Here is a 54,821-nt window from a genome sequence, read left to right as displayed (position 1 = left end):
GGTGGCTCAGTGGTTGAGCATCTGCTTTTGGCTCAGGGCATGATCCAGGCATCCTGGGATCAAGTGCCGCATCGGGTTCCCTATGGGGGAACCTGTTTCTCTTTCTGCTTATGTCCTGCCTTTCACTCTGTGTCTCTCAGAAATAAATGAATAAAATCTTCAAAAAGAAAAAGGAACTTGCAAATTTTACTTTTTGTCTTGTATAATTTTTATTGGAGTTCTGTTTGCCAACAAATAGCCTAACACCCAGTGCTCATCCTGCCAAGTGCCGCCCTCAGTGCCTGTCACCTAGTCACCCCAACCCCCCTTTCCATGACACCTTGTTAATTTCCCAGAGTTAGGAGTCTCTCATGTGCTGTCACCCTCACTGATATTTCCCACTCATTCTCTCCTCTTTCCCCTTTATTCGTTTTCACTATTTTTTATATTCCCCAACTGAATGAGACCATATAATGTTTGTCCTTCTTTAATTGACTTATTTCTTTTTTTTTTTTTTTTTTTTTTTTTTTTTTTTTTTTTTTTTTTTTAAGATTTTTTTTTATTATTATGATAGTCACAGAGAGAGAGAGAGAGAGAGGCAGAGACACAGGCAGAGGGAGAAGCAGCTCCATGCACCGGGAGCCCGACGTGGGATTCGATCCCGGGTCTCCAGGATCGCGCCTGGGCCAAAGGCAGGCGCCAAACCGCTGCGCCACCCAGGGATCCCTAATTGACTTATTTCATTCAGCATAATAACCACAGTCACATCCATGTCAAAGCAAATGATGGGTATTTGTCGTTTCTAATGGCTGAGTAATATTCCTTTATATACATAAACCACATCTTCTTTATCCATTCATCTTTCGTTGGACACCGAGGCTCCTTCCACAGTTTGGCTATCGTGGCCATGCTGCTAGAAACATCGGGGTGCAGGTGTCCCGGCGTTTCATTGCATCTGTATCTTTGGGGTAAAATCCCCAACAGTGCAATTGCTGGGTCGTAGGGCAGGTCTATTTTACACTGTTTGAGGAACCTCCACACAGTTTTCCAAAGTGGCTGCACCAGTTCACATTCCCACCAACAGTGTAAGAGGGTTCCCTTTTCTTCGCATCCTCTCCAACATTTTGTTGTTTCCTGCCTTGTTAATTTTCCCCATTCTCACTGGTGTGAGGTGGTATCTCATTGTGGTTTTGATTTGTATTTCCCTGATGGCAAGTGATGCAGAGCATTTTCTCATATTCATGTTGGCCATGTCTATGTCTTCCTCTGTGAGATTTCTGTTCATGTCTTTTGCCCATTTCATGATTGGATTGTTTGTTTCTTTGGTGTTGAGTTTAATAAGTTCTTTATAGATCTTGGAAACTAGCCCTTTATCTGATATGTCATTTGCAAATATCTTCTCCCATTCTGTAGGTTGTCTTTGAGTTTTGTTGGACTGTATCCTTTGCTGTGCAAAAGCTTCTTATCTTGATGAAGTCCCAATAGTTCATTTTTGCTTTTGTTTCTTTTGCCTTCGTGGATGTATCTTGCAAGAAGTTACTATGGCCGAGTTCAAAAGGGTGTTGCCTGTGTTCTTCTCTAGGATTTTGATGGAATCTTGTCTCACATTTAGATCTTTCATCCATTTTGAGTTTATCTTTGTGTATGGTGAAAGAGAGTGGTCTAGTTTCATTCTTCTGCATGTGGATGTCCAATTTTCCCAGCACCATTTATTGAAGAGACTGTCTTTCTTCCAATGGATAGTCTTTCCTCCTTTATCGAATATTAGTTGCCCATAAAGTTCAGGGTCCACTTCTGGATTCTCTATTCTGTTCCACTGATCTATGTGTCTGTTTTTGTGCCAGTACCACACTGTCTTGATGACCACAGCTTTGTAGTACAACCTGAAATCTGGCATTGTGATGCCCCCAGATATGGTTTTCTTTTTTAAAATTCCCCTGGCTATTCGGGGTCTTTTCTGATTCCACACAAATCTTAAAATAATTTGTTCTAACTCTCTGAAGAAAGTCCATGGTATTTTGATAGGGATTGCATTAAACGTGTATATTGCCCTGGGTAACATTGACATTTTCACAATATTAATTCTGCCAATCCATGAGCATGGAATATTTTTCCATCTCTTTGTGTCTTCCTCAATTTCTTTCAGAAGTGTTCTATAGTTTTGATGGTATAGATCCTTTACATCTTTGGTGAGGTTTATTCCTAGGTATCTTATGCTTTTGGGTTGCAATTGTAAATGGGATTGACTCCTTAATTTCTCTTTCTTCAGTCTCATTGTTAGTGTATAGAAATGCCACTGACTTCTGGGCATTGATTTTGTATCCTGCCACGCTACCGAATTGCTGTATGAGTTCTAGCAATCTTGGGGTGGAGACTTTTGGGTTTTCTACGGTTTTCTATGTAGAGTATCATGTCATCGGCGAAGAGGGAGAGTTTGACTTCTTCTTTGCCAATTTGAATGCCTTTAATGTCTTTTTTGTTGTCTGATTGCTGAGGCTAGGACTTCCAGTACTATGTTGAACAGCAGTGGTGAGAGTGGACATCCCTGTCTTGTTCCTGATCTTAGGGGAAAGGCTCCCAGTGCTTCCCGATTGAGAATGATATTTGCTGTGGGCTTTTCATAGATGGCTTTTAAGATGTCGAGGAATGTTCCCTCTATCCGTACACTCTGAAGAGTTTTGATCAGGAATGGATGCTGTATTTTGTCAAATGCTTTCTCTGCATCCAATGAGAGGATCATATGGTTCTTGGTTTTTTCTCTTGCTGATATGATGAATCACATTGATTGTTTTACGGGTGTTTGAACCAGCCTTGTGTCCCAGGGATAAATCCTACTTGGTCATGGTGAATAATTTTCTTAATGTACTGTTGGATCCTATTGGCCAGTATCTTGTTGAGAATTTTTGCATCCATGTTCATCAGGGATATTGGTCTGTAATTCTCCTTTTTGGCGGGGTCTTTGTCTGGCTTTGGAATTAAGGTGATGCTGGCTTCATAGAACGAATTTGGAAGTACTCCATCTCTTTCTATCTTTACAAACAGCTTTAGGAGAATAGGTATGATTTCTTCTTTAAACGTTTGATAAAATTCTCCTGGGAAGCCATCTGGCCCTGGACTCTTGTGTCTTGGGAGGTTGTTGATGACTGCTTCAATTTCCTCCCTGGTTATTGGCCTGTTCAGGTTTTCTATTTCTTCCTGTTCCAGTTTTGGTAGTTTGTGGCTTTCCAGGAATGCGTCCATTTCTTCTAGATTGCCTAATTTATTGGCGTATAGCTGTTCATAATATGTTTTTAAAATCGTTTGTATTTCCTTGGTGTTGGTAGTGATCTCTCCTTTCTCATTCATGATTTTATTAATTTGAGTCTCCTCTCTCTTCTTTTTAATAAGGTTGGCTAATGGTTTATCTATCTTATTAATTCTTTCAAAGAACCAACTCCTGGTTCTGTTGATCTGTTCCACAGTTCTTCTGGTCTCGATTTGGTTGAGTTCTGCTCGAATCTTTATTAACTCCCTTCTTCTGCTGGGCGTGGGGTCAATCTACTGTTTTTTCTCTAGCTCCTTTAGGTGTAAGGTTAGCTTTTGTATTTGAGTTCTTTCCAGTTTTTGAATAGATGCTTGTATTGCGATGTATTTCCCCCTTAGGACTGCATTTGCTGCATCCCAAAGATTTTGAATGGTTGTATCTTCATTCTCATTAGTTTCCATGAATCTTTTTAATTCTTCCTTAAGTTCCTGATTGACCCTTTCATCTTTTAGCAGGATTGTCCTTAACCTCCACGTGTTTGACGTCCTTCCAAACTTCTTGTTGTGATTTAGTTCTAATTTCAAGGCATTATGGTCTGAGAATATGCAGGGAACGATCCCAATCTTTTGGTATTGGTTCATTCCCAATTTGTGACCCAGTATGTGGTCTATTCTGGAGAAATTTCCATGTGCACTTGAGAAGAATGTGTATTCAGTTGAGTTTGGATGTAACGTTCTGTAGATATCTGTGAAATCCATCTACTCCAGTGTATCATTTAAAGCTCTCGTTTCTTTGGAAATGTTGTGCTTAGAAGACCTATCGAGGGTAGAAAGAGCTGGATTGAAGTCACCAAGTATAAGTGTATTATTATCTAAGTATTTCTTCACTTTGGTTATTAATTGGTTTAAATATTTGGCAGCTCCCACATTCGGGGCATATATATTCAGGATTGTTAAGTCCTCTTGTTGGATGGATCCTTTAAGTATGAGATAGTGTCCCTCTTCATCTCTCACTACAGTCTTCGGGGTAAATTTTAGTTTATCTGATATAAGGATGGCTACCCCTGCTTTCTTTTGAGGACCATTCGAATGGTAACTGGTTCTCCAACCTTTTATTTTCTGGTTGTAGGTGTCCTTCTGTCTAAAATGAGTCTCAGGATCCCTGGGTGGCGCAGTTGTTTGGCGCCTGCCTTTGGCCCAGGGCGCGATCCTGGAGACCCGGGATCGAATCCCACGTCGGGGCCCGGTGCATGGAGCCTGCTTCTCCCTCTGCCTGAGTCTCTGCCTATCTCTCTCTCTCTCTCTCTCTGTGTGTTACTATCATAAATAAATAAAAATGAAAATAAAATAAAATGAGTCTCTTGTAGACAGCAAATAGATGGGTCCTGCTTTTTTATCCAGTCTGAAACCCTGTGCCTTTTGATGGGGTCATTAAGCCCGTTCACGTTCAGAGTTACTATTGACAGATATGAGTTTAGTGTCATCATGGTATCTATTCAGTCCTTGTTTTTGTGGATTGTTGCACTGAACTTCTTCTTAAAGGGGAATTTTAAGAGTCCCCCTTAAAAGTTCTTGCAGAGTTGGTTTGGAGGTCACATATTCTTTCAGTTCCTGCCTGTCTTGGAAGCTCTTTATCTCTCCTTCTATTTTGATTGAGAGCCTTGCCAGATAAATTATTCTTGGTTGCATGTTCTTCTCATTTAGGACCCTGAATATATCCTGCCAGCCTTTTCTGGCCTCCAGGTCTCTGTGGAGAGGTCTGCTGTTACCCTAATATTCCTCCCCATAAAAGTCAGGGCTTTCTTGTCTCTTGCTGCTTTAAGGATCTTCTCTTTGTCCTTGGAATTTGTAAGCTTCACTATGAAATGTCGAGGTGTTTAATGGTTTTTATTGATTTTAGGGGGGGATCTCTCTATTTCCTGGATCTGAATGCCTGTTTCCCTTCCCAGATTAGGAAAGTTTTCAGCTAGAATTTGTTCAAATACATATTTGGCCCTCTGTCCCTTTCGGCGCCCTCAGGAACCCCAATTAAACGTATGTTTTTCTTCCTCACACTGTCGTTTATTTCCCTTAATCTGTCTTCATGGTCTTAATTTTCTGTCTCTTTTTTCCTCAGTTTCTCTCTTTGCCGTCAACTTATGTTCTATGTCACTCACCCGTTCTTCCACCTCTTTAACCCTCATCGTTAGGACTTCTAGTTTGGATTGCATCTCATTCAATTGATTTTTAATTTCTGCCTGATTGGATCTAAATTCTGCATGAAGTCTCTTGAGTCCTTTATGCTTTTTTCTAGAGCCACCAGTAGCTGTATAATAGTGCTTCTGAACTGGCTTTCTGACATTGAATTGTAATCCAGATTTTGTAATTCTGTGGGAGAGAGGAGTGTTTCTGATTCTTTCTTTTGAGGTGAGTTTTTCCTTCTAGTCATTTAGCTCAGCGCAGAGTGGCCAAAAAACATGTTGTATTGGGAAAAGGAGAAAAAGAGAGAGAGAGACGGAAAGAAAAGAGAAAAAGAAAAAAGAAAAAAGGAAGAAAAAAATGAAAAAAGAGAAGAAAAAGAGAAAGAAAAAGAAAGGCGAGAAAAATGGTGGGGGAAGCAATCAGAAATCAAAAAGAAAGAAAAAAAAAGAAGAAGAAAAAAAACACGGGGGAGTATCTTCTGACTCTATACTTTAAGTCCCTTGACTTCCCCTGGAACTTGTCAGTCTAGCTGGTCTTCTGGGGGAGGGGGCTGCTGTGCTCATTTTCAGGTGTTAGCACTTGGGGGAGCTGCTCTGCCCCCTGCCTGGTGCAGGGCTCGGTGGGGGTTGTTTACCCCGTGAGGCCGCAGGAGGAACAACCCCAGTGGTTGCTGCAGCTCTGGAAACCTGGATTCAGCTCCCGCAGGAACTATTCTGTCTGTAGGGCCTGGAGGCTCCGGGGTGGGGCCGCTGATCTGCTCAGCCCGGGGCAGGCGTGTCCTTGCTGTCCTGGGCCCTCCTGGCCTCTGCCTGTCCTGGAGTGAGGCCGGATCCTGGGCTGTGTACTGGCGCCCTGTGCTCCGGAGTCTGTGCTGTTGGATTCGCGCTCCCTCCCCGCAGCCCCCCGGCGGAGCCGCCACCCGAGCCCGTCCGAGCTGCTCCGGATCCCGCCGCGCGCTGCAACTCTTTAGGGATCTCAGCGCACTCTCCCCGGGGCGCAGGTGTCTGTTACTGTCCCAGGGAGCCTGAGGGCATCCCCGCCCTCCTGGGGTGCTGTTCCAACTCCCTGCGGGCGCCTTTCTGCCCGGGAAGGTTTGTGCAGCTTCTGCTTCTCCGGGACGGGGCTCTCCTGTCCTGGGGACCCTCGCCCTGGCCTCAGCCCGGCTCCTCACGGGCTCCCTCCCCCTTGGATGCCTTTTGTTTCTTTATTTCTTTTTCCCCGTCTTCCTACCTTGATAGAAGTCCGAACTCTTCTCACTGTAGCCTTCCAGCTGGTCTCTTTAAATCTCAGGCCGAATTCGTAGATTTTCAGGATAATTTGAAGGTTATCTAGGTAATTTGGTGGAGACAGGTGATTTGGGGACCCTACTCTTCCGCCATCTTGCCCCTCCTTCTCATGCGTTTCTTGACCATGTGTATGTCTTCTTCAGTGAAATGGAAAAAGCATTTTCTCTTCATTAAATGGTACTGGGAAAATTGGACAGCCACATGCAGAAGAATGAAGCTGGATCATTCTCTTACACCACAGAAAAAGATAAACTCAAAATGAATGAAATATCTAAATATGAGATAAGAATCCATCAAAATCCTAAAGGAAAACACAGGCAACACTCTTTTTGAACTTGGCCACAGCAACTTCTTGCAAGATACACCCATGAAGGCAAGGGAAACATAAGCGAAAATTAACTATTGGGACTTAATCAAGATAAAAAAACTTCTTCACTGTAAATAAACAGTCAACAAAACTCCAAGACAACCTACAGAATGGGAGAAGATATTTGCAAATGACGTACCAGATAAAGGGCTAGTATCCAAGATCTATAAAGAACTTATTAAACTCAACATCAACGAAATAAATAATCCAATCATGAAATTAGCAAAATACATGAATAGAAATTTCAGTTCAGGTACTTTTAACTCTCTCTTCAATGTATTTTTTTTTTACCTTTTTCAAGTTTCTCTCTCCCTTCTGTACTCTTGAAAAGAAAAAGAAAAGCGAGAATTCACTTCTGTATTTTTATACTCTTAGGACAGATGCACATGAGTAGTTTTATGTATCTTCTGCTCTTCTTTTCATATTAGGATTCCACATCCCAGGTCCAAAAACAAGACCACTGCAGCCTCTTCTAAGACATAAGCAAGTTCAGCATGTACCTTAGTATGTAGAGGGGTTCTGACCACATCTATGAGTGTTTCCCTGTCCATTTTTTTTTGCGTTTTTGATTCGGTTCAAAACTGAAGTCCCTTTTCCTTTATAGTTTTACATGCTTTGGTTATTATTCTGGGAGGAAGACCTTCAGATATGTACATTCTGCTGTTGCAGCAGCTTCCTAATGATTGGAAATTAAGAGTCAGTTACTTAAACAAATGAGCCATCCAGATGCCCTGTCTGTGCATAATTATTTATGAAAAGTTGGAAAATCTTTTACAGGTAGGACAAATGACCAGAGGACAATTGGATATCCGTAGAGGGAAATGAATCTCACCTAAACCTCTCACCTTCTAGAAAACCATCATTAAAAGTATCCTAGCCCTAACTATAAAACATAAAGTTACAATCTTTTAAAGAAAATAGAAAAAATTTTTACAGGATTTCTGTAAACATGTTTAGACAAAACACCAAAATCACAACATATAATTGAAAAAAACTGATAAGTTGAACTTCTTTAAAGACAATTCATTCTTCTTCCTTCATGAATCAGACAAATGATCTGAAAGAGATTAAAATACAACACAATTTATGGAAAAGTTGTTGGAACCCACCGCTTTAATGAACAAATGAACATAGCTGTGGAACACTCAAAATGTATGTGAATATTATAAATTGCAAATAAAAGACGGATATAACATTTGCAGGATCTTCTCTGGTGTGCCAGCAACTTACATCATAGTTTAGGTGAATGTTTGCATCTCACAGAAATCGGGATTCCTTTGGAGAGTGAAAAACATTATAGTTATCATGCGCAGCACTAGAGAAGCACACTGTCAGTGAATTAGATCACTGATATGTAAATAATCAGGGACCTGGTAAATTGAAGAAACCAGCTAGGCTTTCAGAGATTGGGGCCTAGTGAGGCGTGTGTCCTTTTGCCCAGTAGGTGGTGCTGTGGGACTGCCCTATGGTCTCCATACAGTTGCTAAGTGAGGATCATTCACTTAAAGAAGTGTGGACATTGGGGCTGGGCTTGTGTTCCCTGATGGGGAGTCAACAGCTGTGTCCGATCACTTTTGACAGAGTCCCCTAAGCAGGGATCCATGCACTGTCACTGCAGGTGCTTCCTCCCAGGGCTCACCACAGGGGGGAAACCAACCCTTATAATAAATGATAATTAATTAATTAATTAATTAATTAAAATAATAGAAACAAACAAACAAACAAAGGAAAATCCAGCAAAGAAACAAACAATCCAATCATGAAATGGGCAAAAGACATGAACAGAAATCTCACAGAGGAAGACATAGACATGGCCAACAAGCACATGAGAAAATTCTCCGCATCTCCTGCCATCAGGGAAATACAAATCGAAACCACCAGGCGATACCACCTCACACCAGTGAGAAATTTCCAAATTAACAAGGCAGGAAACAACAAATATTAGAGAGGATTTGGAAAAAGGGGAACCCTCTTGCACTGTTGGTGGGAATGTGAAGTGGTGCAGCCACTCTGGAAAACTGTGTGGAGGTTCCTCAAAGAGTTAAAAATAGATCTGCCCTATGACCCAGTAACTGCATGCTGGGGATTTACCCCAAAGATACAGATGCAATGAAACGCTGGGACACCTGCACCCCGATGTTTTTAGCAGTAATGTCCACATTAGCCAAACTGTGGAAGGAGCCTCGGTGTCCATCGAAAGATAAATGGATAAAGAAGATGTGGTCTATGTATACAATGGAATATTGCTCAGCCATTAGAAATGACAAATACCCACCATTTGCTTCGACATGGCTGGAACTGGAGGGTATTATGCTGAGTGAAGTAAGTCAATCGGAGAAGGACAGACGTTATTTGATCTCATTTATTTGGGGAATATAAAAAATAGTGAAAGCGAATAAAGGGGAAAGGAGAAAAATGAGTGGGAAATATCAGATAGGGAGACAGAACATGAGAGACTCATAACTCTGGGAAATGAACAAGAAGTGATGGAAAGGGGAGTGGGCGGGGGGTTGGGGTGACTGGGTGATGAGCACTGAGGGGGGCACTTGATGGGGTGAGCACTGAGTTTTAATCTATATATTGGCAAATTCAACAGCAAAAAAGGAAATTTTAAAAAACATTATTAATTAATTAATTAATTTGAGAGGGAGAAGATGAGGCAGGGAGGGGCAGTAGGAGTAGCAGACTTTAGTAAGTGGAGAGACAAACACAGGGCTCTATCTCTGGTTACCAGGGACATGACCTGAGCTGAAGGTAGATATTAACTGACTGAGCTACCCAGACACCCCCCTCCTCCAATTAGAAATCCTTAATCCAGATTAAAAATGAGAAAGGTTTTGGATAGGTCACAGGACAAACTCTGTATCGCTGTTGCTGGAGGATGTCAGAAATAGGTGTAACCGCAGATTGACCCAAGAGCTGGGTTCAGGCCCTCTGAGGCTCTTCACCTCTGTTCTTGTCTGTGGTTGGTGTGTTCTGGTTGCCTTGCTCCTCCAGAGTCTGCCCCAAGGATGTATACTTGAGATAGTGATTTGGTGTACACATGCCTCAACCTAGTAAAGACCTCTTCATAAAGTTATGATTCAGTGGATGTGTGTGAGGATCTATTAATCTTGCTGCTGATCAAGACAAGACTTGTATGCATGTCCCCTTTACTTACTAGTCATCTACTGATCTAGGATGGCCTTCCTCTTTCTCCTGTCTCTCCCAGCTCTCTCAGAACTGGGGCATTTCAGCTCACATGTAGGAGCTCCCAAAAGTGTTGGAAACCAACACCAGGTGGGCAGAGCTGAGCACCTGTACTGAGGCGCCTGGAATGGAGCAGGGATGTGTGAAGCGCAAGGCCATGCTTGAGAGAGCATGGAGAAGGTTACTGTTGAAGTTCTGTAGGAGGTGAGGGAGTCTGCACAGGCAGTGGCTCCACATAGCCAGGGTGATCTCGTGTTGGATAGCATGAACAGCATCTCTGTGTCTGTCTTCACTGTGTGTCCCACACTTGAGATTTTTCCTTTTGTGTATGTGTTACTACTGAATACACAAAGCTGAAACCCCACCCGGACACCAAAGACAAATTCAACACCAGCTTGTTGAATACATTTGTAAATTCACCTCAATAGGAAATCCCTGAAGAGGAATAGATCTGTGGCAATAAAAAAATAACCTATGCCTGTGGACCTTTCTATATTTGGAGGTCTGATTTGATTGGATAGGAGTTGTGAACTAAGGAATTGATATTAGGACAGAGGACAAGAGGAATACATAGACTTCCGTCTTGGGGAGGGTGACAGACCCATGGACTGGATTCCATTTGTTCACATGGGGAAGAAGAAAGGACCCGACTAGCCTCCAGCTACTGGTTGAAGAAAATGAACAGCTGAATTGTGGAGAACATTCTGAGCACAGAAGACAAAGTTCTTGAGAAATGAACTGCAGCATGCAGGTCAGCTGTATGAAAATCTGCTAACATTTCACTTAACTGAGTACCTGTTGAATTGTCATTTGCCTACATAAGGATGCATTTTGTAAAACACATTATAGGATTGCAAAATTGTCGTATTTACCTCCCCATCCAAATTCCTTGAAAAGACCTCATAGTGGCAAATCTATTGAAGAATGATGGTACGTGAGTGCAATATTCACAGAGGAGAAGGCTCTTCAGATAGAGAAGGGGAGGATGGAAGCCAGTGAATAAATGCCTGAGAATTGATACCTCCATTGCATTTTACTTTTCGACAGTGTGGCATGCCGTAAACATAGCATCTGCAAAATGCCGTACATGATGCTCCTGTCACAATACCAATTAGAGGAACCTTTCTTTTATGACAACATGAAGCCGTGCAACACAATGTAATTTTTTGTGACAGTAGGTAAAAACTCTTATTTTGATGCATAGCAGATGGAAAACTACCAATGAAAGTGTAACCAAAATCACAGGCCAATGAAGTGATACAAAGTGTGCAGTGCCTTCTTTGGAGAAAAATATCTTAAGTTGTCACTGATGTACATTCCTGAACCTCCTAAAGACTGGGACACCTCCCAAGGGTGAGATACAACAGAATGAAGTACAATATATTAGTTTTACCATATCTAGAAATCAAATCAGCAATCTCTGAATAGACAGGGACCTGGCAAGTTGCAGAAACCTGCTGGACTCAGGTCTTTGGGCCAGGGTGAGTGTGTGCTCTGCAACCAGCAGGAGGTGCAGTGGGACTGCCTTGTGGTCCCTACTCCACTGCTTACTGAGGATCATTGACACTAAGGAGCCTGGTCCTGGGGGCTGGGCCCTGTGCTCCCAGCTGGGGACTCAGGCCTGGCAGAGATTTCTGAGGGATGTCCAGTGTATAATATCCTACAATGCACACGACCGCTTCTACCCACAACCTGGGAAGAGCGATCCCTGGTCCTCAGTGCTGAGGGAACTTCTGGGAGAAGAGAACTCCACAAACCAGAGAGAAATCAAGTAAGAGGAAAGAAATAAAAACCGGCCATGTGTCAATATGGACACATCACTGCTCTTGCTGTGATCCTCATCTGCGTGGTTCTACAAGATACATCACCTCAGTCCTGTCCCATGAACAGCCCAGGGATCTGTGTACAGACTCACTATGTGGAGCATGAATAGAGTAAAAATGTGCCCTGTGGGGATAGGAGGCCACATAAGGTGACACATGCCCTGGCCCTAAGGAGTTTGACAGTGGACAGTGTAGTGAGGAGGCATGAGTTATCTCTAATAGACTCATTGTGTCACCATGTCATACAATGCTTTGTCTAGGCCTGGACCCAGGGAGCATCCTTCACCTGTTTCTGAAGGATAAGAGTTGATAAGAACAAGAAATTTTCCACCTGCTGGTGCCTGTGTCAGGGCTCATAGCTCAGACCTCCCACCCCTGGCCCATTCAGCCACTCCCAGTCACACCCCATTAATATCCTCATGTAGTGGGACCTGGGGTCTTATTGGCAATGGATGGCCCCTCCCTCTCTCAGAGGATGAAGAGCGGAAGGGAGAGATTAGAGGTCTGCTCAGCTCTGCGACCACTGAAGGCAGGATCAATGATGACCTCCACCATGGCCTGGTCCCCTCTCCTCCTCACCCTCCTTGCTCACTGCACAGGTGATTGGATATGGGGATGAGAGAAGGGGCCATGGGAGGATAGATGTGCCTTGATTTCTCCTCTTGTCTAAAGAAAAGAACATCACTCTCTCTGTGTCTCTCCCCCGTTCAGGGTCCTGGGCCCAGTCTGTGCTGAATCAGCTGCCTTCAGTGTTAGGATCCCTGGGCCAGAGAATCACCATCTCCTGCTCTGGAAGCACGAATGACATCGGTATGCTTGGTGTGAACTGGTACCAAGAGCTCCCAGGAAAGGCCCCTAAACTCCTCGTAGATGGTACTGGGAATCGACCCTCAGGGGTCCCTGACCGATTTTCTGGCTCCAAATCTGGCAACTCAGGCACTCTGACCATCACTGGGCTCCAGGCTGAGGACGAGGCTGATTATTATTGTCAGTCCACTGATCTCACGCTTGGTGCTCCCCCAGTGCTCTGGGCCTAGAGGGAAGTGAGACACAAACCTGCTGTCCCTAGAACAGTGGCACTGCCTGTGCAGCCCTGGCCTTATGGCAAAGTCAGCTGCTTCTTTGATATGAACTGAGTTCTGAGATCCATCTCACTGAATTTGTTTACCCCAGTCTTTCCACATTCTTTGAAATTTCTCCTTGAAGCCTATCCTTGGGAGCTAGATATTGTGTGATTTTCTTAAATTGAGCACAGATTCCTGGGTGCCAGGGGCAGCTGTCCTGAAGATAGATTCCATGACAGATCAGGGCAGAATCAGCAACCCTGAATACAGGTCTGTCTGAGTCAGGACACATCAGAAGTGTCCCGTATGTGTCCTAGTACAAACAGCTCCGTGAATGGGCAACCAAATCCTCATCTATTATGGTGGTTAGATGTTCTGTGGACGCTGATCCATTCTCTGGCTCCTTGTCTGGTGATCTAGCTCCCTGACCATCGCTGGGCTGAGGAGGAGGCTGCTCCTCAAAACCTCTCCTATGACAACATCTTAGAGCTCACACAGAGCTCCAGCCCTGTGGGAACTAAGATCAGAACCCCTTCCTCATCTGCTCAGGCTTAGCCTTTGGCTTCTGTTTCTGTTGCTCCTGCTTCCACCAACATGGATCTAGGTGCTTCCAGGGGAACCACTTGGGAGGAAGCAATCCACCTTCCCTCTGTCCCCAAAGTCATTCAGCCACTTCCTAGACAAAGGGGCTAAAAGGACACAGAAAGGTCATCTCCACCATCAGGTTAGTGCACAGAGTTTCTTTGGACTGAAGTACGTTGACTGGGGAGTGAAAGGTTCAGGGTGCTCATTCTCTCACCTGACCTCTGATGAATCCAGGATCTCCATCCTTGGTCATTTACCTATTTCTGGAATTTCGAGACCCATGTAATACTCTTAGTAGTCTTCAATAGGAAGGCCTATTATTTTTGCTCATTGGGGTGATTTCTCCTGTCACAACTGCACCAGCCCCAGAGAATCTATGGAAGAATTATATATTTGGGTCTTTTGAAATAACTTCATGACCATTCCCTCAATGCTATGATGTAACCAGTAATTTTTCTTTTTTACTTGTGTTGTCTAATACTTGAAGAAAATGTTGAATTATAATGGAATTTAAGTCACACTTGCTTGTTTCCAAACTTGTAGAAATGTACTCCACCCACCACCTCACTGGCTAATATCCTAGCTGTGGGGCTGAGTTTTGTGTGTGTGGGAGAGAGTGTGTTTAGTCAAAGGATCTTTCAGGGTCTAATGAGACCATGTGATATTCATCAGTTGATTTACTAATTTGATGTCTTATCTCAGAGGATTGAACATTATGCAATCCAATTCTATATCTAAAAAAAATCACTATAACAAAATTTGGAAACAATTCAATGTCGAAAAGCCAATTCAGAAGCACAATTATAAAGGTACTAGTGGCTTTGGGGAAAAAAAAAACATAAAGAATTCAAGAGACTTCATGCTTGCAGAATTTAGATCTAATCAGACCGAAATTTAAAATCAGTTAAAAGACATGCAATCCAAACTGGAGGTCCTAATGACAAGGGTAAACGAGGTAGAAGAACAAGTGAGTGACATAGAAGACAAGTTGATGGAAAAGAGGGAAACTGAAAAAAAAACAGAGAAAAACAATTAAAAGATCAAGAGGAAAGGTTAAGGGAAATTTATGACAGCCTCAGAAGGAAAAATTTCCGTTTAATTGGGGTTCCTGTGGGCACCAAAAGGGACAGAGATCCAGAATATGTATTTGAACAAATCGTAGCTGAGAAAATCCCTAGCTTGGGAAGGGAAACAGGCATTCCAATACAGGAGTTAGAGAGATATCCTCCCCCTAGAATCAATAAAAACCGCTCAACACCTCAACATTTAATAGGGAAAATTGCAAATTCCAAAGATAAAGAGAAGATCCTTAAAGCAGCAAGCGAAGAGAAATCCCTGACTTTTATGGGAAGAAGCATCAGGATAATAGCAGACCTCTCCACAGAGACCTGGCAGGCCAGCAAGGGCTGGCAGGATATATTCACAGTCCTACATGAGAAGAACATGCAGGACCATCCTTCTAAAAGTTGAAAGGATCAACCAGGAAATTAAGGAAGAATTAAAAATATTCGTGGAAACCAATGAGAATGAAGGCACAACCATTTAAAATCTTTGGGATAACGGGATCCCTGGGTGGCGCAGTGGTTTAGCGCCTGCCTTTGGCCCAGGGTGCGATCCTGGAGACCCGGGATCGAGTCCCACGTCAGGCTCCCGGTGCATGGAGCCTGCTTCTCCCTCTGCCTGTGTCTCCGCCTCTCTCTCTCTCTCTGTGACTATCATAAATAGGTAAAAATTAAAAAAAAATTTAAAATCTTTGGGATAGGGATCCCTGGGTGGCGCAGCGGTTTAGCGCCTGCCGTTGGCCCAGGGCGTGATCCTGGAGACCCGGGATCGAATCCCACGTCGGGCTCCCGGTGCATGGAGCCTGCTTCTCCCTCTGCCTGTGTCTCTGCCTCTCTCGCTCTCTCTGTGTGACTATCATAAATAAATAAAAATTAAAAAAAATAAAAAATAAAATCTTTGGGATACAGCAAAAGCAGACCTGAGGGGGAATACATTGCAATACAAGCATCCATCCAAAAACTGGAAAGAACTCAAATACAAAAGCTAACCTTGAACCTAAAGGAGCTGGAGAAAAAACAGCAAATAGATCCTACACCCAGCAGAAGAAGACAGTTAATAAATATTCGAGCAGAACTCAATGAAATTGAGACCAGAACTGTGGAACAGATCAGCAAAACCAGGAGTTGGTTCTTTGAAAGAATTAATAAGATAGATAAACCATTAGCCAGCCTTATGAAAAGAAGAAAGAGAAGACTCAAATTAATAAAATCATGAATGAGAAAGGAGAGATCACTACCAACACCAATGAAATACAAATGATTTTAAAAACATATTATGAACAGCTATATGCCAAAATATTAGGCAATCTAGAAGAAATGGACGCATTTCTAGAAAATCAGAAACTACCAAAACTGGAACATGAAGAAACAGAAAACCTGAACAGACCAATAACCAGGGATGAAATTGAAGCAGTCATCAAAAATCTCCCAAGGGGGATCCCTGGGTGGCTCAGTGGTTTCGCGCCTGCCTTTGGCACAAGGTGTGATCCTGGAGTCCCAGGATCGAGTCCCACGTCAGGCTCCCGGCATGGAGCCTGCTTCTCCCTCCTCCTGTGTCTCTGCCTCTCTCTCTCTCTATGTCTATCATTCATAAATAAATAAATATTTAAAAAAAACCTTCCAAGACAGAGAAGTCTATGGCTTCCCTGGGGAATTCTATCAAACATTTAAAGAACAGAACCATACCAATTCTACTAAAGCTCTTCGGAAAGATAGAAAGAGATGAAATGCTTCCAAACTCGTTCTATGAGGCCAACATCACCGTAATTCCAAAAGCAGACAAAGACGCCACGAAAAAGGTGAATTATAGACCAATATCCCTGATTAACATGGATGCAAAAATTCTCAGCAAGATACTTGCCAGTAGGTTAGAACAATACGGGCACTTCAGGGATTGAGCACTGGGTGTTATTCTATATGTTGGCAAATTGAACACCAATAAGAAATAAATTTATAAAAAAGAAAAGGATACAAAAATACATTAGGAAGATTATTCACCAAAAAAAAAAGATTATTCACCATGACCAAGTGGGATTTAACAAGAACCATATGATCCTCTCAATAGAAACAAAGAAAGCATGTGACAAAATACAGCATCCATTCCTGATCCAAACTCTTCAGGGTAGGGATGGAGGGAACATTCCTCAGCATCTTAAAAGCCATCTACAAAAAGCCCACAGCAAATATCATTCTCAATGGGGAAACACTGGGAGCCTTTCCCCTAAGATCAGGAATGAGACAGGGATGTCCACTCTCACCACTCCTATTCAACATAGTACTAGAAGTCCTAGCCTCAACAATCAGGCAAGAAAAATACATAAAGGCATTCAAATTGGCAAAGAAGAAGTCAAACTCTCCCTCTTCGTCAATGACATGATACTCTACATAGAAAACCCAAAAGACTCCCCCCCAAGATTCTTAGAACTCATACAGCAATTTGGCGGTGTGGCAGGATACAAAATCAATGCCCAGAAGTCAGTGGCATTTCTATACATTAACAATGGGACTGAAGAAAGAGAAATTAAGGAGTCAATCCCATTTACAATTGCACCCAAATGCATAAGATACCAAGAAATAAACCTAACCAAAGAAGTAAAGGATCTATACCCTAAAAACTACAGAACACTTCTGAAAGAAATGTAGGAAGACACAAAGTCTTGGAAAAGTATTCCATGCTCATGGATTGGAAGAATTAATATTTTGAAAATGTCCATGCTACCCAGGGCAAATTACACATTTAATGTAATCCCTATCCAAATACCATGGGCGGGACTGTCCCTGTGGTGCAGCGGTTTAGTGCCGCCTGCAGCCTGGGGTGTGATCTTGGAGGCCCAGAATAGAGTCCCACGTCGGGCTCCCTGCATGGAGCCTGCTTCTTCCTCTGCCTATGTCTCTGCTTATCTCTCTTTCTGTGTCTCTATGAATAAATTTTAAAAATCTTTAAAAAAAATACCATGGGTGGTAGGTTGCAGTGATGGGGTAACAGGCACTGAGGGGGGCACTTGATGGGATGAGCACTCGGTGTTATGTTATATGTTGGCAAATTGAACTACATTTTAAAAAATATGTAAAAAATACAAAATAAAAATAAATAAATATATAAATAGATAAATAAATAAATAAATAAATAAATAAATAAATATCTTCTGAGCGAAAAAAAAATACCATGGACTTTCTTCAGAGAGGTGAAACAAATTATCTTAAGAATTGTGTGGAATAACACTAATGAGAATGGGAAAATTAACAAGGCAGGAAACAACAAATGTTGGAGAGGATGTGGAGAAAGGGGAACACTCTTGCACTGTTGCTGGGAATGTGAACTGGTGCAGCCACTCTGGAAAACTGTGTGGAGGTTTCTCAAAGAGTTAAAAATAGATCTGCCCTACGACCCAGCAATTGAGCTGCTGGGGATTTCCCTCAAAGATACAGATGCAGTGAAACTCCCAGACACCTGCACCCCGATGTTTCTAGCAGCAATGTCAACAATAGCCAAACTGTGGAAGGAGCCTTGGTGTCCATCGAGAGGTGAAAGGATAAAGAAGATGTGGTCTATGTATACAATGGAGTAATACTCAGCTATTAGAAACAACAAATACCCACCATTTGCTTCGACGTGGATGGAACTGGAGGGTATTATGCTGAGTGGAATAAGTCAATCAGAGTACAAACATTATATGATCTCATTCATTTGGGGAATATAAGAAACAGTGAAAGGGAATAAAGGGGAAAGGAGAAAAAATGAGTGGGAAATATCAGAAAGGGAGACAGAGCATGAAAGACTCCTAACTCTGGGAAACGAATTAGGGGTCATGGAAGGGGAGGTGGGCGGTGGGTGGGGGTGACTGGGTGACCGGCACTGAGGTGGGCACTTGACGGGATGAGCACTGGGTGTTATTCTATATGCTGGCAAATTGAACACCAATAAAAAATAAAAAAGTAACATCAATTGAAACCAGATCCACCATGCATATTCTTCCAGGAGAGCTGAGGATTCCAGTGAGCTGTTTCGGTCCCTGGGTGCAATGAGACAGAAAGCAAGGTGCCTTGAAGAGTGAAGGGAAGTGTTTCACCTGGTGCTGGTGAGCTCTGCCCAGTTTGGGGGCCCAACTCAGAGGGAATACCTTCCCTTGGAGGCAGGGTGAAGTGTGCACCTGAGCTTACTGGAGACCAGAGCATCTGCCTGCACCCAAGCCAGGCAAGCTGCCATGGCTGCCAGGTCCTATATGTCCTAGGTCCTGGCCCATTATTGTTCTTTGCCAGCTTAGTGAGCCTCACTATACGCTTGTGATCACAGGGTGCCCAACTTTATCCACAGATCCAGGACTCATCTGTTCTTTTGTGACCACAACCTTTCTGTTTATCCCATATCAGACAAGATACCAGAAGGGAGGCCCCATGGACTTAGATTCTTGACCATGACTAACGCCAGCCCCCATGCAAATGTAGCTGCATGCAACTAGGTACCAAGAGCTCCCCATCAGATGCAGGATTCCACCACCCCAGGAACAGACCATGCCTTGTGGTCCCAGGTGCCAGGAGGGCTCCTGTACACCCAATCTCCTGACCCACCTTCGTTTCAGGCTGACTTCAAGGACCTAGCCTCCAGACTGGCTCCTCTAGACAGAGGCACCAACCCGTTACAATATGAGGCCAGAACCTACCGACCCAGACTCAAGACCACTCCCCCTCTGTGGCAACCAGCACATGGTCACCCCTGTGGTTGCAGAATCTCGGCCCACTCCAACAGCCCCAGGACCATGGCAATCGCTGCAGGAGGTGGAGATGGACAAGATGGGCCCTCTGTACTGAGTTAGGAAAGCACAGGGAGAAGGAGGGAGAGGACAAATCCTGAGCACAAGAGATAAGTTCTGTGAGCAAGTAAAGTGCAGAGTGTGGCTAATCTGGGTAATTGTCCCTAATGTTACCCTAAAAAATATATAAGTTCACCATTTGTAACAAGATGTTACCTATTGAGTTCATAGCCCAGAATATGAGCAATAATTTATAATTTTCATGTTTCAACACAATCCTACTAAGAGGATTACACACCAAAATATGTGAAAAAATTAGGTTTGTCCAAAAACAAAAGACTCTGTACAGGGAGAAATGAATTATGGAGACAATGAGTGAGGGTCTGAATATGTCCCTAAAGTGTAGACTGTATGCTAACACAATATGGCCACACTAGTGCTCAACTGCGAACACACTGTGCTTCTCGGATTTTTCACTGATACAACAAATATTTTGGTACAAATGAACAAGGGAAATATCAGAAAGGGAGACAGAACATGAAAGAATCCTAACTCGGGGAAATGAACAAGGGGTAGTGGAGGGAAGGTGGGCAGGGGGTGTTGGGTGAATGGGTGATGGACACTGAGGTGGGCACTTAACGGGATGAACACTGGGTGTTATTGTATATGTTGGCAAATTGAACACCAATAAAAAATAAATTTACATAAAAAAACAAGACAAAACGAACAAGGGTAATGGAATGGGAGGTGGGTGGGGAATGGGGTGACTGGGTGACAGGCAATGAGGGGTCACTTGACGGATGAACACTGGATGTTATAATATATGTTGGACAAATAACTCCAATAAAAAATACACAAAAATAAACAAAAACGGGAGGTCAAAACGCAAATATATTTCTGTGAGAACATGTGGAACTCATGCTTCTAATGCCCAAGAGATGGAACCCATTCTGAGAGTCAGACCTGGACATGTCAATGGGGAGAGAACTGGTGAGCCCTGGAAACCAGCTGGGCTCTCAGGACTTTGGGCCTTGCCAAGGTGTGTGTCCTATGAACAGGAGGGGGCGCTGAGGGACTGCCCTGTGGTCCCTACAGGGCTGCTCAGTGAGGCCCCTTCACTCAGGGTGCCTGGGACTGAGAACTGGGTTCTGAGCTCCCTGACGGGGACTCAGCATGTGTGTCGCCTCTGGCCTGGCAGTCTCCCCTGGGGGCCTGTGTGCAGTCTCAGCAGGTGCTTCAGCCCAGGGCTCTCCCCAGGGCTGGAGCCACCTCCATCCTCCTCAGTGTGTGGTGTGAGCAGAGCTCCAGGATCAGGGACCAAGGAGGGGCTGAGCTGTCAGTGAGTGGAGCCCATGTGCATGGAAAGCCCCTCCTGTGGCAGACTGGGGAGGAGAAGAGGAGGCCTGGGGCAGCCCAGCCCATGGAGGAGATCAGGGACTGTCACCCTGACCTGCGATCTTTAATGTTTATTCTACTCTGTCAGTGCACAGGTCAGGACTGACCTCAGGGACACAGAGCCACTGTCAGCCTACTTCAGCTGGTCTAGCTTAGAGGTTTGAAGAAATTCAGTCTGGCCCCTGGTTCATCACCCGTGAATGTGTCTGCAGGTTCCCCGTCAAAGCCTGTGCTGACCCAGCGCCCTCCCTCTCTGCATCCCTGGGAACAACAGCCAGACTCACCTGCACCCTGAGCAGCGGCTGGAGTGGTGGCTATAGGCTGGTTCCAGCAGCCAGGAAGCCTCCTGAGTACCTGCTGATGGTCTACTGAGACTCACCAGGCTATGGGGTCCCCAGCATCTTCTCTGGCTCCAAGGAAGCCTCGGCCAATGCAGGGCTCCTGCTCATCTCTGGCCTGCAGCCTGAGGTCGAGGCTGACTGTCACTGTGCTACAGACCATGGCAGTGGGAGCAGCTCCCGATACTCACAACGTCTTAGATAAGGAGGACATGAGACAAAGACCCCTGGACCCACAGACATGGTCTGGAGCTACTTCTCAGAGAAACTTACCTGGAGATACATGCAGGGACACATATCTGTAGGAAGGTCTGGGTTCTTTCTTTTTTTATAGTTTATTTATTTATTTATTTATTTATTTATTTATTTATTTATTTATTTTTTATTTATTTATTTATTATTTATGAGCAATATGGAGCGAGACAGAGACATATGCAGAGGGAGAAGCAGGCTCCCTGCAGGGAACCTGATGCATGACTCCATCCCTGGACCTGAGACCACCTGAGCTGAAGATAGATGCTCAACCACTGAGCCACCACAGAGCCCTAGAAGGTCTGGATTCAAAAGACAAAAGATAAATGCTAAGGGGATGTCTGCAAAGTGACACATCACAGGACTTCTGAGGAAGACTGGAAGAGATGAGGAATCAGAGCCCAGCTGCACACCCCTTGGGGGCTAGAGAAGATGGACAGGGATAAATACTGTGTCTGCAACTGAACCTGCTACCCAGAAAATATTCATGCACAGTCAGTTCTATCATCTCATTCCATAAAGTGTGACCTTTGTCACTCCTCATGTACCCGCAGCTCATGCACTGTCTCTAACCCTGGTCACAGACAGTCTCCTCTCTCTGAACCAGACACATGTGAATTTGGACCAGGTCCTGCAGACTCTCCCTGACAACACCCCCACCCCCTCCCTCCCCTTCTCCCCTCTGCTCCCTTGTCCCTCAGGCTTGTCTCTCCCTCTGGTTCTTCAGGTCTGAGCTCCGTCTCCACCTCCGGATTTCAGAGAAAACCACAAATTACCTTGCTGATGTTTTCAGTCCCCAGGGTCCATTTATGAGGAGAAGAATGACCAGAAATTGAGGCTACATGTGACACCCTACATTCTCCTTCCTGTTTGTGTCACTCGGCAGCACCTGCACGTCTGATTCAGGGATGTTGTTACAGGGCTGCTCTCATATGAGTTCTCACTACCTGGATCAATCCTCCCCCAGGCAGAAGGGCTTTGAGACACGGGCCTTGAAATCCGGGTACCAGGACCTGAGATAAAGGGCATTCCCCCAGTGTGTGGAGAAGGCTTAGAAGGGAATGAGGGCCACTTGGCCTAATTTTGGGTCACGTGTGCACAAACATGCAGACACACACACATTCACACTCACAATTGTCTCGTCTTTGGTTGTATATTGTCCTGGGCTCTGCAGTTTTTCGGCTTCTCCAGCCGTCCAAAAGTTAGGCTACTCTGTGCTCACCAGCTATCCTTGGTGTCACAGTCTCCAGAAGGCACAATCCCTAGTAACAGGGAACACAAGGAACTGTAGTCGTGTCACCTGGGCAGCCAGGATATTCTCTGAATTCCTGTTCCTCGGGAGAATGCTGATCCTCAGGATTCCTAGGGAAACTCTCTGTCTCCATGGTCAGCTCAGCCCCCCCACCATTTCTGGGCTCCAATCAGAGCCTGAGGCTGATCAGTACATTGATTCTGGGACCCCAGCCTCAGTGCTGCTCCACCAGTTGTCAAGGCCCCTGAGGATGTGGGACTCACCCTCCCTATGCTCTCAGGGCTGGGGTGTCCCTCCCACAGTCTCAACAGGGACACATCCAGCCAGGCTGGACCTCTGCTAAATCATCTGTTCCAAGTCAGGACCACAGGGTCTGTGACTTTAGGGATGTGGCCCCTCATCTCCACTCTCCACCACTCACAGGTGACCTTGACAACAACCCTGGGTCCAGGTGCTTTTTGCCAATAGAAATTCTTTCTCCTACTCATGGGGGGCTGAATTAACAATTGCTCTGTCCGGCACATGCTGGACCCAGGCCCAAGCTGTGCCCACCCCAGATATGAGTGGGACCCGGAATTTCTCATCCAGAAAGCTCATCTGTGTATGGGAATTCAAGTACTCAGATGGCTGCGAAGTTCATACAACAGGGTCCTCATGGGGGCTCTTGGGCATCACTTCCGGTTTTCCTGCCTGCATGATCAGACCCATGATATTAAAAAAAAGACAAAGCATTTTATAAAATGTTTATATATGTCTGTTTAAATGAAAGCCTTTTAAAAAATGTTTTATTTATTTAAACTAAGTTTAAAACAGCCCAAAAAACAGTGAGAGACAACAACGATGTTCAGTGTGTAACCTTTCCTGGAAAGCATATGAGGGCTTCCACCCACAACCTGGAAAATCTACCTCCCTGGGCTTCAGTATTTCAGAAAACTCAGAGAAGGAGAGGGCTGAAACCAGGGTCATCATATAGGAGGAAGGTCTCAGCATCCTGCACAGAAAAGGCCAATTGTACACGGGGACACTTCACTCCTCTGGCTGTGACAGTGATGTCAGACGAATTGGTGTAGAGACACCACCTGAGTCCTGAGTGGCCCATGAAAAGCCAAGGGATCCGTGGCAGACACACACACACACACACACACACAGAAACAGAGAGAGACAGAGACAGAGACACAGAGAGACAGAGACAGAGAGAGAGACATAGGCAGAGGGAGAAGCAGGCTCCCTCCACAGAGTCGGATGTGGGGCTTGATCCCAGACTTCCAGGATCATGCCCTGAGCCAAAGACAAATGCTTAAGCACTGAGCGACCCAGGAGTCCCTCACACCGAGACACTAGATTGTAACCTAAAATCTATGCCACAGTCATGGGAGACTAAATTCACCTAAAATCTATGCCACAGTCATGGGAGACTAAATGTGGGGAGACATGTCCAGATAATAGGAGGAGAGTGGATAGAGCTCTGGAGACAGGACCTGAGTCCTATGGCCAACTGATCCCCATGTCATGCAGGGTGAAGTGGTGTCAGGATGCCAGAAGGGAATTGAGGCTTATTTCTTAGGGCTCAGGCTGGATCAGAGCTGGGAACACCTCCTGGCACTGACTGTGACCTCTTCTCAAGTCTCACAGCCGGGACCTCCCTAACCACACCCCAGCCCCACATAGCCCCTCCCCTACCTACCCCCTTGACATCCTCGGCAGAGGGACCTGACCCAGGGCCAGGGAGGGGTCAGAGACCTGGGGTCTCATTTGCATGGAAGGTCACCTCCCTCTCTCAGAGGATGAAGAGGGGAAGGGAGAGATGAGGGGAGGCTCTGCTCAGCTGAGGGGCCACTGAAGACAGGATCCGTGATGACCTCCACCATGGGATGGTTCCCTCTGCTCCTCACCCTCCTGGCTCACTGCACAGGTGACTGGATGTGGAACAAGGGGAGGGGCTGGGAGGTATGTTGGGTCCAGACTACAGCATCACCCTGTTTATTTCTCTCCTTCTTGCAGGTTCCTGGGCCCAGTCTGTGCTGACTCAGCCGGCCTCAGTGTCTGGGTCCCTGGGCCAGAGGGTCACCATCTCCTGCACTGGAAGCAGCTCCAACATCGGTAGAGGTTATGTGGGCTGGTACCAGCAGCTCCCAGGAACAGGCCCCAGAACCCTCATCTATGATAGTAGTAGCCGACCCTCGGGGGTCCCTGATCGATTCTCTGGCTCCAGGTCAGGCAGCACAGCAACCCTGACCATCTCTGGGCTCCAGGCTGAGGACGAGGCTGATTATTACTGCTCAGCATATGACAGCAGTCTCAGTGGTGGCACAGTACTCCAGGCGTGTGGGGAAGTGAGACAAAAACCCACTTACCCATTTGCAAAGTGAGTGAGCGCCCCAGAACCTGCCTGCTTAGGCTCCCCCTGGGTTTCTGCTGATTCTTCAGTTGATGCCCTGAGCCCAGGCGCATCTTGGGGACCTCCCGGGAATGGCACTTGCTTCATCATCTCTGACCTTAGAGTCACTCAGAGTAGCCCATTATACACAGAGAGTGTCAAAGGAAAGAGACAGTTTTGTCCTCGTGATCAGGGACAAGTTCTTTTAGGCTAGTGAACATTCACTTGTCATCTTCTGATTTCTCATTAAAGAAATTCTCTTAGGTCGCGATGCTATCATGGTCCTTCAGCCCCATCCCTGTTCTGCTGATGCACATGTCAGCTCTTTTTGCAGCTGGGATCATTATTGCCTTACTTTCAACCAGAGGATGATTTCTTATTATTTGATTATTGCATGGAACACATAAATCAATGCACACTAAGAAATATAAAAGGTAAAAAAAAAAAAGCTTTGTAAAGAAAAATCCCCACATGAATATTTATGGAAGTTTTATTCATAATCAACATAATTCAAAGCAATCATAAATCTGCACACTTCCTTAGTTCTATCCTCAATGCATTGGACCTGAACAAAATGGCTTATTGTTTGGAAGTTCATTTGCAGCATGTATGGATTCAGGCTGTGTGTTCTCTAGGCCTTCAGATGGGATCGTCATAAGGACTTTTACTACCAACCCTGGTGTCACTCCAGAGCAGAGTTATTTCCTCTTCGCCAAGTCATTAAAAACACTGGTGTATTTCGCTAACTTCATAGGCAAAGATTATAGCAGCAGAACACGGGTTTTAGGAACACGGGAGCCAATGGAGAGCAGCTGGTGCCATGACTGGTATGGTAACACATCTAGTATCATCTGGCTGACTGGAAAATGTGATGTTAAATGTCTATAAGAGAAGATGTGTCCCATTTCCCCTTAATAATGACAAAAATAAAATCTAAGAGAAAATCAATAAATCAGAAGCAGAATGTATTTCAGATAAATTGCCAAACTTCGTCAGAGTTGAGCAGTAATAAAAAAATAGAAAAATACAAATATATATAAGAAGGAATAAAATAAAGGATACAAAGAAAGGTACATAAATAAAGAAAAGGAAGAAAGGAAAAAGGAAAGAAAGAAGGAAAAAAGCTATACAATGAACTTCTCAAACAAAGCACAAGAAAAAAAAAAAAACAGAAGAAAAAGTAAGTTAAATTGTTACCACTAAGGTGGGCACTTGATGCAATGAGCACTGGGTGTTATTCTGTATGTTGACAAATTTAACACCAATAAAAAATAAATTTATTAGAAAAAAGACATTACCAGATATTTCACAGAAGGAGATAGGCAGATAGAATTTAAACGTGTGATATTCTGTTACATATTGCATATCATTAGGGAAAAACAAATGCAAACGTGAATGAGCTACCATTGCACACCTATCAGAATGGCCAAAATCCAGTAGACTGGCATCAGATAGATTATGAACAGAAAAGGAATCAGCAAATTTGGACTGTCCCCATCCATATGCTCAATGATATGTCATGTTAGTATGACACATCTTCCCTATGAGGTATTAAGAGCATCAATTCATCTCTTGTTATTTTCCCCCAAATCCATAACGTTAGCATAATCATAAGAAAACATGAGATAAACCCATATTTTGGGACATTTAAAAAATAGCATACCAACTGTTTCCAAATTCCCAAAATCAAGAGCAGAGAAAGACTGAAAACTCCTACATTGGAGGATTTTAATATGTCCTGATGAATAGATGCAATGTTGTTACTTGGATTGATTTCAGGCAAAACTGTGTTATAATAAGTAAGTAAGTAAGTAAGTAAGTAAATAAATAAATAAATAATAAGTAAATAAATAAACCTTGAAATCTAGATAAATTCTGTAGTTTCACAAGATGATCAGGCAAGTACTTGTTTTTATAAACATATCATAGGAACACAAATGTTACATTAGAAAAAGCTAGGTGAAATATAGAGATATCTATCCAATATTTGCATTTATTTATCTAAATATGAAATTATTGCAGAAAAAAGTTCTACACACAAACAATAAGGGAAAGAAGGAATCAAAATTTCTTCTTTCCACTCTTCTGCATTTAAGAACAGAAAGCCAGACATTTGTGCTATGCTGGTTTCCTGCTGGCCTTTAAAACGTCTCACATTGAGTTCTTGGTTATGGAATGTATTTACTTTTTATTACCCTGTATAGAATAATGTAAAAATAATAATCACGTTCTTTGTCTTTTAATTACACAGCTTGAGAGTCAAGATAATCTCCTCCATCGCAGCAGCTCAGCAGGATCCCCGCCATCCTAGCCCTGGAAGAAAGCATTCAGAGAAGGCACCATGAGGATCCCCAGTTCTGGACAGTAGGGAGTGCTCCCATTCATGCAGGTCCTCTCTCTTACAAATGAAATGTCCTGACACACGACAGCAAACAAGTATAGGAAGACATCAAAAGGTAGAAGAAGGAAGAAGGAAGAGTTCAAACAAATTGAGGGAAACACAAGAGTGCATACCCTGGTTCTTTTTCTTGTATGATGTCCCACACAGGTAAGACAGGATGCTGTAGCTTCCTCCAACCAAGAATCATCCAGAGCCTGAGATCCAGAAAATCAAACCAAAAAACACCCAAACTCCAAAAGCAGCAACTCCTCTGCTCAGAAGATATGGAGATAAGTTGGCCTGAGAGGAGGAAATATTTGGACAAACCTGCCCATCACTTGCACACCTAATGAATCCCCATACTGTGCCCTCATGCAGGATTTACATTATCGTTCATCAGAGACATGGTGTCCATATCCTCCTGGCAGAAGCAGGCAGTGCCCCAATACCATCAGCCATGGTGTCAGCTACTCGGGAGATAGCTGAGCCTCCATCGCATGGGAACATCAACAATTCTGGACAAGGCAGGCCTAGTTGGCAGTTTGCACTCCAGTATTCCCACCCATGATTTTGGCAGGTCCTGGTGACCCCATCTGAACCTCATTGCTCAGCAGAGAGAATGAATGCAGTGGTACAAGGCAAAGCTGGTTTGTTGCTATATACCCATTGCTAGTGACTGTCTGAACACTGGGGAACTGAGCCTGTGCTCTCCCTGAGCATAAAATCACTGAACTTTGATGCAGGAAGCAAAGGAGCTGGACCTGCATTTGACCCTCTTCTCCCTGGTGTCAGTGAGGACAAGGAATGCAGTGGGGAGCAGAGGATCCATTCCCTGCAAGAAAGCCATTCCATTCAGTCCTGTGCATCCCACCATGGTGTTGGCAGGGCCCAGGAAACAGCTCGTCCCACACCTCCACCTGATGGGAACTGGGAAGTGGCAATCACTGCCCCACCTTCTCCAGCAGAGAGTAAGCAGCAGAGTGGTAAACATTTTCACTTGAGCCACTGGGAAACTGACACAAACACCCTTCCCCTTGCTGCTACTCATCAGCGGGAGGATCACTTGTTTGAAGAAAAGTAACTGAGGACCAAGCAAAACATTATATAATAGCCATTATATTCAGGAGCCAGTAAAAATATATGACATGTCAAGAACCAGGAAAATAAAATCCTGAATGAGAAAGGAGAATCCATACTGGATCCAGGAAGAGATTGCCCAAGTAAATACTGATTTCTCAGGCTCCCTTCTTGGGAACAAGTCTGACTTGACCATCTGCTAGTGCCCAGCCTGAGGACAAGGATGAGTACCCCTGGGGGCTACACTATAGTGGTGCTGGGCCCAGTGAGAGACCCAGATGAGGAAGGGAGATATACACTTTGTTTCATCCAGTGTGGATACAAATATCATGCGATTACTGACATCTCATGGCCAAACACCTGAGCCTAGAGCATCATGCAGACCAGCCATAGGGAGATGGGGATGAGAAGGGTCTGGATTGATTTCCATTCCTGTGTAAGTCCTAATATCGAGTAAGTGTATGAGTGACTCAGGAGGCATTAGTTCACAAAAACCCAAATTTAGGTATTTTGTATTATAAAATGTCTGTTGGATCAGAACTAGATGGAGGCTAAATACATTTCTTCAAAGACAGAAAGAAACATTAAAAAATCTTCCTTTACAGCTAAGAAATGAAAAATGGAAAAATCCTCATTTTGTATTCTCTTAATATATATTTTATTAGATGGCATTTCAGTGCAATCCAACTGCTTTGCATATTTAAAAATAGTAATGATAATGTTTTGAGAAAAAAAAAAAAGGACGCCACCTTGGCTCAGCGGTCGAACTTCTGCCTTCCACCCTGGGCTTGATCCTGGAGTCCTGGGATCAATTCCCATGTCGGGCTCCCTATATGGAGCCTGTTTCTCTCTCTACCTGTGTTCCTGCTTCTCTCTGTGTGTCTCTATTGAATGAATAAATAAAAAATTTAAAATAAATAAATAAATAAATAAATAAATAAATAGTGATAATTATAAGCCTTTTTGGAAAAAATTCTTCTTTCCTAATATCCTCATTTATTTTTTTTTTTATTTTTTAATTTTTATTTATTTTATGATAGTCACACAGAGAGAGAGAGAGGCAGAGACACAGGCAGAGGGAGAAGCAGGCTCCACGCACCAGGAGCCCGATGTGGGATTCGATCCCGGGTCTCCAGGATCGCGCCCTGGGCCAAAGGCAGGCGCCAAACCGCTGCGCCACCCAGGGATCCCTAATATCCTCATTTAAACTGTATCCTACCAAAGAACATATGTTGAAATTGTAGAACTCAGGACTTTAGGATATGACCTTCTATGGAAAAGGGGTGTTGCATATATAACTGGACCAGATGCGGTGATGAAGGGGGTGGTGTGACCTCCTAATTCAATTGATTCCTGTGCTTGTAACATGACAGTCAGATGGAGTCAAGGAGGCATCCGTGGGAGGGTGGAGACAGAGATTGTGGTTCTGCAGCTGCAGACAGCAAACCCCAAAAATTGTCTTCAAATTTCTTACACTTATGGAGAGACAACAGGGACTCCTCTACAGGTTCCAAACAGATAATGGCCACTCCCTACAGACTGTGGAGTTGTGTATGAACAGCAGAAATGCACTCTTATTGTATTAAGTTACCGATTCTGTGGTGCTTTATTATGGCAGCCCTAGAAAAAAAGTGTATCTAAAAACCAATATATAGATCTACGAAATGTCACTAATAAGTGGATTAAGTGGAATAAGTGGAGGCTGGTGAACCTAGCAGGGGACCCTGACAACAACAGCAATAACCAAGTAAGTCAGCCTATACGGGTAACCCAAGGAGAATTATTACCAAGGTTGAACCAATGGGCTTCTCTAGAGACTTTAAATCTTGAGCTTACTTCAAGTGCATTAAGTCCCAGTAATGATACCAGGGACAAGGCAGATGCAAACTCAAGTGTCCAGAAAACCTGAAACATACAGAGACATAAATATTCCAGTTAGCTGTCCAATTGAGGGAATCGATGCCCTGCAAAAATGAATGGCTCAACCCCACAGAGCTGACCTGCTCATTGTACTGTCCTGGGTGGTGACATCAGAGGACCACCTGCAAAGGTCAGAGGCCCTTCCAGGAGGTCTGGGAAGGTTAATTCAGGCTGGCGACATAGTGTCTGAGGTCAGCAGGGGGCGCTAGTGGGCTGATCGTGAGACTCAGGATCTGGGTGAGGAAGACCAGGAAAATCTATGACTGGCTCCTGCACACTAGAGGAAGCAAGTGGCCACCTCACTGTGGGTGACTTTCCTGAACTTATGGCCTTGGAGCCACAAGAGCTCTCAGCTCTGAATCACACAGGCCTCATAATTCATCCTCTACTAAAGCATGGGATAACCTGTCCAGATATGATTTTCATGGAATGATAGATGAACAGGACAATCATGCAATACAATCAACAGCAGAACACAAAGGGGAATGGAGTTCAACATGCTCCATGAGCATCACCTGTTCACACAATGTCATCCTCATTTCTAATAAAGAGACATCCCTGTTCAGCTCCCCGGGGACTACTGCAGACCGGGTCCATGATTAACTGAGAGGAGACCACTGCCCCTACCTCTGTCACAGGGGCTCTGAGATTTCCAGTGTCCTCACTGTTGGAAGGGGCACTACTAAGACCCTCCAAGGACAGAAGAGGGAATGTCACTGGGGAGAGAAGAAAATGTTCCAGGGATGGGTTAGGTTTGAGGTGAGGTAGATGTGGGGCCAGGAGGTGAGAACACATCCACCTCCTCATTCAGCTTTCAGGCTTTCCAGAGAAGAGCCTTGGGGCAGAGGTCACTAGAGACAGTATGGCGGTCATTTACTGGAAGATGTCCTCCTGACACCCAGTGTCTCAGGTCACCCTGCAGTCACTTGCGTGTGTGAAGTCCCAGTTTCTGCTCCTTTCAAAGTCTCCTAGGGGACATGCTGGTGACTCTCGGGCAGGGATAGAGAGGAAGATGATTTGCATGAAGTGTTTTCTTAACCTCATGGGACAGGAGACATGAAAAGGTCCAGGGACACCCCATTCCATCCTAGGAGTCTAAGGAGGCTGTAGTCTGTGAGGGTCCCCACCATGGCCTGGACAGTGTTTCTTCTTGGGCTCCTTGTCTATGGCTCAGGTCAGGAAAAAGACTTTACATCTGTGGGGAGCACTTAAAACAGGGACTCATGCCACCCTTGTCTCCAATATCAACACCTTTCTCTCCTCTTGAATTTAGGAGCAGATTCTCAGACTGTGGTCACCAAGGATCCATCACTCTCAGTGTCTCCAGGAGGGACAGTCACATTCACATGTGGCCTCAGCTCTGGGTCAGTCTTTACAAGTAACTACCCCAGCTGGTACCAGCAGACCCATGGCCGGGCTCCTCGCATGCTTATCTACAGCACAAGGAGCTGCCCCCCCGGGGTCCCTGATCGCTTCTCTGGATCCATCTCTGGGAACAAAGTTGCCCTCACCATCACAGGAGCCCAGCCTGAGGATGAGACTATTATTGTTCACTGTGTATGGGTAGTACATTTACACAGTGATTTAAATCTATGGGGAGGTGCAACCAAAACCTCCTCATGGGCTCAGAAAAGCTCAGCTTTAAAGGCAGGAGAGGGACATCTGCTTTCCGCTCAGGGAGTGATCCTGGAGTTCTGGGATCGAGTCCCACATCGGGCTCCCTGCATGGAGCCTGCTTCTCCCTCTGCCTATGTCTCTGCCTCTCTCTGTGTCTCTCATGAATAAATAAATAAAATCTTAAAAAAAAATAAAGGCAGGAGAGAGAGTGAGATGGGGAAAGAGTCAACACCACCATGGGAAGTGAAGCTCCCTGACCCCATTCTCCTGTTCAGTGGTTCATGAAATGAACCCCATTTATCTCTCCCAGGGCATGTCCATCTATCCAATGTGACCTTCCAAGACTGTGCTTCCTTGCTCCCTCTCTGTCTAAAATGTTGAAGAGTGAGGAGCTTCATTTCCATTATACATAAACAAATACTGAGCCTCAATCGACGGTTTTCTTTTTTTTTTAATCGACAGTTTTCAATATGGTCTATTAAACATAGAGGCTTGGTAGATCTCATTTTATTCACTAATTTGATGATGAGGACCAAATTAATATTTTCATCATGTGGAGCTTGATAAAACTATAATTCTCCATGTTATATTTCTAAATCAGAAACCATTCTCATTGTTCATAGATGTGTATTTAACAAGCATTCCAAGATACTCGTATGCAAGTTAGTGTTAAGAAGCGTCTGTTATTGTATTAATATGAAATTAGTTCTGAAAATATCCCCTTACATGTAAAGAGAGTAATATCTTCTAACTTAATCATTCCCACATCCCACTAACGATTCAAGAACACTGAGAAACAGATTCAAAATTGCAATCCATTTGTGGTCACCACAGCCTGCTTTGGAGCAGTGTATGCTGTGACATGAAGAGGTGAGGGACAACACGTGACCAGTAGATGTCAATGTGTAATTCAGCCTGGAGACTGTACGATTTGAGCATCATGGTTCCTGATGACCGTGGGCTCTCAGGGAAATATCAAGAGACATAGGATAGTGTAATTATTATCTGTCTGATGGCTCCTTCTAAATAATGTTGTGCAACACTTGACATTATACTTGGATGGTTTCTGTTTATTTTGCTTTAAAATACATTATATTTATTAAATATTACTAAAATAATCTCATTGTAATAAAATTAGTATTTTAGTTCTTTTTACATCAACAGTGATATAGGGGGCACCTGGGTGGGTCATTTGGTTTAGCATCTGTCTTCATCTCAGATCATGATCTTGGTGTCCTGGGATTGAGCCCCACATCCGGCTCCCTGCTCAGCTGTGAGCCTGCTTCTCCCTTGACCTATGCCTGGCTCTCCTCCTGATTGTGTGCACTCTCTAAAGTCAGAGACCACTCTGTCAAATACATAAATAAAGTATTTAAAATAAAAAACAAAAGAAACAATAATATTAAAGGTAAATGAAAATTAAAATCATATAAAGTGGAGCCACAGACACAATTTATGCACTGTAGATTATGTTTAAGGAATGAGGAATCACTTTGTTTAACTCACGCTCACCAGCACTTATACCAAATTATTTGTTCATATCTTCTGCTGACATCCTTGCCACAAAGATAACTCCAGGTTCAAAGGCTTCTCTAGAGAATCCCTTCAAACATTTAAGGAGGAAATAATGAGAATACTACAGAGAAGCAGGGAGGAATGAGCAACTTTGAGTATACATTATAAAGCTTATTTTCCTCATTTATTATACCCAGACTCAAATTTCAAAATAAAAGATATTAAAAATCCATAAGTTTCATGAAGATAGGAACTGAATTATAATGAAATATTTGCAAATGCAAAGTGACAGATTATCAAGAGTGGTCATTTTAGACATTTAATTTGTGTAACATTTAAAATCAATCAACTTGTCAGGTATCCTGCTAAGGAGAGAGCTTGCTTCACCCACCCACTCGCCCCCCACTCATCTGTCTCTCTCTTACTATCCCAATTCTCTCTTTCAAATAAATAAATAAATAAATAAATCTTTTATAAATGTATAAAAGAAAATCAGGGCAACCCGGGTGGCTCAGCGGTTTAGCGCCGCCTTCAGCCCATGGTGTGATCCTGGAGACCCTGGATCGAGTCCCACGTCGGGCTTCCTGCATGGAGCCTGCTTCTTCCTCTGCCTGTGTCTCTGCCTCTCTCTCTTTCAGTGTATCTCTCATGAATAAATAAATAAAATCCTAAAAAAAGGAAAACAGTCCATGTAATAAATTTTATAAGAGAATAAATTAAAAGGTATGGCCATCTAAATAAATGCACCATGACTCATCTGAAACATTCATCCTAAAGTTATCTGAGGGAAGAGGGTGATCATGGTCATATATCTTTTACCTCAGGTCCTTATGAGTCTAGAGATTTCTTGGCTATTTGCACATATACCAAAGTTGTTTGGGGCCCATTGAGAACATGATTTCTGCACGCTAATCCCAGGCATGTGGAAACAACGATAAAACTTCACACTCATCTTCCAATTGAAGGAAAGTAAAAGGTACGAAACTATAAATGAAAATACTTGTGTACACTTGATGAGATGAGCACTGGGTGTTATTGTTATATGTTGGCAAATTGAACTACAATAAAAAGAATTTAAAAAAAAGAAAAAATAATTGGGTACAATATAAACAGTGTGTGGAGCAACAAATATCTGAGAGGAATTGGAAAACACAAATGCACAGAAACCATGAATTTACGAGATATGTCTCACTTCCAAACCTAAAGAGCTATGTCTAATATTCACCAGTAAATGTTCCACCAGGCAAAGCTGTTTGCTTTTCACAAATCACTCGGTCATATCTGATTCCGAACAGATTGTAACAGCATCACTTGAGCTTTAAAATCATTGCTGAACTGCTGTCTTGGCAATAAGCCTAGAACCTTACTTCCTGGACAGTATTCAACTCCATCAATCCCTCATGATCTGCCTCAAACCCCTCAAACCAGCTCCACTGTCCTCTGATCAGTGATGTTTGACCTGATAGACGCTTAACTTTCACCTTGGGGTAACTTCTCTGGTGACACCTGAATAGGTCAGTTGTGTACATGTTTGTCTTTTCCATAGAGAAGCATCACTTCAGAGAATGAGGAAGAAGAGTAATCATGTGCAGTGTGTACAAATCATGGTATCTAGAGATAAGACATGGGACTGTGAATAGACATGGACCTGGTGAGCTGGTGAAGGCCCCTGGGATCCCAGGTCTTTGGTCCAAGGTGGGCTGGGTGCCTGTGACCAGTGGAGAGCTATGGGCCCGTGATCCCTACATAGCTGCTCAGTGAGGACCCATCACACGGTGTGTTGGGCCCTGTGCTCCTTGTTGGGGCTCAGCAGCTGTGTCCTCTCAGGCCTGGAGGAGTCCCTTAAGCAGACACTGTATGTGGTCTCAGCAGGTGCTTCGTCCAGGGCTCTCCCCAGAGGAGAAGCAACTCCCAACCTCCACAATGTGGTGTGAGCTGAGCTCCAGCACCAGGGCTCAGGGAGGGGCTGGGAAATCACTTGATGGACTTCATTTGCATGGACACCCCTCTTGTAGAAAAGAATGGAGGACAAAAAGAGGTCTGGGGACCCCACCTGGTGTGGGGATGGTCATCATTGCCTATACTCCTGTCTCCTGATGTATTTCTCTCAGTGCACAGGTACAGACAGACAGGCGTCATATACCATGTTCCAGTTCCTTGGCTCCATCAGCCCCTCTGGCTCAGATGCTGGGAAGTTTTACATTGGTCTCTGCTCCATTACACATCAGTGTCTGTGTTTGCAGGTCCCTGTCCCAGCCTGTGCTAACCCAGTCGCTCTCCCTCTTGACATCTTTGGAACAACAGTCAGACTCACCTGTACCGTGAACAGTGGCTCCAGTGTTGGCAGCTATTACATCAACTGGTTCCAGTATAAGCCATGGAGCTCTCCCTAGTATCACCTGTACTACTACTTAGACTCAGATAAGCACCAGGGCTCTGGGGTCCCCAGCTGCTTCTCCTGATCCAAGGATGCCTCAGTCATTGGAGGGCACCCTCATCTCTGGGCTGCAGCCTGAGGACTAGACTGACCTTCACGTCTAATCAGAAACAATAATGCTTCTAACAGTGACACTGAGAGTTTGGGACATGGGACAAAATCCTTCATCTGTTCAGATGCTTCTTCCATGAAAATTTATAACGTGTAAAATAAGTGATTTATCTAATGTGTACTTAAAATTACCGCCTGGTTCATAATGAGCCTATTCTCCATTATCTCTTCAAGTTCTATATGTCCTCAGAAATAAAACAAGAATAAAACAAAACACTTCAATGTGGTAACAGTCATGTTACCTGGGTTTCCAAATGTCATATAACCAGAGTCTGTGCTGCGAAGATTTTTTCTCCTGAAATGAGGACAATGAGCCTTTCATTGACTTTGTCTCCATCAGAGGTCCAGGACTATCTAAACAGGGGGTGTAGTCTTCCCCAGCATGGATTCAGCACCTCCAGGGCTCAGAGCAGAGCCTTCCCTTCCCTCACAGGCTTCACTGCTCAGAAGTGACCAAGGTTCACTGTGTCTTAGGCATGAACACTGGGATGTGGGATGTTGTGTGAGGACACGGGTCATAGGCAATTCCATTCTCAGAGCTGGATGGGATCCCTCACTCATCACCTGAGGCTTGGGTTGTGCACTTGAGGAGAAGGGGGTCCATCAAAGTAGGAATTTGGGGCCTATGGCCATGAACCCTTTTATGGGCTATGAGATTTGGAGGATGTTGCACCATTACTGGGAAAATGCTCAGCCTGCCTCAGTGAAGTTGGTTGATGTGGGTGCATGAATGAGCCTTTGCTATAGCTGCCACCAGGTTGATGGAGACTCCTGTAAGTGGATGTGCTGAGCCCACAGGTACTGACTCTGTCTCCCTCTTCCCTTAGTCCCCATTGGAACTTTTCCATAATCCAGGGTGGTAGGATATGTGAATATCAAGAGTAAGAACTCTCCCATGTGTACATGTGTCACTGCCCTAAGGAATCTCTTGATGACCCCAGATCCAAGGTCACCTTCTCTTTCACAAGAGCAGTAGAAACACAGGGGTTACCATGGCAATGTGGTAACACAGGGGTTACCACAGCTCTCAGGCAGAGATGCTATATTGTGACCCATTACAGCACTGAGAGACCAGCCAGGGATTCAAACCTAATTTTCCAGGCCCAGGTGTGTTGACAAAAACGTCTTTGACCACCTTGGGCTGCAGCCTGGGGAGAGATTGATCATCATTGCTGTAGAGCTGCATATGATCAATATCACCCAGATAATTTCTGTTTCCCAGAGACAAGTGATAACGTCTACTCTTCACATCTTTAATTTTCTTCTATTTATTTATTCATGAGAGACACACAATGAGAGAGGAGAGACACAGGCAGAGGGGGAAGCAGGCTACATGCAGAGAGACAAAAGTGTGACTGGATCCCAGTCTCCAGGATCTCGCCTGGGGCTTAAGGTGGGCTGCCCTACTATTCACCTCTTATTCCATCACTCCCCTGTCCCTGCCTCTAAGCAACAGAGGCTCAGAATCTGGCATTGAATGCTTTGTATCTCACTAGAAACAGAATTGTTTAAATTTAAATTCCAGACTTGTTTAAATTCCAATGAAAATACCTCCTTTTGAAGATATTCATCTCCCAATGAAAAAATAGTTACATGGATTTCAGAAGCGATATGACCCACACTATTGCTGTGTTGGAATGAGAAGAAGGGCAGTTGTGCAAGATGTGTGACCCAAGAGAACCAGTTGGCCCACTGCCTGCCTGTCCACTGGTACCACTCTAGGGATTTAGTGAGAATTCCCTGAGTTCTGGTATTTGGTGATAATGATTTTCTCTTTCCTTTCAGATCAGAGCTTTGGGAGCTCCTGAATTCCAGGGTGCTGGGTCGTGTCATCCCAGTGAGCAGATGTGAACAGACCCCTTACAAAATTGTACACAGAGAAAAATTGCACCTGTGTAAAGATTTCCCACGTGATAAGTCACTAGGACCTACACTCCGAAACAGTGAGATAGCATCAGACTCCCATCAGGAAGGCTAAAATTCAATACCACAACATCAGATGGTGCCCAGGATGTGGGGCAGCAGGAACTCTCCTTCATTGCTGGGGGGGGGGATGCCAAATGTCCAAGTCGCTTGGGAACATAACTGGGTAGTTTGTTGCAGAGCTAAACGAAATATTTATTTATTTATTTATTTATTTATTTATTTATTGTTTATTTATTTATTTAGTTTTATTGGAGTTCAATTTGCCAACATATACCATAACACCCAGTGCTCATCCCATCAAGTGCCCCCTTGGTGCCCGTCACCCAGTCACCCCCACACCCTGCCTTCCTCCCTTTCCACCACCCCTTGTTCTTTTCCCAGAGTTTGGAGTCTCCCATGTTCTGTCTCCCTTTCTGATAATTCCCACTCATTTTTTCTCCTTTCCCCTTTATTCCCTTTCAGTATTTTTTATATTCCCCAAATGAATAAGACCATATAATGTTTGTCCTTCTCCGATTGACTTATTTCACTCAGCAGAATACCCTCCAGTTCCATTCACTTCAAAGAAAATTGTGGTATTTGTCGTTTCCAATGGCTGAGGAATATTCCATTGTATACATAGACCACATCTTCTTTATCCATTCATCTTTCGATGGACACCAAGGCTCCTTCCACAGTTTGGCTACTGTGGACATTGCCGCTATAAATATTGGGGTGCAGGTGTCCTGGAATTTCACTGCATCTCTATCATTGGTGTAAATCCCCTGCAGTGCAATTGCTGGGTCATAGGGCAGATTTATTTTTAACTCTTTGAGGAAACTTCATACAGTTTTCCAGAATTTTTGCATCCATTTTCATCAGGGATATTGGTCTATAATTCTCCTTTTTGGTGGGGTCTTTGTCTGGTTTTGGAATTTAGGTGATGCTGGCCTCATAGAATGAGTTTGGAACTGTTCCATCTCTTTTTATCTTTCCGAACAACATTAGTAGAATAGCTATGGTTTCTTCTTTATACATTTGATAGAATTCTCCTGGGAAGCCATCTGGCCCTGGAGATTGTGTCTTGGGAGGTTATTGATGACTCCTTTAATTTCCTCCCTTATTATTGGCCTGTTCAGGTTTTCTGTTTCTTCCTGTTCCATTTTTGGAAGTTTGTGGTTTTCCAGAAATGCATCCATTTCTTCTAGATTGCCTAATTTATTGGCGTATAGCTGCTCATAATAAGTTTTAAAATTGTTTGTATTTCCCTGGTATTAGTAGTGATCCCTCCTTTCTCAGTTCATGATTTTATTAATTTGAGTGTTTTCTCTCTTCTTTTTAATAAGGCTGACTAATGGTTTATCTATCTCATTAATTCTTTTAAAGAACCATCTCCTGGTTTTCTTAATCTATTCAACAGTTCTTCTGGTCTCTATTTCATTGAGTTCTGCTATAATCTTTATTAATTTCTTCTTCTTCTGGATGTAGGATCTATCTGCTCTTTTTTCTCTAGCTCCTTTCGGTGCAAGGTTAACTTTTGTACTTGAGTTCTTTCCAGTTTTTGGATGGATGCTTGTATTGCGATGCATTTCCCCCTCTGGAGTCCTTTTGCTGTATCCCAAAGATTTTGAAAGGTTGTATCTTCATTCTCATCAGTTTCCATGAATCTTTTTAATTCTTCCCTAATTTCCTGGTTGACCCTTTCTTTTTGTAGCAGGTTGGTCCTTAACCTCCATGTGTTTGTAATCCTTTCAAACTTCTTGTGATTTAGTTCTAGTTTCAAAGCATTATGGTCTGAAAATATGCAGGGGACATTCTCAATTTTAGTATTGATTAAGATCTGATTTATGACCCATTATGTGGTCTATTCTGGAGAACGTTCCATGTGCACTTGAGAAGAATGTGTATTCAGTTGCATTTGGATGTAAAGTTCTATAAATATCTGTGAAATCCATCTGGTCCAGTGTATCATTTAAAGCTCTTGTGTCTTTGGAGATGTTGTACTTAGAATATGTGTCGATTCTAGAAAGCGTTGTGTTCAAGACACCAAGTATAAGTGATTTATTATCTAAGTATGTCTTAACTTTGGTTGTTAATTGATTGATATACTTGGCAGCTCTCACATTCGGGGCATAAATATTCATGATTTTTAAGTCCTCTTGTTGGATATATCCTTTAAGTATGATATCGTGTCCCTCTTCCTCTCTTACTACAGTCTTTGGAATAAACTTTAGTTTATTTGATATAAGGATGGCAACCCCTGCTTTTTTTGAGGATCATTTGAATGGTAAATGGTTCTCCAACCTTTCTTTTCAGGCTGCAGGTGTCCTTATGTCTACAATGAGTCTCTTGTAGACAGCAAATAGATGTGTCCTGCTTTTTTATCCAGTCTGAATCCCTGCGCCTTTTGATGGGGTCATTAAGCCCATTCACGTTCAGGGTTACTATTGAAAGATATGAATTTAGTGTCATCATGATGCTTATTCAGTCCCTGTTTTTGTGGAATGTTCCCTTGGACTTCCTCTTTCTTTTACAGAGTCCCCCTTAATATTTCTTGCAGAGCTGGTTTGGTGGTCACATATTCTTTCAGGTCCTGCCTATCTTGGAAGCTCTTTATCTCTCCTTCTATTCTGAGTGTGAGTCTTGCTGGATAAAGTATTCTTGGCTGCATGTTCTTCTCATATAGGACCCTGAATATATCCTGCCAGCCCTTTCTGGCTTGCCCTGTCTCTGTGGAAAGGTCTTCTGTTAACCTAATACTTCTCCCCATAAAGTTTAGGGATTTCTTATTTCTTGCTGCTTTAAGGATTTTTCCTTTATCTTTGGAATTTGCAAGTTTCCCTATTGAATGTCGAGGTGTTGAATTTTTATTTATTTTTTTTATTTTAGGGGGAATCTTTCTATCTCCTGGATCTGAATGCCTGTTTCCCTCCCAATGTTAGGGAAGTTCTCATCTACGTTTTGTTCAGAGACACTTTCTGCTCCTCTATCCTTTTCATCACCCTCTGGAACCCCAATTAAACGTAGATTTTTCCTGTTGAGGCTGTCATTTATTTCCCTTAACCTTTCCTCATGATCTTTTTATTGGTTTTCTCTTTTTTCCTCAACTTCCTTCCTTGGCATCAGCTTGTCTTCTATGTCATTCACTTGTTCTTCTACGTCCTTAACCCTTGTTGTTAGGACCTCCAGTTTGGATTGCATCTCATTTAATTGATTTTTAATTTCGGCCTGATTAAATCTAAATTCTGCAGTCATGTAGTCTCTTGAATACTTTATGCTTTTATTTCCAGAGCCACTACTAGCTTTATAATTGTGGTTCTGAATTGGCTTTCTGACATCGAATTGTAATCCAAATTCTGTAATTTGGCGAGAAAATGAGTGAAAATATCAGTGAGGGTGACAAAACATGAGAGATACCTAACTCTGGGAAATGAACAAGGGGTAGTGGAAGGGATTTGGGCAGGGGTTTGAGTTGACTTGGTGATTGGCACTGAGGGGGGTACTTCAGATGAGCACTGGGTGTTATGCTATATGTTGGCAAATTGAACTCCAATAAAAAATTTTAAAAAAAATACAAATTCTGTAACTCTGTGGGAGAGAGTACTGTTTCTGATTCTTTTGTGGTGAGTTCTTCCTTCTAGTCATTTTGCTCAGTGCAGAGTGGCTAAAATCAAGTTATACTGGAAAATGGAATGGAAAAAAAATAAGGTATAACAAATAAAGAACAAAAAACCATACCAAAACAAACCAAACCAAGCAGAAACAAACAAAGAAAAAAACAAAAAACAAAACAAAACAAGGAGGGGTATCCCCTGTTCTGTATACTGGAAGTCCCCCGATTTCCCCTGTGGTTTTCCAGCACTGCTTGGTCAAGAACTTGCTCTTCTGCTTTTGGCTTTAGGCTCAGAGGAGGCAAAGGTGCAACTGTCTTTGGTCCTCCTGAATCCAGGGTCATCCGACACCAGCTGCCTCCACCATGCCGCCTAAGTTCGATCCCAATGAGATCAACGTCATGTTCTTGAGGTGCACCAGTGGCGAGGTCAGTGCCATGTCTGCCCTGGCCCTGAAGATCGACTGCCGGGTCTGTCTCCAAAAAAGGTTGGTTATGACATCGTCAAGACAGCCGGTTATTGGAAGGGTCTAAGGATTACAGTGAAACTGATCATTCAGAACAGACAGGCCCAGATTGAAGTGATACCTTCTGCCTCTGCCCTGATTATCAAAGCCCTGAAGGAACCACCAAGAGACAGAAAGCAGCAGAAAAACATTAAGCACAGTGGAAATATCACTTTTGATGAGCTTGTCAATATTGCCTGACAGATGTGACACCGATCTCTAGCCAGAGAACTCTCTGGAACCATTAAAGAGATCCTGGGGACTGCCCAGTCTGTGGGCTGCAATGTTGGTTGCCGTAACCCTCATGACATCATAGATGACATCAATAGTTATGCAGTGGAATGCCCAGCGAGGTGACTACAAAGAAAAATATTTTAACAAAGGATCATTTGACAAAAAATAAAAAATAAAAAACTTGCTCTTCCCCTGTCCTTCTAGCTGGTTCTAGGGGAGGGGCCTGTTGTGCTGACTCTCAGGTTTGTGCACTTGGGGAGCTGTCCTGCCCCCTGCCAGGTCGTCTCAGTGGGAGCTATTTATCCTGTGAGGTCCCTCTTCCCCGGCAGCCCTGCTCTGTCCATGGCACAAGGTGACACAAGGAACAATAGCAGTGGCGGTGGCCAGCTCCCCAGCCCTGGAGTCAGCTCCCTGCAGTAACTACTGCAACTCCCAGTCTGCAGGGGACTGGATGCTCTGGGGCGGGGCCCCTGACCTGCTCAGCTTGGGGCCCCCAGCGACAGGTGTCCTTGCTGTCCTGCCTGGGCCTTCCCGCCTCCGCCTGTCCCGGGTGGAGGCCGGATCCTGGGCTGTGTCCCCTGCGCCCTGGGCTCCCAGGCCTGCACTGCTGGAATCGGGCTCACGGCCCCCTCTCTGCGGAGCCTCCACCCGAGCCCCTCCAAGCTGCTCCCAGGCCACGGGGCATGCTGCAGCCCTTTAGAGAGCTCAGCCACAGGGTGTGGGGCTCTCCCCGGGGCAGGGGCTTTTTCGTACCCCCGGGAGCCTGAGGGCATCCCTGCCCTCCTGGGGTCATGCTCTGAATCCTTGTGGGCGCCTGTCCATCCGGGAAGTTTGGTGCAGCTCCTGCTCCTCCGACAGGGCTCTCCTGACCTGGGGGTGCTCGCTGCGGCCTCAGCCCAGCTCCTCAGGGCCCCTCCCCTTGGATGCTTTTAGTTTCTTTATTTCTTTTTTTCCGTTTTCCTACCTTAATAGAAGTGTGAACTCTCCTCACCGTAGCATTCCAGCTGTTGTCTCTTTAAATCTCAGGCCGAATTCATAGATTTTCAGGATGATTTGAACGTTATCTAGGTAAGTTGGTGGGAACAGGTGACTTGGGGACACTACTCTTCCGCCATCTTCGGTAGTATATATAATTTCCATATTTCAACACAATCCTACTGAGTGGATTCCACAGCAAAATATGTGAAAAAAATGAGGTTTGTCCATAAAAGAAAAGAATCTGTATAGGGAGACATGAATGATGGAGACAATGAATGAGGGTTTGAATATGTCCCTATAGTGTAGACTATACAGTATGGCCTGATGGGAGCCACACTAGTGCTCATCTGTGAACACACTGTGCTTCTCGGATTTGTCACTGATACACCAAATATGTTGGTACAAAACGAACAAGGAGTAATGGAAGAGGAGGTGGGTGGGGTAACGGGGTGACTGGGTGATGGCCAATGAGGGAGGCACTTGACAGATTAGCACTGGGTGTCATACTATATGTTGGCAAATAGAAGTCCAAAAAAATACACAAAAATGACAAAAACAGGAGTTTAAAACACAAATACATTTCTGTGAGAACATGTGGAACTCATGTCTCTAATGCCCAAGAGATGGAACCCATTCTGAGAGTCAGACCTGGCCATGCCAATGGGGAGGGAACTGGTGAGCCCTGGAAACCAGCTGGGCTCTCAGGGCTTTGGGCCTTGCTGAGGTGAGTGCCCTGTGACCAGGAGGGGGCGCTGAGGGACTGCCCTGTGGTCCGTACAGGGCTGCTCTGTGAGGATCCTTCACTCAGGGTGCCTGGGCCTGTGTGCTGGTCCCTTGCTCCCTGATGAGAGCTCAGCAGCTGTGTCCTCTCAGGTCTGGACCCTGAGCAGGGACTTGTGTGTGGTGCCAGCAGATGCTTCCCCCCAGGGCTCTCCCAGGGCTGAAGCCAACCCCATCCTCCTCAGTGTGTGGTGTGAGCAAAGCTCCAGGATCAGGGCCCAGGGAGGGGTTGGGCAGTGAGTGGGTGGAGCCTATGTGCATGGACAGCCCTTCTGGCAGAGGGGGGAGTAGAAGAGGAGGCGTGGGGCAGTCCAGCCCATGGAGGGGACCAGGGACTTTGTCACCCTGACCTGTGATCTTTAATGTTCATTCAACTCTGTCAGTGCACAGGTCAGGAGTGACCTCAGGGACACAGAGCCACTGTCAGCCTACGTCTGCTGGTCTAGCTTAGAGATTTGAGGAAATTCAGTCTGGCCTCTGATCCATCACCCGTGAATGTGTCTGCAGGTTCCCCATCCCTGCCTGTGCTGACCCAGCCGCCCTCCCTCTCTGCATCCCTGGGATCAACAGCCAGACTCACCTGCACACTGAGCAGTGGCTGCAGCGGTGGCCATATGCTGGTTCCAGCAGCCAGGAGGCCTCCTGTGTACCTGCTGATGGTCTACTGAGACTCACCAGGGCCCCAGTGTCCCCAGCCACTACTCTGGTTTCAAAGACACCTCGGCCAATGCAGGTCACTCAGATAGCTGCGAAATTCATACAACAAGGGTCCTCATGGGGACTCATGGGCACCCCTTCAGATTTTCCTGCCTGCATGAACAGACCCATGATATAATCATAAGGTTAAAAAAAGAGACAAATGATTCTATAAAATGTTTCTAAATGTCTATTTAAATGAAAGATGAAGTCATTCTTTTTTAAAAAAAGTTTTATTTATTTATTCATTAGACACATAGAGAGAGGCAGAGACAGAGTCAGAGGGTGAAGCAGGGCCCTTGCAGGGGGCCTGATGCAGGTCTTGGTCCCAGTACCCTGGAATAATGACCTGAGCCAAAGGTAGATGCTCAATCACTGAGCCACCAAGTGCAACTGCACTGAGATTTTCAATGCCACTTCCATCGTTATTTTCCATTCAGTCCGCACAGATCTGTAAACAATATACTCGTAATTCCGCCTGTGTCTTCACAGTGACATCATCATTGAGTCTTAGTCAATGCACATTGAGAAGATTTTCTTAAAAAGAACATTCAGGACTGTGGGCTGATGAGGTCGGTGAAGGATCTCAAGATGGCTGGGCAAAAACTTGCTCTAAAAACCATTGACTGGGTAGCTTTTGTGGAGATCATACCCTGAAACCAGAAGGCCATTGCCAACTCCCTGAAATCCTGGAATGAGATGCTTACCTCCAGGTTGGCTACTCTTCCTGAGAAACCACCTGCTACCGACTGGGCTTACTACAAGGCCAAAGTGGCAAAGGCTGGCTTGGTAGGTGACTTTGAGAAGAAGTTTAATGCCCTGAAGTTTCCTGTGCCAGAGGATAAATACACTGTCCAGGTGGATGCTGAGGATAAAGAAGATGTGAAAAGCTGTGCTGAGTTTTTATCCCTCTCAAAGGCCAGGATTGAAGAATATGAAAAAGAGCTGGAGATGATAAAGAACATCATTCCATTTGATCAAATGACCATTGAGGATCTGAATGAAGTCTTCCCAGAAACCAAATTAGACAAGAAGTATCCCTATTGACTTCACAAGCCAGTTGAAAATTTATAAACTTGAGTTGAGGAGAAAGCCCTGGTCCTCATATTATAAATGTTGGATATTAAAAATAATGATATGGAAAAAAAGAACATTCATCCAATTTATGTGTACAGTTGGTCTAGGGAGTGACCAATACGCAATCTCTTCCTCTGGATTCTTGCCAGAAATTCTCCAGCTGTCACATCTTCCTGCTAAAACACCCTGCAGGTCTGCCTCTTGTGCTCTGAGGTCAGTGGCACACAGACAACCTCAAATGGCAGGGCTCCTGCAGACCTGTGTCCATATGCGGGGAGGACAGACTCTAGGAGGGAGTTCTTGCCCATGGGGTGGGGAGTACTAATGTTTAAAACAGGTGAAGGGATCCCTGGGTGGCGCAGCGGTTTAGCGCCTGCCTTTGGCCCAGGGCGCGATCTTGGAGACCCGGGATCGAATCCCACATCAGGCTCCCAGTGCATGGAGTCTGCTTCTCCCTCTGCCTATGTCTCTGCCTCTCTCTCTCTCTCTCTGACAATCATAAATAAATTAAAAAAAAATTTAAAAAAGGTGAAAACAGTGAAAGATGACAACGATGTTCAGTGTGTAACCTTTCCAGGAAAGCACACGAGGCCTTCCACATACAACCTGGAAAATCTAGCTCCCTGGGTCTTCAGTATTTCAGGAAATTGAGAGAAGGAGAGGGCTGCAACCAGGGTCATCATATAGGAGGAAGTTCTAAGCATCCTGTGCAGAGGAGGCCACTTGTACACGGCGACCCTTCATTCCACTGGATGTGACAGTGATGTCAGACAAATTGGTGTAGACACCACCTCAGTCCTGAGTGGCCCATGAAAATCCAAGGGATTTGTGGTAGAAACACAGAGATGGAGAGAGAGGCAGTGACATAGGCAGAGGGAGAAGCAGGCTCCCTGCACAGAGCCTGATGGGGGGCTTGATCCCAGGACTCCAGGATCATACCCTGAGCCAAAGACAGACACTTAACCCCTGAGTGACCCAGGAGTCCCTCACACCAAGAAAAGAGAGTGTAGCCTAAAATCTATGCCACATTCAGGGGAGACCACATGTGGGGAGACTCGTCCAGATCATAGGAGGAGAGTGGTCAGAGCTCTCGAGACAGGACCTGTGTCCCATGGCCAACTGATCCCCATGTCATGCAGGGTGAGGTGGTGTCAGGATGCCAGAACACAGTTGAGACTTATTTCTGAGGGCTCAGGCTGGATCAGAGCTGGGAACACCACCTGGCACTGACTGTGACCTCTGCTCAGGGCTCACAGCTGGGACCTCCTGAACCGCACACCAGCCCCAAGCCCCTCCTCTGCCCACCCCCCCTGACATGCTCAGGCAGAGGGAACTGACCCAGAACCAGGGAGGGGTCAGAGAGCCGGGGTCTCATTTGCATGGAAGAGCCCCTCCCTCTCTCAGAGGATGAAGAGGAGAAGGGAGAGATGAGGGGAGGCTCTGCTCAGCTGAGGGGCCACTGAAGACAGGATCCATGATGACCTCCACCATGGGCTGGTTCCCTCTCATCCTCACCCTCCTCGCTCACTGCGCAGGTGACTGGATGTGGGACAGGGCGAGGGGCCCTGGGAGGACATATGCAATCCAGACTCCAGCATCACCCTGTCTATTCTCTCCTTCTTGCAGGGTCCTGGGCCCAGTCTGTGCTGACTCAGCCGGCCTCAGTGTCTGGGTCCCTGGGCCAGAGGGTCACCATCTCCTGCACTGGAAGCAGCTCCAATGTTGGTTATGGCAATTATGTGGGCTGGTACCAGCAGCTCCCAGGAACAAGCCCCAGAACCCTCATCTATGATAGTAGTAGCCGACCCTCGGGGGTCCCTGATCGATTCTCTGGCTCCAGGTCAGGCAGCACAGCAACCCTGACCATCTCTGGGCTCCAGGCTGAGGATGAAGCCGATTATTACTGCTCATCCTATGACAGCAGTCTCAGTGGTGGCACAGTACTCCAGGCGTGTGGGGAAGTGAGACAAAAACCCACTTACCCATCTGCAAAGTGAGTGAGCGCCCCAGCAGCTGCCTGCTTAGGATTCCCCTGGGTTTCTGCTCATTCTTCAGTTGATGCCCTGAACACAGGTGCATCTTGGGGACCTCCTGGAAATGGCACCTGCTTCATCATCTCTGACCTCAGAGTATCTCAGAGTAGCCCATTGTGCACAGAGGGTGTCAAAGGAATGAGAAAGTTTTGCCTTTGGGATCAGGGACTGGTTCTTTTAGGCTAGAGTACATTCACTTGTCATCTTCTGATTTCTCAGTAAAAGAAACACTCTTAGGCCACGAAGCTATCATGGTCCTTCATCCCCATCCCTGTTCTGCTGATGCACATGTCAGCTTTTTTTACAGCTGGCAACATTATTGCCTTATCTTCAACCAGGTGATGATTTCTTCTTATTATTTGATGATTGCAAGGAACACATAAATCAATGCCACACTCAGAAATATAAAAGGTAAAAAAAAAGCTTTCTAGAGAAAAATTCCCACGTGAATGTTTATGGAAACTTTATTCATAATTAGCACCCCTGAAAGCAATAAAAAATATACACACTGATTTTTATACCAGCTTTTTATGAAATATCCAGACTTGAAGTAACGAAGATTTACTCCAACCTGATGTATAGTCGTAGAGTGTGATAGTAGTCAACATTTAAAGAAATAAGTTCTTAAGTTCAAAAACATGCATGAATATTAACTGCATATTTCTTCAGGATGAGATACCACCTCACACCAGTGAGAATGGGGAAAATTAACAAGGCAGGAAACAACAAATGTTGGAGAGGATGCGGAGAAAAGGGAACCCTCATACACTGTTGGTGGGAATGTGAACTGGTGCAGCCACTCTGGAAAACTATGTGGAGGTTCCTCAAACAGTTAAAAATATACCTGCCCTACGACCCAGCAATAGCACTGTTGGGGATTTACCCCAAAGATACAAATGCAATGAAACGCCGGGACACCTGCACCCCGATGTTTCTAGCAGCAATGGCCACGATAGCCAAACTGTGGAAGGAGCCTCGGTGTCCAACGAAAGATGAATGGATAAAGAAGATGTGGTTTATGTATACAATGGAATATTACTCAGCTATTAGAAATGACAAATACCCACCATTTGCTTCAACGTGGATGGAACTGGAGGGTATTATGCTGAGTGAAGTAAGTCAGTCGGAGAAGGACAAACATTATATGTTCTCATTCATTTGGGGAATATAAATAATAGTGAAAGGGAATATAAGGGAAGGGAGAAGAAATGTGTGGGAAATATCTGAAAGGGAGACAGAACTGTAAAGACTGCTAACTCTGGGAAATGAACTAGGGGTGGTAGAAGGGGAGGAGGGCGGGGGGGTGGGAGTGAATGGGTGACGGGCACTGGGGGTTATTCTGTATGTTAGTAAATTGAACACCAATAAAAAATAAATAAAAAAAATAAAGAAATAAGTTCTTAAGTTCAAAAACATGCATGAATATTAACTGCATATTTCTTCAGGATGAATAAACACATAAAAAGCTAAATTCCACATCATGGGAATTTCATTGTAATTTGGAAGATGTGGGTATCTAGAGGTGGCAAGGAGGCCAGTGATTTACAGCAGGTGGAGGAAGGAGGAGGGGGAGTGTGTTAGGCGACTCTATTCGAGGTGATGTCACTCTCCTACATGGCACTGTGAAGGCAGCCGCACCCCAGTGCTGTGTTGTCACAGCTCAGTAAACTGTACCCCAGGGTGACAGCTCCTTCATGCAGGCAGAGAATGTCTTCTAGAAGTCTGGGGTCCATGACAGCTCACAGGGAATATCATCTCATCCCCTTCTCCAAGGAGGTGTGACCCTTGTCCCCAAAGGGGGAGGACAGGAAGGTGGAGACCTCAGGGAGTGTGAACAGGAAATTTGAAAGGGAGCAAGGAAACTGCACGTGAGCCCCTTAGGATGACAGAGTGTGTCCCCTGGGCTGAGGGCTCAGTCCTTGTCATGTGTCAGGGCCGGGCCTGGAATTGAACCGTAACGTCCAAGGTCATAGGTGATGGTAGACATCGTTGTCCCTTCAGGAACAGAAGGTCCTGTGTTGTGAGAGTCTCAACCTCTCCATAGCAAGTGTGGAGATCGGACCCGCCCTTATGGTTCTGGAGACGATTGCCCTAGGACACTGGATACAGCTACAACACTGAATAGTTTGAAAACTAATGGTTGATTATTTATAAACCTGCAAATTACAGCACACACCTGGGGCCACAGACAGAGGTCATCGTAGAGACAGAGCGAGCTTGTATCCTCCACCCCCAGGAGAGTGGACAGAGGCTCAGCTGACAGAGGAGCTGGGGTGAGAGACAGAGACAGAGAGAGACAGAGACCAGGCCTCGAGGACCCACCTTGGAGTCCATGGGGGCAGCATCCCTGATGTCTTTGTCCATGTGCTCCCTGCCCTGGGGATGGTCCTGACCCCAAGCCTCACTCTAATCCTGGAAAAGCAGTGGAGCAGTGGGGACAGTAGGAGACAGTCAGCCAGGAAGGAGCCACAGCAGGGGGTTCTGAGCCATTTGGAGTCATTAGGTGCAGCCTCAGGAGGGTGGGTGGGACCTGGGTATGGCCTGTCCTCCATGCACAAGGTTTGGGGACCCACAGCACTGGAGGCAGAGGGCTCTGATCTGCAATCCTCTTCCCTCATCTCAGCCAGTGTGGACCAGGACTGGGGCAGCAGGAGCCTGGAAGCCTGTCCCTCAGCTCCATGGGATGCTGTGCATCCCTTGCCTGAGTCTGGGCCCAGGTCCCACCTGCTGTCAGCCTCAGAAACCCTGAGCTCAGAGGGGTTACATTACGGGCACCAGGAGAGGACCTGGGTGGTGGGGAGCAGTGACCAAGATGATACTTTCCTCCCTCTGGGGGCTGAAAGGTTGAGAAAGATCCCCAAGCTCTGCTGCCCTGTGGCTGGGATCCTGGGGCTGTGCATTTCAAGGCAGAGGTTGGGGTTCTCCACCCCATTTCTTCATGACCCCCCATATCCCGGGCACTGCAGCCTGACCTTGGACATTCAGGTCATGTTCCTCCATGACTCCTCATTCTGCTGGGCTGTAAAGGTCTGCAAACCCCCAACACATGGTCACTGGCCTCAACCCTCCTGGAACATTTTTATGTGGGAGACAAGGAGGGGCATATGTCTTATCATTGACACCTGGCTCACCTCTGGGGACCTGGAGCAGAGGGGAAGACTAACATCACCACACACTGCAGGGATGATGCAGGGAAGGCCCCCCTGAGCCAGCCTGGACTGAGGACGCTGCCTCCTGGACATCTGTCCCCTGTCCCGTACCCAGGGAAGGGTGTCCAGGGTACCAATCTAGGCTCCTGTCCCCCTACATGGACACATACACCACAGGGGCCTGCTCACCAGGGCTGCATACCTGCCTCAGGGCTATGGGCACTGATCCTGACGCTCAAGGTCAGGGTCTCCCATTTCTGAGCTAGGGAATTCAGTTGTTTGTGCTCCTTCCCCAGACCTTCTACTCCTACATGCTCAGAGAAGCCTCTCCCTACCTGAGGCTCCCCTGCAGTGACAGCAGCACTCTGAAGGGCCTGGCATAGCAGAGACCCCAGTTCACATAGTCCTCTTTCCCGCTTCCCTCCCCGCCTTCTCCTGGGACCACAGCCACCAGCATCCCCTCGGATGTGCTCCTGCTTCAGGTGCTCTGCCCTGACACCTGGTTATCTTCAGTCCTGCCCTGTTCTGTCCCCCCTCCTATCCCCCGGGGCCACAGGTTCACCAGGTGGTGATGCTTTTGTTAAATCACCACCCATCATGGTTTGAAGATCTTATGCATTGTTTTAATATTTTAATATTTTCTTCGATGACTCTTTGTGCAGAACACCGCCACTCCTCTCTTGAGATTAATATGAAAGGCCGTCCCAAGAGGAGCTCCCTAAATGTTCCATGGGTTAGGATAGGCTCAGTCTTTTGCAGGATTTATGTTTTGTAGACATTCCCTCCCTTCACAGGAGTGCTTATTTTGAGGACTCTTCCCTCCATGTGGGAAGCTCTCAAATCACAGACGCTGTATCCATGTTCTTTACAGCAGACCATGCAGGGTGCTCCACCCAGTCCTTCAGGTCACTGGTGAGTGCTGGGATCACAGCTCTGGATGTTACCTTCAGGACCTGAGGACCCTGAAAGGGACATGTAATCAGCAAAGGGCAATGTGCATCCCCTGGGCCCTGCAAGGGGACCCTCCCACCTGGGGGAGCCCCCCTGCCTCACAGCTGGGCAGAGGCCGAGCTGCACTCTGGGCCCTGGTGAGACCCAACAGCCTGGTTCCCTAAGGGCCTGGCAGAGTCTCCTGGGCAGGGTCCTGAGCGTTTCCCACAGATGCTCCCTCCATCTTTCCTATGTCCACTCTGAGCAGTCCCTGCCTTCAGCATCCTCTGTCCCCTGTTTTCCTGAATTACTGACCAGATGGAGTCAGAGAGAGACTGGAAGGGGTGACAATTTGCATAAAGTGCACTGTCATTTGCCGGGAGACTGTAGGGAGAATTAGACAAGCTTAACAGAGTGCAGCTCCATTCTTGGGACAGGGGATTTGTCAACATTGCCTGGACTCCTCTCCTCCTCCATTTCTTGTCTTTCTTCCCAGGAAGGGACATCATCTGTCTTCTGGGGGACCTTCTCGATATTAACATCCCCTGGAAACTACCACCAAAAATTCCCCACCTCCTGGGAGTTTGTGTATCTACAGTTTCCCTGTCCCAGCCAGGGATGGCCCAGCTGTTCCCCCACCTCCCTCTGCATCTCCAGGAACAACAGCCAGACTCACATGAACCATGAGCAGTGGCTTCATTGTTGGCGGCTGCTACATATACTGGTTCCAACAGAAGCCAGGGAGTCCCCTTCCCCCCATATCTCCTGAGTTTCTACTCAGACTCAGATAAGCACCAGGGCTCAAAATCCCCAGCCCTGTTCTGGATCTGAAGACACCTCAGCCAAAGCAGCGCCTCTGCTCATCTCTGGGCTGCAGGGTGAGGATAAGAATGACTCTTACTCTACAATCTGGCTCAGTGGTCCTGGTCACAAGGACACACACAGAAGAGGATGAGGGGCAACCCCAGCCTGCCTATGGCCTTGGACTTTGTCTCCCAATTTAAGATAACTTGAATACACACTTTTCCTGGAAGTAGATTTTGGGTCACAATATCCTTCCTCCTAGTTTTCTATTTACACATTTCTGAAGACACAGAAGAAATAAAAACTGAGAAGAAAAATAGATACAGAAATATTGTTAGTGATCCAAATTGAAAAATTAGCCTCAGTGTCCATTGAAAGATGAATGGCTAAAGAAGCTGTGGTCTATGTATACAATGGAATATTCCTCAGCCATTAGAAATGGCAAATACCCACTTTGCTTCAATGTGGATGGAACTGAAGGGTATTATGGTGAGTGAAGCAAGTCAACTAGAGAGGAGAAACATGATATGATCTCATTCATTTGGGAATGTAAAATAGTAAATGGGGTTATAGGGGACAGGAGAGAAAATGAGTGGGAAATACCAGACAGGGAGACAGAACATGAGAGACTCCTAACTCTGGGAAACGAAAAAGTGGTGTTGAAAAGGGAGGTGGTGGGGGTTGGGGGTGACTGGAGGACGGGCACTGAGGGGGGCAGTTCACAGGATGAGCACTGGGTGTTATTGTGGTATATGTTGGCAAATCGAACTCCAATAAAAAATACACAAATAAAAGAAAAATTAGATCCTGTTGTCATGGTGGTCCTTTTCTCTTCCCATAGAACGTCTACTTTTTTATATTTAATATTCAGAACAAATGACAATCCCAGCAGTTTGAAAGTCCTACTCAGGGTGGACTTGCCCTTCCAGCTGTCAGAGCAGAAACCTCCTCTTCTCTACCAGGCCTCTGCTCTCAGAACAGGCCAAGGCTCATTGAATCCCAGGTATGAGACACTAGGCTGTGGGGATGCTGGGTGAGAACCAGGCCCAAGAGGAATTCATGGCCCATAGCTGTGGACTTGACCCTCAGTTGTGACATCAGAGTTGTGGTTAGGAATGGGGGTTTTGGGGTCCTGAAATGTTGTAAAAACCCTGACCCTGCTCCAGGGACACTGGTTGAAGTAGTCCTGTGGATGTGACTTCCTACAGCTGACACCACTCAGGACCATGGTCATCCTCTGGGGTCCTGTTCCTGATCCCCCAGTGCCTGCTTGTGGCCTCCTCTCCTCTGGTACACAGTGGAGCTTTGCAATAGTCCTGGGTGGGGAGGGCTTGGATGTCTAGGGAGGAGGAATCTGATCATTTGATGCAAAACCCTTTGCCTGTGAGGCTGTTGTGAATGTAGAATTTACCTTTTGTGGAGTGAAGAGAAGCAAAATGGGAGTTAATATAGGACAAGCTCTCTGGCAGAAGCCCTGAGTTGTGAGCTAGCACAGCCTTGACTGAGCTTCCAGGCTACAGCCTGACTTTCTTCCACAGACTTTGTCAGCTTGTCCTCCTTGACAAGATACTCACAGGGTCTCAGATAAGGGGGGAGTGAGACAAATCTCTGGACCCAAGGATCTTGTCTCTGAACCCCCATTCAGGAAGAAACTTATCTGGAGAGACTGAGCAGGGTGGGCTCTGCTGCACGATGATCTATGCTTCCACAGGAAACAGAAACATTCCAGTAAAGCGCATAGACCAAGAGAAATTGGAACATTCCAGGAGACACAGACATATAATGTAAAGAGCCCAAGGCACCTCCCCTCTCAATATGGAGAAGATGAACAGGATGAAACACCGTGCTCCACCTAAAGTGCAGACTCCAAACATTCTTCCACACTCAGTTTCTATCATCTCATTCTGTAGAGTGTGACC

At 45.2% G+C, this 54,821-nt stretch overlaps 2 pseudogenes and 3 gene segments (V, D, J or C); all 5 read left to right on the top strand.

Moving 5' to 3' along the window:
- The first annotated feature begins 12,594 nt into the window (after window positions 1-12,594).
- On the top strand, window positions 12,595-13,105 carry LOC119868992. The segment is given in 2 exon segments: window positions 12,595-12,667; window positions 12,780-13,105. Coding segments are annotated over 2 exon segments (387 nt in total).
- An 11,418-nt stretch (window positions 13,106-24,523) lies between these two features.
- LOC119878923 lies at window positions 24,524-25,150 on the top strand. The segment is given in 2 exon segments: window positions 24,524-24,678; window positions 24,768-25,150. Coding segments are annotated over 2 exon segments (426 nt in total).
- Window positions 25,151-42,012: 16,862 nt separating this feature from the next.
- On the top strand, window positions 42,013-42,578 carry LOC119878924 (annotated as a pseudogene).
- A 2,922-nt stretch (window positions 42,579-45,500) lies between these two features.
- On the top strand, window positions 45,501-45,983 carry LOC119878922 (annotated as a pseudogene).
- Window positions 45,984-47,370: 1,387 nt separating this feature from the next.
- LOC119866054 lies at window positions 47,371-47,998 on the top strand. The segment is given in 2 exon segments: window positions 47,371-47,521; window positions 47,613-47,998. Coding segments are annotated over 2 exon segments (432 nt in total).
- Window positions 47,999-54,821: the final 6,823 nt, after the last annotated feature.

Source organism: Canis lupus, unplaced genomic scaffold (assembly GCF_011100685.1).
Source record: "Canis lupus familiaris isolate Mischka breed German Shepherd unplaced genomic scaffold, alternate assembly UU_Cfam_GSD_1.0 chrUn_S2087H2286, whole genome shotgun sequence".
NCBI classification, from domain to species: domain Eukaryota; kingdom Metazoa; phylum Chordata; class Mammalia; order Carnivora; family Canidae; genus Canis; species Canis lupus.
This window is presented reverse-complemented; position numbering and strand designations above follow the sequence as displayed.